The 72,089-nt window shown below is 45.2% G+C and overlaps 2 protein-coding genes across 2 annotated transcripts; one reads left to right on the top strand and one right to left on the bottom strand.

The window, feature by feature from the left end:
• Nucleotides 1-27,736: 27,736 nt before the first annotated feature.
• LOC145361914 (uncharacterized) lies at nucleotides 27,737-39,313 on the bottom strand. Its single transcript, XM_080217899.1, has 5 exons — nucleotides 39,272-39,313; nucleotides 35,554-35,618; nucleotides 33,537-34,742; nucleotides 32,134-32,182; nucleotides 27,737-28,743 (listed from the first exon to the last, which is right to left on the bottom strand). Exons 3-5 carry the CDS (start codon nucleotides 34,652-34,654, stop codon nucleotides 27,859-27,861), a joined length of 2,052 nt encoding a protein of 683 aa, XP_080074025.1. The 5' UTR covers nucleotides 34,655-34,742; nucleotides 35,554-35,618; nucleotides 39,272-39,313; the 3' UTR covers nucleotides 27,737-27,858.
• A 6,902-nt stretch (nucleotides 39,314-46,215) lies between these two features.
• LOC145361912 (uncharacterized) lies at nucleotides 46,216-67,957 on the top strand. The gene is made up of 2 exons (XM_080217898.1): nucleotides 46,216-46,872; nucleotides 63,182-67,957. The coding sequence occupies exons 1-2, from the start codon at nucleotides 46,314-46,316 to the stop codon at nucleotides 63,961-63,963; spliced, it is 1,341 nt and encodes a 446-aa protein (XP_080074024.1). The 5' UTR covers nucleotides 46,216-46,313; the 3' UTR covers nucleotides 63,964-67,957.
• Nucleotides 67,958-72,089: the final 4,132 nt, after the last annotated feature.

Below are 72,089 nucleotides of genomic sequence, written 5' to 3'. Positions count from 1 at the left end.
AATTTATACATATTAAGATATTCCTCATTAATCATTTGGAATTACATTTGACAGGAGACATTAACAAAAGCAGTAATCGCTTATCAGAAATAGACACAAAAGCAGCATACCTTTATAATAGCAGGGAAACCGTTTGATCTCTGTGCTTTGACATTAAAACTGCTGTTTCAAAGCTAGACCTTGGACATTCCAAATCTACCCCATCACAAGTGGTCAAGGCTAGAGTGAACCTGCGTTGTGTTGGGGCCTGCTGAAAGCTGAAGACTGATGCTCCAAATGGGAGCTGTCTCTCAATTTTTCAAACCAGTGAAATTGGCCACAAGTTGTGGTGTTTTTTGTTGCGCATGGATTTCCACCGCTAATTTGAATTAATGAACAAAGTTTTGACCAAAGCCACCCAACACAAGATTTGTTATTAACATTTCAAATCTCCCAACTTTTAAGTCACCATTACCAATTAAAACCATCTAATTCTCACATGTGAATTTGAGTCTGAATTGAAATTCTCACATGTTCAGCAAAATATCTTGGAATCATGCTGCTGGCCCATAACCATGGTACAAAGTTGTTACTGGAAATCTCATGCTCCATGTGTTGATGTTTTGTCTCTTTTACTCCACAGGTGTGTCGGTCCACCTTGTTGTCTAACGAGGGGCATGCACACGGTGGGTCGTGCGTGGGCTGCTCTTGGATGTTTCGAGAGTGGCCTCGTACTTCACGTCATTAGTGTACGCTTAAAACTGGACCAGCAGATGGGCACCACGACAGCTCAGTGACTATCACTGCTTGCTGTGCAGATACATGGATTTGGGCCGGTGTCTGTGGGAGTTTGAACTCAACAACAGAATTTGAACATTCTTATTTATTTCCTCGAGCCCATCCCGGCTGGTTACAAACCAACCACAATATTGATTGATTGATATCATCCAATCAAAATGATAATGAGACATCATGTGCCTGTGTGATCAGCTCGAGGAGAACTCTGGACCATCTCTTGATGTTTCCCAGACACATGACAGCAAATGCCATTGGGTCTTCACTCTGACTCTCTACTCTCAGTTTATTTGCTGATCAGTCAGTTACACAGAGCAGCTGCCTGGGTGCTGATGGGATAGGACTTGCTCAGAAAGTTTCATGAACCCTGGCTGACGGACTAATCAGTCACAGGAATGTGGTCCAAATAGTCAAGTCTCCTAACGCCTCACATTCAATCTGCAGCACTTTAATTATAATATATCTAGGGAAATATATTTGCATTGTTTTCAAAAACTGCAGTGACAGATCAAGGAAACGGTGTGATAGGGCTCAGGGTCACTTTTAAATGTGCCATAAATCACTCACTGAGAAGGGACATCAGGTGATCAGGTGCATTGAGGACAGATAAGTTCATGATGCAGATCAAACCAGTCGATCCGAGTGAAGAACATGTATGGTTTGGAGCAAGCCTCCATCCAATACTGTCTTTTTAGCCCTTTTCACGGTAACTCTTGGACAATGCTCCTTCTGGGAATGTCTCCGTTTGCAGGAGGAGGACTTCACCCTCAGAGTTATTTTCATATCATTATTATTTACTTTTTATTGCACTATGGGGACCAAACACGGAATATGACCATAGAAATGGCAGATATGGATTTATTGGGTTCACACGTGCTCTTGTTTGGAGATTTCAATAAAATATTTGGTCTCAGCAAGGAAATCTTTGTTGAAGAGTTGTTGAAATTAGTTTCATTTCAAAGCCCAAACAACTTTATTCTTTACTAAAATTTAGCATCATTTTTCATTTGTGTTTTAACTGTAAGGAGAGTCATAGAGTCATAGAGGTCCATATAGCACAGTCAAAGGCCTTTCGGCCCATCAAGTCTGCACCAGTCAAATACAAACCACTCAACTATTTTAATCTCACTTTCCAGGAATTGGTCCATAGCCTTGGATGCCTTGGCATCACAAGTACCGATCTAAATGCTTTGTAAATGTGAAAGGAGTCCCTGCCACCAGCACACATTAATGCAGGAAATCCCAGATTCTCATCATCCTCTGATTGAATAAAACTTTCTTCAACAACCCTCTCAACCTCCTGCTCCTTACATTGCATCTATGCCATCTGGTCATAACTGTAGTGTCAATCCCCAACCCTGGACAGATACAAGGATGGTGCTGAACAAGGTCATTGCCTCAGGGATCAGATTTACTCTTCGATTGCATCAATTATCCCAATTTTCCAAGGCAGAATTAGACATCAGAATGCACAGACTTCCAAACCAGGAGCAGGAAAACTTTACTTAATTTATCTGATTGTAATTTGAAACCCGCACTCCTGGTGATCTTTATTCAAACATAATGCTGGTGATTAGAATTCATTAAATGTATTTACCGCATGATTCTTCATGAATCAGTAAATATTATGTCAGCCACGTGTCTGTATTGGATGTTTTCAGTTATTGTTATTCCAGAATGCCATCTGGATATGTGGAACAATTCAGCTATTGCAAAAGCAAATTGGGTCTAACTTTATCACACAATCAGACTTGAATGTTCATCTGCTTCAGGTCTCAGTGATATTGTCGGTATGTTTCCTGATGCATAAGCATTGCATGGACATCACTTGAGGTTAGAAAGTAGCATTAGATTTTGCAGGCAAATCAGTCCATGCAAGCCGCTGCCATTGTTATCAAAATTGCAGTCTCCAATGATGTGTCGTTTGCAATAATTAGAGAAATCATTTTTTAAATCTTTGTAAAACATATATTTGTGAGTTGGAAATTCAAACATGTAGCTCCATGCAGTCTTTTGTGATGAAGTTCTTCCAACAAATCACAGGACTCTCTGCTACAGGTTACAATAGTTTATGGTTAATTCAAGCAGAGATGGAACGGCCCCAGAGCAGTTGAGGAGGGCCCCCCTCTGACACAACCCAGGTCTCACTGATTGGTTCATACTGATGTCGCTCTGAGAAGTAAATGTTCCTATACAAAGGGCAGGCTTTGATCAAATGATGGAGTCTTCCCATTGGATGGCAGTCTCAAATTGAAGCCCCTTTTGGTTACACATCTAGGGGTGTGGGAGCTGGAGGGGGTGGGGATGGTGTGGGGGAAGGTAATGTCTGAATTCTGATTGGCTGTGTCCAATGACAGCAAGTGTGATACGATCCCTTATTGGCTGATGTGTCTATCTGAATTCTGATTGGCAGGCTCATTTCGTTTACAAAATTGCCAGGAGTCTCCTCATGTGTGGAGTTATCACTGGATCACTCTCCTTGGATGCCTTCCCTTTAGATCAAAGAATGGAATCATCTGATTAGTTGGGGAAATATCAATCCATCTGAGAGCTTCCTGATTGGGCCGGGTGCTGTTTGTATCATCAGATAAAGTTTGGAGATTGGCTCATCCTGTTGTCAGGGCAGAGTCCAGGATAGACAAATGCTTCATTCTGCCAGCGGGACGGTCCAGTTGATTAGTGAAGACTGCACTGAAGCAAAGCTTGATTGTTAATGATTGGCTGAGGTGGCAGCTTTTCATGAGTTTGGATTACTTGCATTCCTGCTTGTTTAGAATGATAACAAGCAGATACATCCTGGTTGGCTACAGAATCTGTCAGCTAGTCTGTGTTTGGCCGACATGGATGTCAGGCTGAGAGCAATCTGATTACCTGTGGCGACATTGAGTCACTGGGCAGGCCTTCCTGAAAGCCTGAAGTGGTTGAGAATCAGCAGAAAAATCATTACAATTGGTGGAGGTGGATCACCAATAATCAGATGTGTCTCCTTTGTTGGCTCTGAAGGGAAGTGTGTTGCCATCAGTTGATTTGTTTCTTTACTAATTCAATAATTGATGTGATTGGATATTTCACTGTGATCCTGATCTGATCTCTAAACTTGGGCTGAGTCAACAGGTAAATCAATGTGTTTGTGCAGCAATTAAAGTTCGGCAACATAACTGCAACCTGTCTAAATATATATTCAGAATGTGTGAAATTATTTGGACCCGTTCCTGCAATTTGAGAATATAAAAAATACATTACATCCCCCGACCATAGGATAATAAAACAGCCGGATATGCTGAAGAGTAGTATTATAGACTTCTTCCTGCTCTCCAGCTCTGGGTCACGGCAGCTTTCCCCCTGAGGCTGACCCCTCAGTCCCTTCCGGACCCGACTGGTCACTAAAATGTGTCTCACTGTCAGAGCATTGATGAATGGAATTCAAACAAATGGCAGCAATGGATTTAAAACTTTATCAAACCAAGCAAAAGCCAACCACCTGTGCTCTGTATAATAACTCATTTTCACAACACAGAACCATGGCACATTTTCGATGATCTGTCCAGGTTCCACGAGAAAGTATGAGGGTATGGTTTTCAAACAGAATAAGATGCTAGTTGTTGCTAGAACCACAGTCGCAGTTTTCCCAGTGCAATATTTTGCTTTCATCTTCTGGCAACAAATGGCCACAAATCGATCAAATGAGAAAGCGGTGGTGAATCAGACAGAACAATCAATGGCTGTAAAAATTATTGCATTCAGAACGGTGCACACAGGGGTGATGTCCAGGAAAGTCGTTCCAAAATAATAATAAACCATCCTCCAAAGTACGACATTAGAGATTAGGAGCAACAGGTCCGCCATCGCCATAGCCGTCAGGTAGCGAGTGGTGCAGGTGGAGAGGCCACACTTTCCCTGGATTAAGATCACAATCGCCAGCAAATTAACTGCAATAGAGAGATAGCAATGTAAACTGGGCATTGACTGCTCACTCATTCTACTTATGGAGAGGAAGGGCAGGATTCTGTCAGGGAAGTAACTCAGTGAGGACTGTTTCCAAATTAGAAACAGTGGGGTGGGTGTGTGGAGGTTGAGGGCTTGGGGGATCAGGCTGGGATGAGGTACAGTCAGCATTGCAGTGTCCCAAGTTAGTAGGTGTCCTTGGCCTCGTGATTTCAGAGTTGCTGCGAGTATAAGAATCGGGGTGGAGAATTCCATTTTTTTTAAATGGAAAATGCCAGTTAATAATGGGAGTAGGGCATTTTGGTATTTTTGTTGTTTAGGTGGATTGTGGGTGCTCTGCACTCGGGATATTGGTCGGGACTGAGGTTGGGAGGGCGGGGGGTTGCCCCTCACTAACTGCTCAACACCATCGAGGACATAACATCCTGTTTTATTGGCTTCCACGCAACAATAACACATTCACAACATTCACCACCAATGGACATGAGCACCTGTGCGTTTCAACTAAAAGACGCACAGAAATATCTCACAAAACTTCTTCGGACAGAACCTTTCATTCCACAAGCTCTATCATCCTGGAGAACAAGGACAAGGAATACAAGGGAACCCAAGCAGAGAGAAGTTCCCCTCAAAAGAACACAGCATCCTGACTTGGGGTTATATCAACGTTCCTTCAGTGTCACTGCGTCAAAATCATGGAACTCCATCTGTCATAGCGCTGTGGGTGTAACTGCACACTCGGGACTGCACCAGTTCCAGAAAGCAGGCCTTCATCACCATCTCAGGGTGAATTGCAGCTGGGCAATAAATTCTGGTCTCGTCAACGATGGACACATCTCAAGATTATATAAAACAATATGGCAATCATGGTCGTATTTGTACACATTTCTGGTTTTTTTTCATGAGTAAATCTCTGAATTTGAAAATTAGAGTAAATTGATAGGTGCAAAACGCTTTAATTTTCCAAGGTCCTGCTGGCAAGTTAGAAAACCCAGAGTCATGAAGAATCTCAGAACAAGTGGAGTTTGGGGACAAGCAGCAGAATGGTCAGCAAGCTGGCAACAATATCACTAAACAGGGAAATGTATTTGCAAGTAGTTGTTCCGATTGGTGGTGGGTAGGAAGTGGTAATTCAGGGGGTCAGCACTGGGATCACGGTCCTTCACACTTCAAAAAATGCTGTGGTCTTGGGAAACTGATATGTGTTTTCAACTATTACAGCCAAATCCAAATTGAGAGCAGAGAAAGCAGAGGAACAATGGAAACGAATTCCATTAACATATCATTAGTAGTAACTGATGACTTGCACATTAAACATTTCAGTAAGAGTTTAATTACAAGCCTTCGGTGTGACAATGGCTGCTGTCTGATAGGAAAATCAAGATTCTCAATATGCTGCTAGGAAATTAAGGGTTTGAATGGCGTAAAGGGTTTTTGTGGTTGAGGGTAATCGATTTACCAATCAATTAAAATAGCAGCACAGGTTCACAAAAATATCTTATTTTAAAACCTGCAGTCGAGTTCATTCCTCAAAGTGTGGAATTGGGAATCAAAAACACAACCATGTGTTTCATTCTGCCACAGTACTCTCAGAGTTTAAATCCCGGTTAGTCTCTGGCATTTTGTTTACCCTGGAGCCGTTCATTTGTAAATTGAGTCATCGAGACAATTCACTTTACACTCACCAACAAACATATTCAGTCCACAGTGAATCATTTCCCCTTGCAAAATCTATCAGATTGTGGGAGCACAGGGACAGCTCCATTGATTGTAGATCTCACTGAGCAGGAAACAATAATTTCCTTATAGAATAGTCCATTCCAGTTAGTGTCTCACGCTCAGGACATTTCTACATTGGCACATATTCCTGGTATACATGTTCACTGGAGTCAGTATTTCCTTTCTGGTGAGTGACCCAGACTCAGTGCATTTCGACACTGACAGAATCCGGTATACATGTTCGCTGGAGTCAGAATTTCCTTTCGAGTGAGCGACCAACACTCAATACTATTCTACACTGACAGATAATCCCAATTTCGGTGATTACAGGAATCAGCATTTCCGCTCATGTTCGTGATCCACACTCAGTACAACTGTATACTGACAGACGCTCTTGTTATCTTTGTTCACTGGAGATATTTTTCCAGTTGGGTTAGTTATTCACACTGTACAAATCCACAATGACAGATATTCGGGTATATTTGTTCACTGGAGTCAGCTTTCCCATTCTGGTTGGTGAGTCAGTGTAAAATCACTCTGTATAATTTTACTCTAACAAAGAACAAAGAACAACACAGCACGGGAAACAGGCCCTTCGGCCCAACGAGCCCGCGCCGCCGTCCCATTGTCTCAGTGACCTATTCATGATTTTAGTCTACGCCTAATGTGCGAGGATCAGGGAGGTCCAATATAGGGACAATTTGTTACCCAATCAATCAGCCTAAAAGCGCATCTTTGGGATGTGGGAGGAAACCGGAGCACCCGGAGGAAACCCACGCAACCACGGGGAGAACGTGCAAACTCCCCGTGCAGAGGAGATTTACCAGGATGCTGCCTGGTATGGAAGGGCTGTCTTACGAGGAAAGATTGAACGAACTTGGGCTGTTTTCCCTTGAGAGACGTCGGCTGAGGGGGGATCTAATAGAGGTTTATAAGATTATGAAGGGGATAGATAGAGTAAATGGTGGTAAGCTTTTTCCGCTATTAGAAATGGATAGAACGAGGGGTCACGGGCTTAGGGTGAGGGGGGCTAGGTATAAGACAAATATTAGAGGGCAGTTTTTCACGCAAAGGGTAGTGGGGGTGTGGAATGCGCTGCCGAGTAAGGTGGTGGAAGCAGGCACGCTAGGGTTGTTTAAGAGTCACTTAGACGGCCACATGAGCGGTCTACATATAGGGGGATATAGCAGGCCTTACTAAACATTGTAGGCTTGGGATTCCGTTTTTGCCTCAGGGATGTTACAGTCTTTGCCTGTTTAATAATGAATTTTTTTTCTCCACAGGCATTTAAGTCCACCTTGTTGACCAGCAAGGGGCACGCATGCGGCAGGTTGTAGTGGGCTGCTCTTGCATGTTGCTTCGGGAGTTGCCTATTGCTTCATGTCGTTAGTGTGCTTAAACTGGACCATCTCAAGGGCAACATGACAGCTCAGAGACTATCTCTGTTGCTGTGCGGACACATGGATTTGGGCCTGTGTCTGTGGGAGTTTACTCTAACTCCCACAAACAACGCCTTTAAATGAGCTTGCTGCAACTCAGGGCTGGTTCAACATTACAGAATAATCCAGTAAATGTACAATCTGATACAATGCAATCTATTTCCTCATCATGATCGGAAGCAACACAAAATGTTTCCACATCTCTATCTAAGACAGCACAATAGGACGAGACAGAAAAATGGTTCGGCACAGCCAAGAAGGATCAAAAGGTCTGTTTCTGTGCTGTAATGTTCTATGATTCTATGGTTCTATCTCATCATAATACAACACAATAAGATTCCACATCTAAATCTCACTCATCAAAATAATATGATTCTACATCTCAATCTATTGCAACAACATAATGTGAATCCACATCATAAGCTAATACATCACATCACGTTTCTACATCTTAATCTGATACAACATCACAATATGATTCCACATCTAATCCTAACGCAACACAATAAGACTTCACATCTCAACTGAATGCATCAATATCATATGATGCCACATCTCAATCTAATGCATCAACACACCATGATTCCACATCTCAATCTCATACAGTTTTTGCTTTTCAAGCATAGAATAGTAGGGGAATAGTGAAAAGCCACAGCGGTAATTCAATTCACCCGATGGCTGGAATGATATGGTTGACCAGATGTTTGTATATCGGTGACAATCAGTTCACTCACAGAGTGAAATATTTGTTCAGTTCACACACTGTATCAGACAGCTACCATGGATATAATCACTTACCAGGAACTCCAAAAACACCCAGGAATGAATAGAATATTTTCTTCGCCATTTCAAATAGAAGTCCCATTTTCTGCGTGGTGTCTTTTTGAACTGGAAGCAATCTCAATATTAACTCTGAAGTAATGCAATCTCCTTAATATATACCCTGGGTATCTTCTGGGATCCAGGCATTACACAATCACTCAACTTATTTTGCTTTCTTTCATGACCAACACATGATAACATTGGATTAGATTGGGGAATATACATGTTTCTGAACTCGAGTTGCCGTCTTTCAAAGACCGGGCAGTATTGATGATATGAAGTCACTAATAAAGTTAAAGAGTGCATTTTGCCATCAATGGCGCTATCATCTCAAACATCAAATCTCTAACTGTCAAGTTGCTCCAATATTATCCTTCACCTGGCTGTGATCAATCAATAATTCAACTTCCAAGAGAGAGTTTATTTCTCAGGGCTGTTCTGCACTATCCTGGGATATGTTTACTCTGTTTAACTGTAACATCAAGTTGAAAAATACAGCTTTCTCTCTGTGATCCGTCATTGCAGGAATTGAATAATAAAGTATCTGTGTTTCAACAGTACAATATGATGTGATTTCTCATGCCAGTCTAATACAGTGCAATACAGAATTCCACATCACCATCTGATAAAGCATATTTTCCCACATTGTAATTTAATTCAACAACACAATCTTTTGCACATCTCAATATAATGCGTCAGAATATAATTTCAAATCTCAATTTAATGTTACACACAGTAAGATTCCAGATCTAATACAACACAATATGTGACCATGTCTCAACTTAATCCAACACTATGTGCTGCAACATCGAAATCTAATTCAACAACACAATATGTTTCCACAAGTCAATCTGATACATCATAATATTATTCCACACCTCAATGTGATAAAACCTCAGAATCCGATTCCAGGTCTCAATCCAATACAACAACACCTTACAATTCCACATCTCAATATAATGCAGCAACACAGTCTGATTCCACGTTTCAATCAAATACAACACAAAACGGTTCCATGTCTCAATCTAATAGAACAACACAATATGACTCCACAACTCAATCTGGTAGAACAGCACAATATGATACTGCATCTCAATGTAATACAAAACACATCATGACTGCATTTCAATCTAATACAACGCAAAATGGTTATGTACCTCAATCTAATAAAACACAAAATGATTCCACATCTTAGTCTAACACAATGGCACAATATGGTTGCACATCTCAATCTAATACAATACAAAATGTTTGTGCACCTCAATATAATTCAACACAGTTCTGTTTCTTAATCTAACACAAAACAACATGTTTTCCACATCTCAATCTTCTTTAACAACACAATATCATGCCACATCTCAATCTAATGCAACATGGCAATATGATTCCACATCTCAACCCAAAAGACCAACTCAATATGATTCCAGATCTCAGATTAATACAACACAATTTGTTCCAATATTTTAATTTATTTTTCAAACACAACATAATTCCACATCACAGTCTGATACAACGCAATATATTTCCTCATCATGATCTAATACAGCAAAATATGATTCCACAACTCAACCTAATATAACACCATATGATTCCATATCCCAATCTAATACAACACAATATGATTCTACATCTCAATCTAAAACAACACAATAGGAGCAGGAGTAGGCCACCTAGCCCTTCGAGCCTGCCCCACCATTCAATAAGGTCATGGCTGATCTGAAGTGGATCAGTTCCACTTTCCCGCTTTCTCCCCATAACCCTTAATTCCCTTGTCTATCAGAAACCTATCTACCTGTGACTTAAATATATTCAGCGAGGTATCCTCCACCACTTCAACGGGCAGAGAATTCCAGAGATTCACCACCTTTTGAGTGAAGAAGTTCCTCCTCAACTGTGATCTAAACTGCCCCCCTCCTTATCTTGAGGCTGTGCCCTCGAGTCCTGTTATCCTTTCTAAGCGGGAAGAATCTCTCTACCTCTACCCTATCCATCCCTTTCATTATCTTATACATCTCTATAAGATACCCCTTAGCCGTCTAAACTCCTACGAGTACAGCCCAGTCTATTTAGTCCCTCTTCATAGTCCAGCCCCCTCATCTCCGGTATCAGCCTAGTGAACCTCCTCTGCACTCCCTCCAAGGCCAATATATCCTTCCGTAAGTGAGGCGACCAAAACTGCACACAGTACTCCAGCTGTTGACCAGAATTTTGTCTGAATTCTCTTTACTGGGGCACAATGCTTTTGAAATCATAGTGAATTTAGACATGGATATCAAAAATATTCGTGAACAGAATTTTGATAATGCCATGAATATGGCGACAAAAATAGACAGTCAAGCATTTCTGAACCATAAAAAGCCCCTGTGCATTACTCGTTCCATGTTCCAATCAGCATTTCATCTGCAATGCTGCTGTTACAATCCTGTGAAGAATCTATGCGTTTTGTTTTGACTTTGTTGAAAATGTTTTCTTTCAATCAGTCATTGAGTCTCACTCAGTCTCTCAGTCGGTCTCACTCAGGCTGTCAGTCAGCCTCACTCTGTCTGTCAGTCGGCCTCACTCAGTCTGCCAGTCAGCCTCACTCAGTCTGTCAGTTAGCCTCACTCAGTCTGTCAGTCAGCCTCACTCAGTCTGTCAGTCAGCCTCACTCAGTCTGTCAGTTAGCCTCACTCTTTCTGTCAGTCAGCCTCACTCTGTCAGTCGGCCTTACTCAGTCTGTCAGTCAGTCTCACTCTGTCAGTCAGTCGGCCTCACTCCCTCAGTCAGTCGGCCTCACTCCCTCAGTCAGTCGGCCTCACTCAGTCAGTCAGATAGTCACACTCAGTCTGTCAGTCAGCCTCACTCTGTCAGTCAGTCAGCCTCACTCAGTCTGTCAGTCGGCCTCAGTCGGACAATGAGTGGGCATTGTTCGTTCTTCAGTTGTTCTCACTTGGTCTGTCAGTCAGACGTCACTTGGTCCATCAGTCTGCCTCGCTCAGACACTCAGCATCTCTGGATGAGTCATGATTAGTAAGGGACACGGTTAGTAAGTGTGCAGATGACACTATGATTGGTGACATAAAAGACAGTCAAGGAAGTTCTCCCCAGTTGCAAAGGATCTTGACCAATTGGGCTGACGAATGGCAGATGGAGTTTAATTAAAATAAATGTGAGGTGATGCATTTTGGTAGATTGAACCAGGGCAGGACTTACTCAGTTAATGGTAGGGCAGTGGGGAGAGTTACAGGACAAAGAGACCTGGGTGTTCATTTTCATAGCTCCTTGAAAGTGGAGTCACACGTGGACAGAGTGGCGAAGAAGGCATTCAGCATGCTTGGTTTCACCGGTCAGAACTTTGAAGACAGGAGTTGCGATGTCTTGTTGAAGTTGTACATGACCACACTTGGAATACTGTGTGCAATTTTGGTCACCCTATTATCGAAAGGATATGATTAAACTAGAAAGAGTACAGAAAAGATTTACTGGGATGCTACCGGGACTTGATGGATTGAGTTATAAGGAGAGGCTGGATAGACTGGGACATTTTTTTCTCTGGAGCGTAGGAGGCTGAGGGGTGATTTTATAGAGATCTATAAAATAATGAAAGGCACAGATCAGCTAGATAGTCAATATCTTTCCCCCAAAGGTAGGGGAGTCTAAAACTAGAGGGTATAGGTTTAAGGTGAGAGGGGAGAGATACAAAGGTGTCCACAGGGGCATTTTTTATTCACACAGAGAGTGGTGAGTGTCTGGAACAAGCTGCCAGAGGGAATAGTGGAGACGGGTACAATTTTGCCTTTTAAAAAGCATTTAGTTAATTCCATGGGTAGGATGGGTATCGAGGGATATGGGCCAAATGTGGGGAGTTGGGACCAGCTTAGAGATTTAAAAAAAAGGGGCAGCATGGACAAGTTGGGCCAAAGGGCATGTTTCCATGCTGTAAACCTCTTTGACTCTATGACTCGATGTGTCAGTTGGCATCACTGGGTCAGTCAGCTGACCTCACAGCGTCAGTGAGTCGGCCTCGCTGTCAGTCGGTCAGCCTTAGTCGGGCAGTCAACCCACCTGACCAGGTCAGTCTGGCTGGGTCAGTCAGTCGGCATCGCTTGGCCAATATGTTGGCCTGTTTGGTTCAGTCAGTTGGCTGACCTTGTCCGTCTGGTCAGCTTTGCTTGTTCAGACATTGGCCCTCGATCACTCGGTCAGTTTCCCATCACTGGGTCACTCCCTTGGTCTCGCTCAGTCAGTCAGTCACCTCACTCAGCCGGCCCCACTCTGTCGGTGAGTCAGCCTCACTCGGTCACTCAGTTGGTTTCACTCATTCCTTCAGTTGGCCTCAATTGGCCAGCCAGTCACTCTGGCTCGCTCAGTCAGTTAGTAGGGCCTCGCCCTGTCAGACTCTCAACCTTGGCCAGTCACTCACCCAACCTCACTGGGTCAATCAGTTGGCCTCGCTCGTTCAGACCCTCGGCCCAGCTCGCTCACTCATTTGGCCTCATTTGGACAGTCGGTTGTCCTCGCCCGGCCCTTCCTTCACTCAGTCAGCCTCATTCGGTCACTCAATCAGCTGCACTCAGTCAGTTGGCCACACTCAGTGCTTCCCTCAGCCTCCCTTGTCCATCCAGATTGTCTCACTCAGTCACTCATGTCGTCTATATGGATTTTAGTAAGGCGTTTGACAAAGTCCGTCATGGTAGGTTGGTACAGAAGATTAAAGCTCATGGGATATGTGGCCAGGTATCTAGATGGGTAGAGAACTGGCTTGCAAAGAGGAGTCAGAGAGTAGTAGTGGAGGGGTCTTTTTCTAGCTGGAGGTCTGTCACTAGTGGTGTGCCGCAGGACTCAGTACTGGGCCCTCTTCTCTTTGTAGTGTATATAAATGATTTGGAAGAGGGAGTAGGTGGCATGATCAGAAAATTTGATGATGACACTGAGATGGCTGGATTGGCGGGCAGTAAGGAGCAGTGTCTGGCAATACAACGGGATATTGATAGGCTGGTTGAATGGGCAGATATATGGCAAATGGAGTTTAATCCGGATAAATGTGAGGTGATGCATTTTGGCTGGAATAATGTAGGGGGAAGTGATATGTTAAAGGGTAAGCCCGTAAGGAGTATAGAATCGCAGCGAGTCCTGGGGGTGCAAGTGCACAAGTCTTTGAAGGTGGCAGTGCAAGTGGAGAGTGTGGTGAAGAAAGCCTATGGTATGTTAGCCTTCATAGGAAAGGGTATAGAATATAAGAGCTGGAGTCTAATGTTGCAGTTGTAGAGAACGTTGCTTAGGCCACATTTGGAGTACTGCGTCCAGTTCTGGTCGCCTTACTACCGGAAGGACATGGAGACTCCGGAGAGAGTGCAGAGGAGGTTTACCAGGATGTTGTCTGGTATGGAAGGACTGGGGTATGAGGAAAGATTGAAGAAATTGGGGCTCTTTTCCCTTGAAAGACGGTGACTGAGGGGAGATCTAATAGAGGTATATAAGGTTATGAAGGGTATAGGTAGAGTAAACAGAGGTAAGCTATTTCCAATGATAGAGACACATAGGACAAGGGGCCATGGACTTAAGGTGAGGGGGGAATGGTACAACACAGATATTAGAGGGAGGTTTTTCACACAGAGGGTAGTGGGGTTATGGAATGCTCTGCCAAGTAAGGTGGTGGAGGCAAACATGCTAGAGTCATTTAAGAGTAACTTAGACAGGCACATGACTGAGTTGGAGATGGGTTGATATCAGAGAACCTTTTAAATAAGGGTCATTAGCATTGGGGCGTCCCTGGGAATGTAAATGGGTATAGTATGATAATAATGTTTTTTCTCTTCATTCACAGGTTTTAAGTTGGTCCACCTTGTGTCCAACGAGGGGCATACACATGATGGGTCGTACTGGGGCTGCTCTTGGATGTTCGAGATTGGCCTAGTGCTTCATGTCGTTAGTGTGTGCTTAAACTGGACCAGATACTGGGCAAGACCACAGCTCAGTGGCTATCACTGTTTGCTGTGCAGATACATGGATTTGGGCCGGTGTCTGTGGGAGTTTGCGCATTCTCCCCGTGCTTGCGTGGGTTTTCTCCGAGTGCTCCAGTTTCCTCCCACACCCCAAAGATGTGCTATTAGGCTGATTGGTGTAACAAATTGTCCCTAAATTAGTCTTCCCTCAATGTGGATGGCCATACAACATTAGACAAGGGTCATGGGTGGAGAGGGGGGACTGGGAATATTACAATGGCGGCGCGGGCTCGTTGGGCCACAGGGCCAGTTTGCCGGGCTGTTCCTGTTCTTTGTTCTTATTTCCGTTTCCTGCAAAGGTAATCTCCTGAACGTAGCGAGCGAATGCAGTGAGTCGGCAAATGCATTGAAAATATAATTTGAACATAGAATGCTACAGCGCAGAGAGAGGCCAGTTGGCCCATTGAGTCTGCACCAACCACAATCCCACCCAGGCCCTACCCCCTACATATTATACCCACTAATCCCTCTAACCTACGCATCTCGGGACACTAAGGGTCAATTTCTTAGCACGGCCAATCAACCTAACCTGCACATCTTTGGACTGTGGGAGGAAACCGGAGCACCCGGAGGAAACCCACGCAGACACGAGGAGAATGTGCAAACTCCACACAGACAGTGACCCGAGCCAGGAATCGAACCCAGGACCCTCGAGCTATGAAGTAGCAGTGCTAACCCACTGTGCTACTGTGCCGCCTCATTTGGGTGACTGAGGTTATCCATCTTGGTGGCAAACAAGAAGGAAAGCAGATTATTCTCTGAATCGCAATAAAATGAGAGACAGAGATTGCAATGAGGCTCTATTGTCCCAGAATATCAGCCGTAGAAAGTGAGCATGCAGATGCAACAGATGGTGAGGAAGACAAATGAAATACTGGCCTTCATAGCAAGAGGATTCAAACACAGGAGCTGTTCCTCCTTCAGTTATCCCGGTCCTTGGTGTGGCCACGCCTGAAATATAGTGTGTAGTTGTTGCCTCCTCGTCTGAGGAGCGAGATTCTTGCTTTCATTCTTGCGTGCAGAGAAGGTTCACCACCCCAGGGTGATTCCTGGTGGGGTGAGATTGGTGCATTAGGAGACACCATATCAGTTTGTATCGTCCCTTTTATGTCAACCTGGTTGACAAGATTACCAACAATTCTAAAATATTCTGTCTCTAAATTAAGGGGACAGAGTTAACTAGGGGAATAATAGGGAATAATAATAGAATAATAGTGACCAAGGTGACAATATGTGGGAATTCACAGGAAATCAGCCTTCATTTGGGAAAAGGAGAACGCATGCACAGAATTCAGGAGAGGGGACTGTGAATACCGTGGACAGTTTGACATAGAAAACGCAGAGCTACTGACGAGACACTGCGCTTAGTATTTTCCAGCTTGTCCTCCAAAAGGGCTCTGATTATTCATCTACACCCAATGTTTTTGCTGTTTCCTTTATGGAAATATGGGGGACAAATATACAATTAATGGGCTGGAAACACAGGGCCCTGTCTCCAAATTACTTTCAATTATTCTGATTATTATGTAGTTGAGTAATCAACACAATTGGATATTTAAACAAGTTCTTGGCCTGCTCTCTGAACTTGGACTGAGTTGCAACATAAATAAAAGTGTTTGTGCAGCAACTTAAATTGCGAAGCATAAATCCAACTTGCTCAAATACATATTCAGAATCATTGTAATCTCTGGGATCTATTCCTGTTATGTTATAATATAAGAACTCTGCAACATGCACCAGCCACAGGAGAATGAAACTTCCAGATATAGTGAATAGTAACATCACAGACTTCCTTCTGCTCTCCATCTCTGGGTCACTGCGATTGTCTCCTTTGTGCTGACCCTTCAGACTCTTGCGGATACGACTGGACACCAAAATGTGTCTGACTGTTAGTGCATTTAGCAATAGGACTAAAACAAATGGGAACAATGGGATTAATACTGTATCAAGCCAATTATAGCCCAGCCATCCAGGATCCGTGTAATAGTCTGCCTTTGTCTTGCAGAACCAAGTTACATTGTTAATTATTTTACCTGGTTCATATATAAAGAATACAGGCAGATTCCTTACACAGATCAGGAAACAAGTCGTTACTAGAACAACAGTTGCAGTTTTCGCCGTGCAATATCTTGTTTTAAGCTTCTGATAACCAATGGCTACAAATCGATCAAAGGTGAAAGTGACAGTGAACCAGACAGAACAATCTGTAGCCGCACGCATCAGGACAAGGATAACAGTGCACACAGGGGTGACGTCCAGGAAACAAACTGGGAAGTAATAACGATTGATCCGATACAGTACGATTTCCGTAACAACGACCAGGAGGTCCGCCGATGCCATGGTCAGCAGGTAGCAAGTGGTACAAGTGGAAATGCCACATTTTCCTCGAGACAGAATCACAATCGCCAGAACATTAACTGTGTATGAAAGAGAAAACAGGGCTGAAAACATCAGCAAGATTCAATTCTACATTTAGAAACTGCTCGAAAATCCAACAAAATAGTTTTTTTTTCTGCTTATCACGTGAACTCCATTTTCACCCCGTGCCCCCCTCTACACCTAATGTCACTTTAATATTTATAATTAGACCCAATGATTTTAATTGTATATAATATCCCAAACGCGTCATAGCAGGAATGATGTAACATTCTCCTTCTGCAACTCCAACCATAAGCAGAGGGTTTGATGAACAAAACCTGTTGAATTAGTGCTGGAAACAAACTAAGGTGAAACACAGGCTCAAACTCTCGCCTTTTCACCTGCTCTCAGTGTAGGGAGCTGGGCAGGGAAGATACTGTTCCAAAGAGATGGGTTAGAACAGCAATCAAATAAATTAAACTTGAAAGTTTCTTATTGAATCAGTTTTGTGGGTCTAAACTGCTTGCCCAACCCATCCCACGCTGCTCAGAGAAATATTTGGGTTTGTTAATTATCCCTTTCTGTGCAAATGTTAATTCTTTCCTGTAACAGACCTCAAATAGGATTGGGCTCATATCTCCCATTTCTAAACTCCATCTGGATCAATTCTTTAATACTCGGGTCAGCCCCGCTCCTCGGATAGGCCTGTCCATATTTACAACATTGTTTTTAAATCCTCCTGTTCAGACTCATCATCAGCGATTGGTTAGATCAAGATTCAGACACTCCCAGATCTCAGAATCTCCGAAAAGTGGATGCTTATCCAGATATTACTGTGTCCCCTCACTCTATCCCCTCTGCCACCACTGACCCGCACTGACACTGGATCAGAGAGCCAATGGGTTCGGTAAAAACACAGACTGTTGTTCCCTTTTGACTTTCATAGAACCCTACAGTGCAGAAAGAGGCCCTTCAGCCCATCGAGTCTGCACTGAACACAATCCCACCCAGGCCCTATTGTACCCACGAATCTCCACTACCCTGGACACGAAGGGGCAATTTCTTAGCACGGACAATCAACCTAACCCGCACATCTTTGGACTGTTGGAGGAAACCAGAGTACCCAGAGGAAACCCACGCAGACACAAGGAGAATGTGCAAACTCCACACAGCCAATGACCCGAGAATCGAACCCAGGTCCCTGGAGCTGTGTAGCAGCAGTGCTAACCACTGTGATACCGTGTCACCCTGAAGCCAGCTAATCCGAAACCAATAGCATGGTAGCCCTACCCCCATATCACTGTGCTACCGTACCACTCTCTTTCAGTGGAAGTCTGTCCAACGTGGCAGTTTGAATGGTTTGAGTGGAAGTGAGATTTAGAATTGAGATTTCTAGCTGAAGGTAACAGTCGCTGATGTAAATCCGAAGTCCAGAAAATGATCGCTCTATCACTTAGTGATCTTCTTGCAATATACATAGAACATGGGGCATTACAGCACAGTACAGGCCCTTCGGCCCTCAATGTTGTGCCGAGCTATGTCCAAACCCAAGATCAAGCTATCCCACTCTCTAGATACAGGCTACAACATGATGATGAACTATCACTCTCAGCTCGGAGGGACATATGAACTGGAAGTAGGCACTTCAAGCAGGGCCAAGTCGAGAGCTCAGCTGGCCTTCCCTGTCCTGCGGATAGGCATGGTTCTTTAGGATCCCTGATGCAACCTTCCTGACTGGGCAAGTTATAAAAACACAGCCTCCCTTTCCAGTATATTTTTGAGAAGTAATCATTGTGCAAAATAAATTTTCTCCAGTTAATGGCTGCCTTTCTCAAAACAACTCCTTTCTCCACATAGAAATCCAACAGTACAGAAAGAGGCCATTCGGCCCATCGAGTCTGCATCGACCACAATCCCACCCAGGCCCAACCCCATACCTTGACATGTTTGCCCTCTAATCCATGCATCTCAGGACACTAAGGGTTAATTTAGCATGGCCAAACAACCAAACCCGCACATCTTTGGACTGTGGGAGGAAACCAGAGCATCCGGAGGAAACCCACGCAGACACGGGGAGAATGTGCAAACTCCACACAGACGGTGACCTGACCTGGGAATCGATCCCAGGTTCTGGGAGCTGTGAAGCAGCAGTGCTAACCACTTTGCGACCCTGCTATTGGTTTTAGATTAGCTGGCTTCAGTGTGGTGCGGTAGCACAGTCGTTAGCACTGCTGCTTCACAGCTCCAGGGTCCTGGGTTCGATTCCCAGGTCAGGTCACTGTCTGTGTGGAGATTGCACATTCTCCTCGTGTCTGCGTGGGTTTCCTCCGGGTGCTCCCGTTTCCTCCCACAGTCCAAAGATGTGCAGGTTAGGTTGATTGGCCGTGCTAAGAAATTGCCCCTTAGTGTCCAGGGATGTGTAGGTTAGAGGGATTAGTGGGTATAATATGTAGGGATATGGGGGTAGGGCCTGGGTGGGATTGTGTTCGGTGCAGACTCGATGGGCTGAAGGGCCTCTTTCTGCACTGTAGGTTTCTATGAATTTCAAAGAATGAAGGTGGGAAAAGAAATGCATCGTATTGTTCCACAATGCTGTGTCTTTGGGTGAACATCGAGCCCCATTGGTTGACAATGACTAAAGCATCAGAAACACATTGCGGGGACAATGGAAATAGTGACACCGGTCACACGATGGAAACTAGTTCCTGGAGCAAGAGATTTAAAAATAATGTTCTCTTATTTGTTAAGTGAAAGAGAGAGACACTTGGAGTGGCCATTGAAGAGCTTTGATCCTGAGAGGCATCAGTAGTCAGCTACATTGGGTCAGCTCCAATATGCATGGGGGAATAGAAACAGGGTTTTATTGTAACAGATAATGTGAAAAATAAACTGCCAAAAGTGTTCCCTTCTTCAGGAGCATCAGGGCATTCTTTTTCCATGATGCTTTATGATAGGAGGGAAAATACCAAAACCAATCACTCTCAAAGTTAGATAAGTTAGCTGCAAACTTTTAGGGTAACCTTTCGCTGGAAGTGTACTGAGGACAAACATTTCAGCGCAGTACAGGCCCTTTGGCCCTCGATGTTGCGCCAACCAGTGGAACCAATCTAATGACCCTCTAACCTAAACTATTCCAATGTTATCCATCTGCCTATCCACTGACCATTCAAACGCCCTTAAAGTTGGTGAGTCCACAACTGCTGCAGGCAGGGCATTCCACGCCCTTACTACCCTCTGAGTAAAGAACCTACCTCTGACATCCGTCCTATAATTACCACCCCTTAATTTAAAGCTATGTCCCCTCGTGTTAGCCATCACCATCTGAAGAAAAAGGCCCTCACTATCCACCCTATCTAATCCTCTTGTATGCCTCAATCAGGTCACCGCTCAACCTTCTTCTTTCTAACGAAAACAACCTCAAGTCCCTCAGCCTTTCCTCATAAGACCTTCCCACCATATCAGGCAACATCCTGGTAAACGTCCTCTGCACCCTTTCCAATGCCTCCACATCTTTCCTATAATACGGCGACCAGAACTGTACGCAATACTCCAAGTGCGGCCGCACCAGAGTTTGTACAGTTGTAACATGACCTCACGGCTCCGAAATTCAATCCCTCTACCAATAAAAGCTCACACACTGTACGCCTTCTTCACAACCTTATCAACCTGGGTGCCAGGTTCGTCTGTTGAACAATAAGCACATAGCATTCTCCTAAAGCTTGTGAGCAATTTTGCCATTTGCTGTTCCTTGCGTGTACAATACACATTTTGTCAAAAGAAAATACTGCCTTTGGTCCATCGACAGGTTAAAAATGGAGCAACCATACATATTCGACCATCCATAAAACTGTAATAATATTGACTAAATTCTATGAATTTCAAGGAGGCTGATCGTTATATTGGTATCATACGCTTCATAAGAACATAAGTACATAAGAACATAAGAAATAGGAGCAGGAGTAGGCCATCTAGCCCCTCAAGCCTGCCCCGCCATTCAATAAGATCATGGCTGATCTGTCGTGGCTCAGTTCCACATTCCCGCCCTCTCCCCATAACCCTTAATCCCCTCGCTTATCAAAAACCCATCAACCCACGTCTTAAATATATTTAGCGAGGCAGCCTCCACCACTTCAACGGGCAGAGAATTCCAGAGATTCACCACCCTTTGAGTGAAGAATTTCCTCCTCAACTCCGTTCTAAACCACCCCCCCCCCTTTATCTTGAGGCTGTGCCCCCTAGTCCTACTGTCCTTTCTGAGCGGGAAGAGTCTCTCCACCTCTATCCTATCCATCCCATTCATCATCTTATACATCTCAATGAGATCTCCCCTCATTCTTCTAAACTCTAACGAGTCCAAGCCTAGTTTATTCAGCCTCTCCTCATAGCTCAACCCCCTCAACTCCGGAATCAGCCTAGTAAACCTCCTCTGCACTCCCTCCAAGGCCATAGATGCTGGCAGTAATGAATGGAATGGAACAAGTTTCACCTCCCATGTAACCACAAAGCTGGGCCAATGTTGACTAGGTTTGGGAAGGGATGCCGAGGTGGGAAACGGTGGAAATATTTTGTGGCCAGTGACTGTATCTGGATGTCACATGAGTCCTGGAGGATGATATATTGAATGTCGAGGCTGGTGGGTTGGAAGTTAAGGTGCTGCTCGTATGTTTGGACATAACTGATCCTTTTCAGGATGTGCTCTGGAAGGAAGAATACTCAATGGAAATGCGGCACTAGTGGGTGACCTCAGTCATTATTCCTGGATTGCATCTTCCCTCAAATGGATAAATAGAAGAATTTTCACTGAATTATCATGGATTGACATGCAAACAGAAAACGCGATGGACAGTACATGCAAAGTCAAAGAAGTTTCCCAATTTAAGGCAAATTAAAGAGATAGTACAATTGAAAATTGAGGAAGAAGAGGCCGAGTATTTGGCTCGTCTTGCCCTGTCCAAACCGAATTACAAGATGCACATGAGATAACCGAACAGAGATACTTCTTCTGCTTATTAATCATTATTTGGTCGGACAGCAACACCAGAGGTCAACAGACAACCATGTTACACACGTTTTTTAAAAAAAACACAGAAATGAGAATTAGTCCAAGGAACAAGAGATTAACGTCATCAGTAGACAGAAAGATAGCGGAATCCTGATTCAAAAGTATTACAAAAAATACCCACTTCCAAAAAGCTCAGATAATTAAAGAAAGTCAGCACATATTCCAAAAGAAGGTTTATAATTGAACAAAAAGATCAGTAACGTTTGAATAATGGAAGGAACAATAAATAAGATGAACACACTGAAACACACAATGGTTTCCTAAGATGCTGTGATAAGGAGCCACTGAATGGACATTGAATTAAACTAAGAGCAAGCGTTGATAGATAACGATCATCACGCTGACTACTGGAGCAAGCAAGTAGAGGAGTAGCGAATAAACATGAAGGGGATTTACTCAGAGTAACAGAAGGTGGATAATGATGATTTAAAACAGTCAGTACTGGGATCAATGTCATTCAGCATGTGCTTACACGGTTAGGCCTCAGGTAGAAGAATACAAATATAAAATCAAATCACATTCCGATCCAAACTAAACGGCCAGTTCAAGAAGAGATCAAATAGAATCTGATACCTGCGTATATTACCAAAAAACATTGATTTCGTCGATTGTGAATTCAAAAGCAAACCACACACAATCCAAACAAGTATGAGGCGCTGGTTTAACACTGGATGATTGGACTGCCCAATTATGCTCTTTTTCCTTTAATATTTCACTGAATGGGCAAGGGGTTGACCTACTTAGGATATCTACAGACAACCATTTCAAGTAACAAGGCAACATGAACAGCGGAATAAAAAATACAGGAATGTATGTCGTTCTGAAGAGTAATGGAATTAGGAACGCAAAAAGTTGAGTGTGAACAAGCGAGAACACCTTGTCATATCAAATTTTCCAACTGCCACAATTCCAATCTCAATACTGCAGACATAGAATAGAAACACTGGGGAAGTTATAGTAAGTCTAACCCTACTGATAATGAATGCAATGGGAAGAGTTAATTTATTTCACTAATATCATTCTATACTTTTTTTCTCACCTCTGTATTATAAAAGCTCGATTTGTATGTTCATCAGTTTATAGGTGTATTTTCTCTCGGGAAATATCTTCCGTAAGGTGCATGTGACATTTGTAAATAATCATAAATAGTATCAGTCAAAAAGTGATCCATTATCACTTATTCAGTTACAGAAAGGGATTATAATAACCAAAGCCCAATACTGATCTGTGTAGCAAAGATGATTCAATGCAATACACATGACAAATGGATTCAACAACACTCTTGGAAGAACAAATCTAAAATTAAAATTGTATTCCGGTAGTTGAACTGAGAGTAGGTTCAGTATCATCGTACAGGATTTAAATGCTGCAATAGTGTCAAAATATAGTTGATAAGTCACCCTGCTGGAACGTTTAATAAGATACAATACATTTATCTTAAGTCACCTCACAGTGAATATCGTCAATCAACAGGAATTAACAGCACATTTATCACACAGTAACGCCCATTAAACACGAAAGCATCTCCACACAATGCATCCAAAATAGGATGGATCAGCTTGTTTTAAAAAAAAAGTGTTATGAACCCACACTCAATATATGCGACTCCCAAAATATGCTCCTTCCAATAAAGGACATTGGCGTGGAGTGTTTCATTTCAAAGTCCCGACCCATACTCAGACCTACGACCCAAGTGACTCATACATTTTGTGTACAATGTTCGATCAATGGCAGGAATGTATTCTTTAGGATGCTGTGAGCTAAAAACACAGTCAAACTATCGGATAACAATATGGATTAAAACGGCAGCGACTACTGAAGATATAGAACCATAGAACTTTACAGCATAAAAACAGGCCTTTTGGCCCTTCTTGTCTGTGCCAAACCATTTTTCTGCCTCGTCCCACTGACCTGTACCTGGACCATATCCCTGCACACCCCTCTCACCCATGTACCTGCCAAGTTTTCCTTAAAATATTAAAAGTGACCCTACATTTACCACTTCATCTGGCAGCTCATTCCACACTCCCACCACCTTCTGTGTGAAGAAGCCCCCCCCTAATATTCCCTTTAAACTTTCCCCCCTTCACCCTTAACCCATGTACTCGAGTTGTTTTCTCCTCTAGCCTCAGTGGAAAAAAAGCCTGCTTGCATTCAGTCTATCTATACCCATCAAAATCTTATACACCTCTATCAGACTGGGCAGCACGGTGGCACGGTGGGTTAGCACTGCTGTTTCACAGCTCCAGGGTCCTGGGTTCGATTCCCGGCTCAGGTCACTGTCTGTGTGGAGTTTGCACATTCTCCTTGTGTCTGTGTGGGTTTCCCCCGGGTGCTCCGGTTTCCCCCCACAGTCCAAAGATGTGCAGGTTAGGTTGATTGGCCATGCTAAGAAATTGCTCCTTAGTGTCCAGAGATGCGTAGGTTAGAGGGGATTAGTGGGAATACTATGGCTGGGTAGGACCTGGGTGGGATTGTGCTCGGAGCAGACTCGATGGGCTGAAGGACCTCTTTCTGCACTGTAAGGTTTCTATGATCTATGATCAGATCTCCCCTTGTTCTTCTACACTCCAGGGAATAAAGTCCTAACCTATTCAACCTTTCTCTGTAACTCAGTTTCTCAAGTCCTGGCAACATCCTTGTAAACCTTCTCTGCCCTCTTTCAACCTTATTAATATCCTTCCTGTAACTAGGTGACCATGTGAGCTAAAAGTTGATAACACTGATCCATTTGTCTGTATCATTGTAAAGACTAGATTTGCATTGAAAGAGATCAAAGAGAAAATCAGAGACCAGCTCACACATATCTTCAATGGTTACGTCGCTTACCACAGACACCAACGACGGCAAGGATTGTGTAGAATATTTTCCTTACAGCGAGCAATAGTTCGATCATTTTCTGTGCAAAGTGCTCTGCTCCCGTTGTGATGTAGGTATCTCCCAGTGCTTGGATTTGTTCCAAGAACCCGTTATTTATACCTTCTGGGATCAGGAGTGCGAAACTAAGGTTTGCAACATCAGCCAATCTTCTTCTGGTGGACAGATAGATTACGACAGTGAATTAATTCCCTGTTGCCTTAGGAAGTGTTATTCTCCGAGGCTCCGTTTTGTAACTTAGTTCAAAATGATTGAATAACAAGGATTGGAAACTGAATTCCGTCAACATGTCCAATGAAACATCACACCCATCCCCTGATCTCATTCTGGTTCACTCATATCCTCCTATGGAACGTAACCAACTGTTAAAGGAACTTCCAATGTGAGAGCCCTTCTCTCAGGGCAGTTGCACAGTATAATAAGAAGTGGCTGCCCTCCCAAACTGTGGCTACTAAACTAATTAGTTCAAGTCTGTTCTCGCCTATTAATTGTAAAATCGGAAGGTTGCTCAAAGAAGTTCAAAATCATAATTAGATATACTGGGGGATTGTTACTGTCCCGCACGCCACGTGAATCGGAGCGGCCGCGGCAGAGGCGGGTGGAGTGACAAACATAGAACATAGAACATAGAACACTACAGCACAAACAGGCCCTTCGGCCCACAAGTTGCGCCGATCACATCAACACCTACCAACCTACAGACCTATCTATAACCCCCAATCCCATAAAACCCCATATACTCATCCAGGAGTCTTTTAAAAGACCCCAGCGAGTTCGCCTCCACCACCACTGACGGCAGCCGATTCCATTCACTCACCACCCTCTGAGTGAAAAACTTACCCCTGACATCACTTCTGAACCTCCCTCCCCGCACCTTCAATCTGTGTCCTCTCGTAGCGACCATTTCAACCCGGGGAAATAGCCTCTGAGAGTCCACCCTATCTATTCCTCTCAACATTTTGTAAACTTCTATCAGGTCGCCTCTCAACCTTCGTCTCTCCAGGGAAAAGAGTCCCAGCTCCCTCAACCTAACTTCATGCAAAGGTCTGTTGACGTTGGGTGAGAATGTTCGGTTGTTGGGGGAATGCAGCTGGAAAATCCCTCCCAATATCCCTCTCTAATATAATTAATAAAATGAATAAATCTCTTTAATCCACCATACATGGCTTATCATTCAACTCAACAGCGCAATATTGCATTCCCTAAAAATTGAACCTCTATCTGATACAGCCCGCTCCCTCCACAACTGATACATGTACTCTCAAGACGACAGAATAGAGACCCTACAAATGATACAAACGTTCCTGCTGATACAAATGGTCCAAGCACAATGAACAGCACCAAATGGGCACCCAACAGCTAGAGGCCCGAGAGTAAATAGAGACACTCGAATAAGAAACATCCTCCCACCGATACAAACCCTCCAACAAAAACAGGACCTCTTACCAGTACAGATGTTCGAATTCATAGCCGTTCCGAAGTGGTGGAAATCCGAAAAAAAATGTTATTTTCCAACTGGCCATCAAACTACAGCTGATGCATTCTCACTGAATGAATAGACAAGTTGCCAGGAATTAATGATGTCTCCAGTGATCTTGAAATTAATCTGTACTCTTTCACTAATAGACCTGGTCAAACCTGCCTCATTGTATCATGTGCGGAGTTCAACTTGGGCAGATTTCCTCCTGAAGATTTGTCCTCCCTTTCCTGCATGCTGGAGGAAGCTTTGCCCTGTATCTCAACACGGGTTGTGTCTACCTTCCAACTGGAGAGTGGGGACAATGTAGGGGGGACATAACTTTGTGCTTAACCCGTGTTCTGCTAAGCCAAGCGTGTTGTATGGAGACAGTGTAGAGGCCTCTGACTGGTCAATGTTCCAAGGGGTCTTGCTGATTTCCTGCAGTTTATTTTGTAAATGGTACAACTGCTGTCACAGTGCATTAGTGCTAATTACTGTGTTAGAATTTGCAGTTGGACTTGGTAATGAGGGAATGGGATTTGTAGTGGAGACTGAGGATAGTGACTATTGTCTTCTCAGTTTTAAATTGGAGGAAACTGTTGCTAATCCAGTATCGGATGTGGGAGGAGCAGTTTGATAATTTAATAACAATGAAGGAATAGAGAAGGATGGGGGTGAGGCAGAGCTGGGTGCTGTCAGTGTATGTGTGAAAACTAACACGATGATTTTGGCTGCTGTCAACTAGTGGCAGTACGTAAATGAGAAATTGAAAGGGCCAAGGATAGATCCTGGAGGAAAATAAGTGCAAGTACTGAAGAGGAAAGTGACGTTGGAGATGGGGTGCTCATTTGAAAAGATGGTGGGGTTAAGAATGAGTTTTAGGATGGGTGATGACACTGGATTTTAAGAGGAGAGAGAGTGTCAGAAGAGCAAAACGATGTGAACAATTTAAGCAAAGGAGGCAAATTAGATCTCAGTTTAGTGAGAATAGAATCATAGGAGCAGAAGCTGGGTCTCATAGGCAAGATGAGCACTAACAGGACATCAGGGGAGATTGGAGAAAAATGTGGGTTCAGGACTCAAGGGGTAACATTAGAGACAGTTTTACCCAGTGGGCTAGTGGAAGTAAAAGAAGCAGCAGAGACAGCTGATGGGATTGTCTCAATCTTACTGACAAATAAGCTCCAGGAGCTCCTCCTACTTGTTGATGGAGAGAGGGAGAACCATTCAAAAAGAGCTAACTTGGGTGAGAGATAATAAAAAGATTGAACAGACTGTATTTTACATAATGCTGATTTATTTGACTTATTCCAGAATGTTAGCACCTGTAACTGAACTGGAGTTTATCATCAACAGAAACAGACCTCAATGAACGTGGTTCAGTCCTGTGTGACTGGCAGAAAAATCCAAACACTATAGTTATTTGTGAATTCGCTGGTGTTTCAGCAGGTTGTACGAGGTAATGAATCCCTTTCCACACTCACAGCAGGTGAAAGGCCTCTCCCCGGTGTGAAATCGCTGGTGTCTTAGCAGAGTGGATGAATGAGCAAAGCCTTTCCCACACATGGAGCAGGTGAATGGCCTGACCCCAGTGTGTATACGCTGGTGTGCCACCAGGACAGATGTGGTAGAAAATCCCTTCCCACACTCGGAGCAGGTGAATGGCCTCTCTCCAGTGTGACTGCGCTGATGAACAGTGAGGCTATGTGATGTCTTAAAACCAGCCCCGCAGTGAGAGCAACTGAATGGTCTCTCATCAGAGTGAACACGTTGATGGCGTGTTAGTTCCCCAGATCTTTTAAAACACTTCCCACAGTCTGGACAGTTGAAAGGTTTCTCATCAGTGTGAACTCGCTGGTGCTGCAGCAGTCGGGATGACTGCGTGAACCCCTTCCCACACTCAGAGCAGATAAACGGACTCTCCCCAGCATGAATTCTCTGGTGTTCCAGCAGGTGGGATGAAGTAATGAATCCTTTCCCACACACAGAGCAGGTGAATGGTTTCTCCCCAGTGTGAGTATGCTGATGATTTACCAGCCTGAACTTTTCATAGAACCCTTTCCCACAGTCCTCACATTTCCACAGTTTCTCCCCGGTGTGTCTGCGCCTGTGTTTCGACAGGCCAGACAATCGGCTGAATCCTTGTCCACACACAGAACACGTGTATGGTTTCGCCCTACTGTGAACGGTGCTTTTTCCTTCCATGTTCAAAATCCAGGTGACGCTAAATTGGGCAACTCTGTCAGATCCTGATGTGATGTTTGGTTTCAGTTTCCTGACTGCAAATCCTCCTGTTTTAACACCCTGTGCAATTTATTTAGAACAAAAATAAAGGGAGTGAGAGCACCACAAAAATAGAAAGGCATGTTGTGAAATTGAGAAGAATGAAACTGGTAATCTGTGACACCAACAGAAACACTATCACCTCCAAGTTCCCCTCCAAATCACACACTGTCCTGACATCCATGACCGGACGAACAAACATTTCTTCCATTTAAATATTGAGAAGACTGAAGCCATTGTCTTCAGTCCACACTACAGTCTCCTTGGACACTGACTCCCTCCCTCTCCCTGACAACTCCGAGGCTAAACCAGACTGCTCACAACCGTGGCGAAAATATTAAACCCAAGATGAGCTTCCAACCATATCTCCACATCATTACCAAGATTGCCTATTTCCACCTCAGTAACATCGCCCAGCTCCACCCAAGTCTCAGTTCAATTCTGCTGAAATTTTCATCCATTCCTTTGTTACCTCTAGACTTAACTATCCTAACGCCCTCCTGGCCAGCCTCCCACATTCAACCTCCCTGTAACCTTGAGGTCATCCAAAACTCTGTCGCCCCCATGCTTGCTTGATCCAAGCCTTGTTCACCCATCAGCCCTGAGCTCACTGACCTACAAAAGCTCCAGGCTAAGAAACAATTAAATGTTCAAAGTCTCATCCTTCTTTCCAAACTTCTGAATTTCCCAAATTTTAATTGTTCCACCTTTGCTGGCCATACCTTCAGGTGCTAAAACTTTTAGAATGTCCTCCCTTAGACAAGGTAGCAAAGAAAAGCTGTTCCCATTAGAAGATTAATAAAAAATTAAGACACAGATTTAAAATTTTGGGTAATCCAAGCAAGGATATGAAGAGGAAATTTTACAGAGTGAAAATGACCTAGAACTTTCACTCAAAAGACCGATAATATTCAGGTGCTGATGAACTGAGTGACTCTGTCAGGTTTTGATCCGATGTCTGAGTGTCATAGAATCCGTACAGTGTAGAAGGAGGCCATTCGGCCCATCAAGTCTGCACTGACCACGATCCCACCAACGACCTTTTCCCACAACCCCACATATTTACCCTGCTAATCCCCTGACACTCAGGTCAATTTATCGTGGCCAATCAACCTAACTTGCACATCCTTGGACTGTGGGAGGAAACTGGGGCACCTGGAGGAAACCCACGCAGGCACAGGGAGAATGCGCAAACTTGACACAGACAGTGACCTCAGGCCGGAATTGAACCCAGGTCCCTGGTGCTGTGAGGCAGCAGTGCTAACCCACTGTGCCACTTCTTGTTTATGTTCTAATACTCTGCAAGAGAAGTAACACGGAATTCACTGTCAGCCCACAATAGAAATTGGGAAGACATAAGAACATAAGAACATAAGAAATAGGAGCAGGAGTAGGCCATCCAGCCCTTCGAGCCTGCCCCGCCATTCAATAAGATCATGGCTGATCTGTTGTGGCTCAGTTCCACTTTCCGGCCCTCTCCCCATAACCCTTAATCCCCTCGCTTATCAAGAACCCATCAACCCGCTTCTTAAAAATATTTAGCGAGGCAGCCTCCACCACTTCAACGGGCAGAGAATTCCAGAGATTCACCACCCTTTGAGTGAAGAAGTTCCTCCTCAACTCCGTTCTAAACCGCCTCCCCTTTATCTTGAGGCTGTGCCCCCTAGTCCTACTGTCTTTTTTGAGCGGGAAGAGTCTCTCCACCTCTATCCTATCCATCCCATTCATCATCTTATACGTCTCAATGAGATCTCCCCTCATTCTTCTAAACTCTAACGAGTACAAGCCTAGTTTATTCAGCCTCTCCTCATAGCTCAACCCCCTCAACTCCGGTATCAGCCTAGTAAACCTCCTCTGCACTCCCTCCAGGGCCAAAATATCCTTGCGCAGGTGCGGCGCCCAAAACTGCACACAGTACTCCAGCTGCGGCCTCACCAATGCCCTATACAGCTGCAGCAAGACCTCCCTACTTTTATATTCAATCCCCCTCGCTATGAAGGCCAGCATCCCATTCGCCTTCCTGACCACCTGCTGCACCTGCAGGCTGGGTTTTTGCGACTCATGCACAAGGACCCAAGACACAAACATGTCTGTTGCTTTGAGTTTTGTGTGTAAATGTTCCCCTTCTAATCCCCTGTGAAAGGAGTTTCTAAAACCCATCAAGGAGAGGCGAGAAATTCGCAACATTGTCTTCTCCTGCTGCCTGGAGCAGGATGACTACGCATGCGCCCTGCTGCCCATTTCCCCTAGAAAGATGGCTGCCGGTAACTCGGGCCTGAAGCCGCCGCCCCGCAGCTGCTCACGCGGCCCGTTTGACGCGAATGCAGGGCCGATCGGTGCTTGTGACTGTTTCTAGCCCTCTATTGGCTATTTATGAAGCCTGTCCGCCCGCTCCGTTGCCTCCGTTACCGTCGTTAATGCGCAGTTTCTGTCCAGCGTCGGAGCCGAAGTACACATCAACCACTATCCGGTGTGCTCCAACGGTGCATCGTATCCGGCAGTGCGCATGCGCCATTGTTGACGCCCTACTGCGCCTGCGTAAGTCTCAACGGAGTGACCTTTTTGCTTGGTAAGAGCCCTAATGTTAACAGTGAAAACATCTTCAATAATCAATTAAGATGTATGATCCTATTATAATCGGAGCCATAGGACCAATGCATAAAATCCCTCCACTGTAGTTATGTCTTCGATATAATTAGCAGCTGAATAAACGACCAAGATTAGACAAAGGCAAAATACTGCAGATGCTGGCATCTGAAACAAGAACATAAAATCTCAGATCTCACTTCATCTCTGGAGAGAGAATAGACCCAACGTTTTGGGGCCATCCAGCGTTTTCTGTTTTTGTACCCCCAGTGAGATGTGAATTTACTGCAATCGCAGCAATAAGAGTAAACAACCGATTCCCAAAATCTAAACCGTGTCTTGCCATTGGGAATGTGCTGAATGTGAATCAAATCCTTTGAACCTTTTAAACATTGTGTTCTAGCACATGGGAAATGGAGGAAGTGGCTTTGCACATGTGTAGTATCTGAATTGTCTTTCTCCAGTGTGATTCTCCTGCTGTGTCAGTGATTTGGATAACCCAGCTAATCCTTTTGCACTTTCAGCAGTGAAGTATGTTTTCAGTATGGGATTTTCTTCTGGATTTCCAGCTCAGACAGGAATATCAGACCCTCCTTGTAATCAGTTCCACATTCCCAACTCTCTCCAGGTAAATAAAACCCAAATACTCTTCATGCTATTTATGTAAAATTAAGAAATAAATGCTGAAAATGTTTGGCAAATTTTACAGTGTCCATGGGTGAAAAACGATGTTTACATTTCGTATCATAGATGCTTATCAGAGTTTTTAGCCCTCCATTGGGGGGGTTCATGAAGCTTCTCCACCCACTCCTTAGCCTCTGTTACCTTCCCGTTTCTCTCCAACGTCAAAACCAAGATAACCGTCATGTGGTATCTGGAGTGTGCACACCGTGCATGCTCCATTGATAACCCACTCCTGCACGTATGCGAGTCTTTCCTGCAGCTTCTCTTTCTCTCAGATTCTGGGGAAGCACATTCCATCCGACATTAATATACATGATCCTATTATAATCCGAGCTGTAGGGCCAACTTACAAATATGCCAAATGAATTGATACAGAAAGGAAGACATGTAGGAACTCCACCTGTCCTGGCTGCAATTAATGATAAACCTTCTTGTGGTACTCCTGTTGAACAGCATTAACTTATCACAGCTCTGCTTTCATCACACGGGAAGCCAATGTGAAATTGTAAATAATTACAAAACGTAGCGATGTGCACAAAGACTGGAAAGAGAGTGTGCTTGTTGATAACAGAACATTTTGTCCGAGAAACATGTTTGTTGTGTAAGGGACAGCAAGGAATTGATATGGTTCAGGTCAGACTATCGTCCGGTGGCTCTGACATCCATTCTTATGAAGTGCTTTGGAAGGTTAGTCATGGCACAATTCAGTTCCAGCCTCCTGGACTACCTGGATTTACTACAGTTTGCCTACCGCCGCAATAGGTCCACAGCAGACGCCATTTCCATGGCCCTGCACTCAACCCTGGAACACCTAGATAACAAGGACACCTGTCAGCCTTCAACACCATTATTCCACAAAACTCATCTCCAAACTCTGTGGCCTGGGCCTTGGCACCTCCCTGTGCGACTGGATCCTGAACTTCCTAACACACAGACCACAATCAGTAAGGATAGGCAACAACACCTCCTCTACGATCATCCTCAACATCTTTCATCGCCTCCCTTACAGTACAAATATCTCCCACTTTCTATGCCTTTTAGATTTGACAAGGGTCATCTGGACTTAAAACTTCAGCTTTCTTCTCTCCTACAGATACTGCCAGACCTGCTGAGATTTTCCAGCATTTCCTCTTCTCTTTCAGATTCCAGTATCCGTAGTATTTTGCTTTTACATTAAAGAAAGATAGGCTATCAGGGTTCAAACAAGGCAAAACTTTACAGACAGCTTGTCCTGGTGAACTCATGCAAGAAAATGAAGCAGCAGAGACTGCTGATGGGATTGTCTAGATCTTAGTGACAAAGAAGGTCCATGACTCTTGTTATGGAGGAGCCAGGGGAGAGGGAGAAACCTTGAAAAGGAACTGACTTGTGTTGGAGATATTAAAAAGACGTGACACACTGCTTAACAAATAAATTATTTATTTGACTTTTATTCAGAAAGTTAGCACCTAAGTTGGAGTTCATTAGTATCAGCAGAAATAAATCCCAATGAACATGATTCAATCCTGCATGTGATTAACAGCACGGTCCTTCACTATAGTTACTTGTGAATTCGCTGGTGTCTCAGCAGATGTGATGACTGAGTAAACCCCTTTCCACACACAGAGCAGGTGAATGGTCTCTCCCCAGTGTGAACTCGCTGGTGAACAGTGAGTTGAGATAGTTGTCTAAACCTAGTCTCACAGTGAGAGCATTTGAATGGTCTCTGATCAGTGTGAACACGTTGATGGGATGTTAGTTCCTGGGAAGTATTATAACACTTCACACAGTCTCGACATTTAAAGGGCCTCTCGTCAGTGTGAACTTGCTGGTGTCTCAGCAGGTCGGTTGACAGAGTGAATCCTTTTCCACACTCAGAGCAGGTGAACGGTCTCTCTCCAGCATGAACTCGCTGGTGTGTCCGCAGGGCGGATGACTGAGTGAATCCCTTCCCACACTCAGAGCAGGTGAATGGTTTCTCCCCAGTGTGAGTGCGCTGGTGCTTAGTGAGGTCAGATGATCGCCTGAAGCCAGTCCCACAGTCAGAGCATCTGAATGGCTTCTCATCAGTGTGAACCCGTTGATGCTGCATCAGCGCCACAGAACTTTTAAAGCACTTCCCACAGTCTGGGCATTTATAAGGTCTCTCATCAGTGTGAACTTGCTGATGTGTCTGCAGGTTGGTTGAATTATTGAATTGCATTCCGCACTTGGAGCAGGTGAATGGCTTCTCCCCGGTGTGAACTCGCTGGTGTTTCTGCAGGGTAGACAACTGGCTGAATCCCTTCCCACACTCAAAGCAGCAGAACGGTCTCTCCTTAGTGTGAATTCGCTGGTGGACAATGAGATTAGATGACGTCTTGAACCCAGTTCCACACTCTGGGCAGCTGAACAGCTTCTCATCAGTGTGAACACGTTTATGGATCAGCAGTTCCCTGGGAGTTTTAAAGCACTTCCCGCAATCTGGACATTTGAAAGGTCTCTCGTCAGTGTGAACGCGCTGGTGTGCCAGCAGGTAGGCTGTCCGAATGAATCCCTTCCCACATTCAGAGCAGGTGAACCGCCTCTCCGCAGTGTGACTGCTACGATGAATTTCCACCTCAGATGGACAACTGAATCCCTTTCCAGAATCCCCACATTTCCACGATTCATTCGCAGTGTGAACAGTGCCGTTTCCTTCCATATTCAAAGGTCCTGAAAAATCCAAAGACTCTCACAGATCCTGAAATCCTGTTTGGTTTCCTGACTGAAAATCCTCTCCTCCTAACATCCTGTGAAATTGATTTAAAACAGAAGAAAGGGAGTGAGAGAGGACCCACAAAAACACAGACAGATTGTGAAACCGAGCTAGATGAATCTGGTAATTTGTGGGACCGGCACGAGGAAAAAGTGACCATAAAAGCTGCTGGATTGTTGTAAAATCCCAACTGGATCACTAATGTCCTTCAGGGAAGGGAACCCGAAATGTGATCTGGGACTGTGAACAAATTTAGCCCACAAAGGAGGAGAGGGCGAGAGAGAAATAAAGAGAGAGAGAGATAGAGGCTGGGGAAGTAGAGTGAAGGGGAGAGATATATATATTACACACCCCAACCAGCATTATGACAGAATCTTGGAAGATCTCGAAAGACCACAATAGTCATAGGTGTATCTGAACACCCTTGTCCCCAAATTCCCCTCCAGGTCATACACCAATATAGTTCCAAGTCAAATGCTGTGTGACTTGGAGTGAACCTGTAGCTGGTAGTTTTCCTCTACATTTGTTGCCCTTGACCTTTTTGGTAGTAGAGGTCATGGCTTTGGAATGTGTTGCTGCAGGACATTCTGTAGATGGCACACATAGCTACCTCTGTGGGCAGAGAAACTGGGGTTGATCTCCTTGAAGCAAAGGAAATTGAAAGGAGATTTGATAGAGGTGCACATGTTTATGATACAGTTTTTTCCTTGTGCATTTTACTTGAATCTATCATAATAGCAAAAGGATTACCAAACACAGATTTAATACTTGGTATAAGAGATACAGGGAGATGCAAGGAAGAAATTTTACACAGAGCATGTAATAACATGAAGCTCAATACTTACACTCAGAGGCTGATGATATTCAAGTCCTGACAAATCGAGTGACTTCATCCGACTTTGATGTGATGCTTGGGGAAATAAATAGTGATATCTTGAGAAGTGTACATATAACAGAGGAGGTGGTGCTGGAAGTCTTATAGCGTATCAAGGTAGTTAAATCCCCAGGACCTGATGAAGTGTATCCCAGGATGTTGTAGGAGGCTACGGAGGACATTGCAGGTCACCTAGCAGAGATTTGAAACAGTGACAGCCACGGGTGAGATGCCTGAAGATTGGAGGGTAGCAAATGTTGTGTCTTTGTTTAAAAAGGGCTGCAGGGAAAAGCCTGGGAACTACAGGCCACTGAGCTCACATCTGTGATGGGTAAGTTGTTGGAAGGTATTTTGAGAGACAGGATCTACAGGTATTTAGAGACACAAGGACTGATTACAGTCAGCATGGCTTTGAGTGTGGAAAATCATATCTCACAAATTTGATTGAGTTTTTCGGTCGATGAGGGCAGTGCAGTTGATGTTGTCTACATGGATTTTAGCGAGGCCTTTGACAAGGTACCACATGGTAGAATGTTGCACAAGATGAAATCTCTCAGGATCCAGGGTGAGGTAGCCAATTGGATACAAAATTGGCTGGATGACAGAAGACAGAGTGGTTGTTTTTCAAACTGGAGCCTGTGACCAGTGGTGTGCCTCAGGGATCAGTGCTGGATCCACTGTTATTTGTCACTTATAAGAACATAAGAACATAAGAAATAGGAGCAGGAGTAGGCCATCCAGCCCTTCGAGCCTGCCCCGCCATTCAATAAGATCATGGCTGATCTGTCGCTGCTCAGTTCCACTTTCCCGCCCTCTCCCCATAACCCTTAATCCCCTCGCTTATCAAAAACCCATCAACCCGCGTCTTAAAAATATTTAGCGAGGCAGCCTCCACCACTTCAAAGGGCAGAGAATTCCAGAGATTCACCACCCTTTGAGTGAAGAAGTTCCTCCTCAACTCCGTTCTAAACCGCCCCCCTTTTATCTTGAGGCTGTGCCCCCTAGTCCTATTGTCTTTTTTGAGCGGGAAGAGTCTTTCCACCTCTACCCTATCCATCCCATTCATCATTTTATACGTCTCAATGAGATCTCCTCTCATTCTTCTAAACTCTAACGAGTACAAGCCCAGTTTATTCAGCCTCTCCTCATAGCTCAACCCCCTCAACTCCGGTATCAGCCTAGTAAACCTCCTCTGCACTCCCTCCAAGGCCAAAATATCTTTGCGCAGGTGCGGCGCCCAAAAATGCACACAGTACTCCAGCTGCGGCCTCACCAATGCCCTATACAGCTGCAGCAAGACCTCCCTACTTTTATATTCAATCCCCTTCGCTATGAAGGCCAGCATCCCATTCGCCTTCCTGACCACCTGCTGCACCTGCAAGCTGGGTTTTTGCGACTCATGCACAAGGACCCCGAGGTCCCTCTGCACCGTCGCCTTATATTAATGATTTGAATGAGAATTTAGGAGGCATGGTTTGTAAGTTTGCAAGATTGGTGGCATAGTGGACAGTGATGAAGGTTATTGAGGATTGCAGTGGGATCATGAATGGCAGATGGAGTTTAATTTAGACAAATGCGAGGTAATGCATTTTGGTAGATCGAACCGGGCAGGACTTACTCAGTTAATAATAGAGCGTGAGGGAGTGTATTAGAATAAAGAGATGTGGGGGTACAGGTTCATAGCTCCTTGAAAGTGGAGTCACAGGTGCACAGGGTAGTGAAGAAGGCATTCAACATGCTTGATTTCATTGGTCAGAACATTGAATACAGGAGTTGGACATCTTGTTGAAGTTGGACAAGACATTGGTAAGGCCACACTGGAATACTCTGTACAGTTCTGGTCATCCTATTACAGAAAGGATTAAACTAGAAAGAGTGCAGAAAAAATTTCCTCAGATGCTACTGGGACTTGATGGTTTGAGTTATAAGGAGAGGCTGGATAGACTGGGACTTTTTTCTCTGGAGCGTAGAGGGGTGATCTTATAGAGGTCTACAAAATAATGAGGGGCATAGATCAGCTAGATAGTCAATATCTTTTCCTAAAGGTAGGGGAGTCTAAAACCGTGCCACCAGATAAGAGTCATGGAGTCTCACAGAAAGTGGCCCTTCATCCCATTGTGTCTTCATTTGGTCATCAAGCACCTATCTAACCTGTAGGGTGAAACTTTCCTACAGCAGCTGGTTAACAATCTGTTTAGTGTGAGGTTACCTCTACATTTTTTTTAGCTCAGACGCAGATCTCAAACTCTGCTGCTAATGGTTTCCAAATTCTGAGCGCTTTACTGCAGAGCATCCCAGTGCTTCCCTCAGGAAATGTACCCCTCCACCCTCCTCCCCCACCCCTTCTTTCCCACCCTTCTCCTTCTTCCCACAATCCTCCCGTCCCAACACTATTCTCTCCTTTTTACCCATCTCACCCCCCCCATTCTTATTCCTCACTCCCCACTCCTATCCTCCCCTCTCCCAGACTCCCCCATCCCCTTCCATAATTCCCCCCATCCCCTTCCATAATTTCCCCCCCCATCCCCTTCCATAATTTCCCCCCCATCCCCTTCCATAATTTCCCCCCCCATCCCCTTCCATAATTCCACCCCCCAGACCCATACCTCTCCGCACCCACTCACCCCAGACCCCATCTCTCTCCACACCCCTCTCTGCTCCCCACCCCCCCTCACCCTTGCCTCCCCACCCCCCCTCACCCTTGCCTCCCCACCCCCCCTCACCCTTGCCTCCCCACCCCCCCTCACCCTTGCCTCCCCACCCCCCCTCACCACCCTCGCCTCCCCACCCACCTCACCACCCTCAAGATACAAACTATACTAATCCCATTTACCTGCATTGGGCCTATGCCGACTTATACCTCAGCAATTCAAGTGCTTGTCCAGGTGCTTAACTGTTGTGAGAGTGCCTGCCTTCACCACCCACTCAGGAAGTGCATTCCATATTTCCATAACCCCCGGGTGATATTCCCTCAGGCACAGTAGCACAATGGTTAGCACTGCTGCCTCACAGTCCAAAGGACTGAGGATCGATTCCCGGCTTGGGTCACTATCTGGGTGGAGTTTGCGCATTCTTGCCGTGTCTGCGTGGGTTTCCTCCCACAGTCTGAAAGACGTGCTGGTTAGGTGCATTGACCCAAACAGGCGCAAGTGGGTTGCGACTAGGGGATTTTCATAATAACTTAATTGCAGTGTTAATGTAAGCCTTACTTGCAACTAATAAATAAGAAAGCTTCATCTTGATCTACCGTGGGGAAAATATTCTTACGATCTACCCTATCTATTTTGTCCACCTCTATCAGATACACCCCCTCAGCCTCCTCTCCTCCATGGGAAACAAAGCCAGACTGTCCCGTTGTTCCCAACATTGAAGAACATTGCCCCAACAGGGGGACTGGGCATGCGCTGTCCTCACCTTGCCCCCAACAAAAATGGGGACTAGGCATGCGCTGTCCTTATAATGCCCCTCAGAAACATGGCAACGGCCCAGGCGTACACCCGCACGTTGCCGACTGGAAACATGGCGGCTGTGAAGTCTGATCGGAAACGGGGAAAGAAACTCGGCTTTGCTAGGTGCAAGCGGGGAATTCTTTCATTGTGCGCTTGCGGTTTACACAACATGTTTATAAAGCATCTGCCCCCACCCATCGGATCCATCGTTCCCTCCAAGCCACCATTTCACCCACTTACCGATTAGAAATCAGATCACTTTCTTCCCATCGCCATTACTCATACAGCGCATGCTCCACTCCCAGCCCCGCCCCTCATTCATTTTAATTCGTCGGAGGACCAGCCGCTCCCGCTCGGTCCTCCAGCCCCGCCCCCTCTTTCTATTGGTCCAGAGTTGCTGTCTATCAGCCGGACATTGTGACGGTTTCAGATGGTGGGCGGGGCCACAGCCTCAGGCTGAGTTGCTGATTATTGGCAGTATTTTGTGTTTGGGAATTAGAGCTAGAGATGGATGGTCAGTTCCCCTGGGGCTGGGGGATTCACACTCATTTCCCCAGGACACTCATTATCACCGCAACTTTACAGGAGAAAGTCCCCACTTCAATCCCTCCTGCAAACTTTGTTTAAAATTGTTACTGAGAAGAAATTAACAGTGAGCTTATTTTCATGTTGAACAGGGGGACAGTCATTATCACATTCTTTAAAAGCTGCCTCTTCATCTTTGAATAGGAACAGTTAGTCAGAGAAAACTGATCCACTGTGACCCAAAAATAAGATACTGCAGATGCTGAAAATCCCACCTCAAAACACAAAATTTTGGAAAAACCCAGCAGGTCAAATAGCTTCTATGAAGGGGGAAACTGAGTGAATGTTTCAGGTTGCTAACAATATATCCCCATAATATTGAACAGCTCTATGAAATCTAAGTTTAACCGTCTTTGCTCTAAAGATAACAATTCTAGACTCTATAATCTCTCCACAGAATTGAATTACCTCATCCCTGGACATGATGCGAGGCAGAGGATTGACCGATTGTGGAAAAATGGCAGGTGGGGAAAATGAAGACTAGTGGCGTGCTGCAGGGATCAGTGCTGGGGCCTCAACTGTTTACCGTACACCTAGATGATCAGGAGGAGGGGGCTGTGTGTAGGGTAACAAAGTTTGTTGATGACACAAAGATGAGTGGAAAAGCGAATTGCGTGGAGGACACGGAAAGTCTGCACAGAGATTTGGATAGGCTGAGTGAGTGGGCGAGGACCTGGCAGATGGAGTATAACGTTAGCAAATGTGAGGTTATCCACTTTGGTAGAAATAATACTAGGAGGGATTATTATTTAAAGGATGAAAAGTTGCAGCATGCTACAGTGCAGAGGGACCTGGGGGTCCTTGTGCATGAATCACAAAAACCCAGTCTGCAGGTGCAGCAGGTGATCAAGAAGGCGAATGGAATGTTGGCCTTTATAGAGAGGGGGATAGAATATAAAAGCAGGGAGGTCTTGCTGCAACTGTACAGGGCACTGGTGAGGCCGCAGCTGGAGTACTGTGTGCAGTTTTGGTCACCGCATTTGCGAAAGGATATATTGGCCTTGGAGGGAGTACAGAGAAGGAGATGAGGGGGTTAGCCTATGAAGAGAGATTGAATAGACTGGGTCTGTACTCGTTAGAGTTTAGAAGGCTGAGGGGGGATCTTACAGAGACTTACAAGATAATGAAGGTGCTAGATGGGGTAGAGGTAGAGAGATTCTTTCTGCTTAGAAAGGATAGCAGAACTAGAGGGCACAGCCTCAAAATAAGTGTGGGGGGGGCAGTTTAGATCAGAGTTGAGGAGGAACTTCTTCACTCAAAGGGTGGTGAATCTCTGGAATTCTCTGCCCATTGAAGTGGTGGAGGCTACCTCGCTGAATATATTAAGTCACGGGTAGATAGGTTTCTGATAGACAGGGGAATTAAGGGTTATGGGGAGAAAGTGGGAAAGTGGAACTGATCCACTTCAGATCAGCCGTGATCTTGTTGAATGGCGGGGCAGGCTGGATGACCTATTCCTGCTCCTATTTCTTATGTTCTCATGTTCTTATGTTCTTAACGCCGGCATCTCCACATCTTGCGCTTAACTAACCAGCGGGGGCAGCATGGTGGTTAGCACTGCTGCCTCATAGTGTTCAATTTGGACCTTGGGTCACTGTGTTTGTGTGGAGTTTGCACATTATCCTTGTGTCTGCATGGATTTTCAGCCAGTGCTCCAGTTTCCTCCCACAGTACAAAGATGTGCAAGTTAGGTTAGCAACGCTAAATTGCCCCATGGTGTCAAGGGGGGATTGGCAGGGTAAACAGGGATTGGGCCTGGGAGGGATTGTTGTCAGCGCAGTCTTGATGGGCCAATGGGCCACCTTCTGCACTGCAAGATTCTATGATTAACTCTTAATGTTCACTTAGTACATTAGTTGTTCAACCTTTCCATAGGGGTGGGTAAGATGTACCTGGAAAGACAGAGGAAGAGAGCCTGCAGAACTGACTCCAGAGTCATCACCTGCAGGCGAATAGAGAGGGATAGGGAGACGTAGGGAAAGAACTGTGTCAAAGGAGCTTAATTCTGCAGTGCTGAGTCAGTCTTGGGATAGAGAGAAGAAATGGAGCTGACAGGGGCACAGAGTTTGAGAATCATAATAAATCACTGTATTCTGCAAACTCTGTATCAGAACCTCGAGGACTGGTGTTTGCAGAATGGGGACCCTTTTCCTGGATGGGTTGCAGAACACCAGCGATGCCATCCTGGCTGGAGAACAGAGTGGGGCCTGAGGTTACCAGTGACAAGGGGAAAAATGATTAACTCATTGATTTCATTCTTATGCTGCGCAACAGAGCAAGAGAACTGACTCCACCTAGAGTGGAGAAAGTGAGCAGTCAGAGAGGGGGAGAGCAGTCATGCTAGATGGTTCAATGGGTTTGGAATTCAGCACAGTTTTGGGTGAACAAGAAAGAAGCTCCAGCTCTTCCAGCCCTTCCGGCTGATTGACGGCAGCTCTGGACCAATAGGAAGTGAGGGGCGGGGCTAGATGGCGGAGCGGCTGGTCCTCCAACCAATCGGAGTGAGTGAGGGGGCGGGGCTGGGAGTGGAGCATGCGCAGTGTGAGCAATGGCGATGCCATTGTTTGAAGTGGGTGTTCGGTGAGTGTATATAAAGGCGAAACGGAGGGAGAGGTAGATCCAGTGTGTGGGCAAAATGGCTGCGTAAATATGTTGTGTAAGCCGAAAGAGAAATTCCCGGTTCCTATTTGTAGCGGAGCAGAACCGCAGTTTGTTCCCAGTTACAGACCTGAGTTCACCGCCTCCATATTTCCAGCAGACAATGCGGTGCAGGGCAGCCATCTTTGTGAGGGGCAATATGCAGCAGGGCGCCTGCGCAGTCTCCATAATAAGAACATAAGAAATAGGAGCAGGAGTAGGCCATCTAGCCCTTCGAGCCTGCCCCGCCATTCAATAAGATCATGGCTGATCTGTCGTGGCTCAGTTCCACTTTCCCACTTTCTCCCCATAACCCTTAATTCCCCTCGCTTATCAAAAACCCATCAACCCGGGTCTTAAAAATATTTAGCGAGGCAGCCTCCACCACTTCAACGGGCAGAGAATTCCAGAGATTCACCACCCTTTGAGTGAACAAGTTCCTCCTCAACTCCGTTCTAAACTGCCCCCCCTTTATCTTGAGGCTGTGCCCCCTAGTCCTACTGTCCTTTCTGAGTGGGAAGAATCTCTCCACCTCTATCCTATCCATCCCATTCATCATCTTATACATCTCAATGAGATCTCCCCTCATTCTTCTAAACTCTAACGAGTACAAGCCTAGTTTATTCAGCCTCTCCTCATAGCTCAACCCCCTCAACTCCGGTATCAGCCTAGTAAACCTCCTCTGCACTCCCTCCAAGGCCAAAATATCCTTGCGTAAGTACGGTGACCAAAATTGCACACAGTACTCCAGCTGCGGCCTCACCAATGCCCTATACAGCTGCAGCAAGACCTCCCTACTTTTATATTCAATCCCCTTCGCTATGAAGGCCAGCATCCCATTCGCCTTCCTGACCACCTGCTGCACCTGCAGGCTGGGTTTTTGCGACTCATGCACAAGGACCCCGAGGTCCCTCTGCACCGTCGCCTGCTGCAGTTTTTCACCCTGTAAGTAATAGTTGGGGTATAGTTAAGTAATCATTGTTGGGGGCAATGTGCAGCAGGGCGCCTGCACGGTCTCCATCATTGTTGGGGACAATGTGCAGTAGGGCGCCTGCATGGTCTCCATCATCGTTGGGGGCAATGTGCAGCAGGGTGCCTTCACGGTCTCCATCATTGTTGGGGGCAATGTGTAGCAGGGCGCCTGCACGGTCTCCATCATTGTTGGGGGCAATGTGTAGCAGGGTGCCTGCACGGTCTCCATCATTGTTGGGGGCAGTGTGCAGCAGGGCGCCTGCACGGTCTCCATCATTGTTGGGGGCAATGTGTAGCAGGGTGCCTGCACGGTCTCCATCATTGTTGGGGGCAATGTTCTTCCATCTCCTCGGGAATGTGCCATTTTTCAGAAGTCTGTGGTGTAAGTGGTCTGGCATGAAAATTAAAGTAAGAAAAGGATCGTGGACAAAGCAACTTGTAAAACGCGCTGTAGTCTACTGCTCTGGTGCTTAGAGTTTGACACTTTCATTGCTGCTTTGATTGCAGGTCAGGAAATGAAGATTTATTGCTCTGCTCCAAGACAAGTGTCAGTTATTTCCCAGGAGAACACACAAATCTCAGTCTCGCCTTGTGTCTCGTCCTTGCTGAAGTGATCACCCTGAGCAAATTCAGCAGGAAGTTTTCTTGTCCTTTCTGGCAAGAGATTTGGGAACCAGACGAGTTTAAAGACAGTTGAAATGGCACCGGCCCTTAACTGCAGCTCAGTGTGTTTCTGACTGCAGATAACTTTTGATCGTTGCACAGTTCAGGATCATCTGTTCAGGGTGGCACGGTAGCACAGTGGGTTAGCACTACTGCTTCACAGCCTCAGGGACCTGGGTTCGCTTCCCGGCTTGGGTCACTGTCTGTATGGAGTTTGCACATTCTCCCTGTGTCTGCGTGGGTTTCCTCCGGGTGCTCCGGTTTCCTCCTGCAGTTCTAAAGATGTGCGGGATAGGTTGATAGGCCGTGCTAAAATTGCCCCTTAGTGTCCAGTGATGCATAGGTTAGTGGGTAAATATGTAGGTATATAGGTTAGGGTCTGGGTGGGATTGTGGTTGGTGCAGACTCGATGGGCCAAATGGCCTCTTTCTGCACTGTAGCGTTTCTATTCTATGATCGTAGAACCTCCAAAGTGGAGGAGGAGGCTATTCAACCAGTCGAGTCTGCACGGACGCTCTGAAAGAGGTTCTAACTGAGAAGGCCTTTCGCCCTATAACTGTACACATTTACATGGCTAATCTCCCCAACCTACACATCTATGGACACTAAGGGGCAATTTATCATGGAATCTCGACAGTACAGAATGAGGCCATTCAGCTCATCAAATCTCAGCCGACCACAATCCCACCCAGGCCCCATTCCTGTAACCTCTCACATTCACCCTGCTAACTCCCCTGGCACTAGGATCAATTTAGCATGGCCAATCTGCCTAACCTACACACCTTGGACTGTGGGAGGAAACCCATGCAGACACAGGAAGAATGTATAAACTCCACACAGTTAGTTGCCCAAGACCAGAATCAAACCTGGGTTCCTGGCGCTGTGAGGCAGCAGTGCTAACCACTGGGAAGGGGAATTACAACAACTTGTCCATCAAACTGCTTCACAGTTACAGTGTTTTATTGATGAGGCATAACAATGCTGTGTGTTAAAGCCAGTGATAATTTCATTTTATTTTGTACCTTTAACGTCATAAATCTTTCCAAGTCACTTCACTGAAATGTGAGAAAGTAACATTTAACACTGAACCACGTAGGGAGATATTAGGGCACGTAACCAAATGCTTGGTCAAAGAGGAAGGTTTTACAATGAATCTTAAAGGAGGAAAGTGCAGTGCAGAGGGTTAGAGAGGAAATTCCAGAGCTTGTGGTCCAAGAAAATGAAACGAAAGTCACCACTAATGGATTGATAAAAATCAGGAATATTTAATAGCTTGGAATTTAACGAGTGTAGAGATAATGGAGGGGGTGTGGCTGGAGGAGATTACAGAGATAGGGATGGTCACAACCAGGGAGGAAATCACGGATTGAGAATTTTTAAATGTTAAAGCTTCCTATCCCAGGATCTTTGTCGGTCAGTGAGCGCAGTGGTGATGGGTGAAAAAGTATTGGTATGAGTAAACAGATGAGATTTAGAAGATCTCAAGATTACAGCGAGGTTGAATGTTGGGGGGGGGCAACTGGGAAGTTGTTTGGGTAGTTAATACTGATACTCTAATGCTGATACTCTCATCCATTTCTTTGTTACCTCTAGAATTAAAAACAAATTTTTTTTGTTCTTAGTTCTAGAGGTAACGAAGGAATGGATGAGAGTATCATCAGCAAATGAGTGGGGACTGGAGCGGAGTCGGGCGAAGTTACTGAGGTGGAAATAGGCGGTCTTGGTGTGGGTATGGGTCGGAAACTCACCTCGGAATGAAGTATTTCACCGTGTTTGTAAACAAGGCTGGTTCAGCCTCAAGACAGTTGCCAGGGAGAAAGATGCAGTCAGTGGCGAGGGAGTTTAATCTGGGACGGAAGGCAATGGCTTCAGTCTTCCCAATATTTAAATGGAGGATAGTCTCTTTATCCCAGTACTAGATATCTAACAAGTCAGGGTGGCGTGTGACTTGCTGATGAACTTGTCGGTGTCACATACAAAGGCCAGGGTTTGCAGGTGTGGATGTTGAGGATTTGGGAGAAGCTGTCCGGTTCAGTTCCGGTCAGTCTGATGGTTTGTACATCGCTCTCCTTCTCCCTCTACTTCTTCAGTTCTCTTTCTCCCTCTGTCTCTATCCCTTGTTCAAAAGGGTTCCCTTCCCTGAAGGACATTAGTGAACCAGTCGGATATTTACAACAATCTGTCGTTTGCATGGTCACTTTTTCCTCGTGTTGGTCCCACAAATTATTATTTTGATTCAGCTTAATTTCACAACCTGCATTTTTGAATTTGTGGGTTCTCTCTCATTCCTTTTGTTCTTGTTTTAAATCAAGTTCAGAGTATTAGAAGAGGAGGATTTGCAGTCTGGAGACTGAAACCAAACATTACATCAGGATCTCACAGAGTTGCCAATTACTCGTAACCGGAATACCATTGGATTTTGAACATGGAAGGAAAAAGCACCATTCACAGTGGGCAGAAATCGTACACATGTTCTGTGTGTGGACGAGGATTCAGCCAAGCATCTGGCCTGTCCAGACACAAGCGCACTCACGGTGGGGAGATACCGTGGAAATGTGGGGACTGCGGGAAGGGATTCAGATACCCGTCTGAGCTGAAATCACATCAGCGCAGTCACACTGGGGAGACACCGTTCATCTGCTCCGAATGTGGGAAAGGATTCATTGACTCATCCAAGCTCCTGAGACACCAGCGAGTTCACACGGGGGAGAGATCTTTTAAATGCCCGGTCTGTGGGCAGTGCTACAAAAGCACCTGGGATCTGACGTCTCATCAACGTGTTCACACAGATGAGAAACCGTACAGGTGCTCTGACTGTGGGACTGGGTTCAGGTGGTCATCTCAACTCACTGCACACCAGCAAGTTCACACTGGGGAGAGGCTGTTCACCTGCTCCGAGTGTGCGGTGAGTTTCAGTGATTCATCCTCCCTGCTGACACACCAGAAAGTTCACGAGGTGTTCGCTGTTAATCACATCCAGGACTGAACCTTGTTCAGTGGGATCTGATACTGCTGATCTGGACTGGTTGTATGCTTTAATATTCTGCCTCAAAATCGAACAAATCAACTTCATATTGATCAGACACGGTTGAGACTTTTTTGTCTTTTTAATATCACTCACCCTTTTGATGGACTCTCTCTCTCCCTCTTCCTAACTCCACCATCCTCACTTCCAACAACAAGTGTGAGGAGCTCAAAGAGCTTCTTTGTTATTAAGATTGAGACAATCCCGTTAGTTGTCTCTGCTGGTTCCCTCCCTTCCACTAGCTGAGCGGGACAAGCTGTTTCTAAAATCCACTTGTCTCAATACTGAATCCACATCTTTGTCCAGCTTCTCTCCTCTCCTCCTCTCTCAGTTCACATTGTCCATGATACACACCACCTGCTCTGCTGACTCTTATTTTTCTGTTTCCATTAAATTGCTGATAACTCAACCTCCCCATGTTCGCTGATATTGTTAACCATTCTCTCTCCTGAATTACTGTCTGTCTCACACTCAAATCTGCATTTGTCATCCCATCCTCAAAAACAAAAGGTTCCCCCTCATCCTTGCAAACTACTGCCTATCTCCACCTTCAGTCTCATGTCCACACGCTTCAAGGTGCTGTCCCCTCCCAAATACTGACATTCTCAGTGTGGTAAGAAGTCTCACAACACCAGGTTAAAGTCCAACAGGTTTATTTGGTAGCACAAGCTTTCGGAGAATAAAACTGTGCTTACTCCAGTCCAACACCGGCATCTCCACATCATTCTCAATGTGAACAGGGTGGGATGTGTTTGGAGACAGGGTGTCCCAGTTCCCCACCTTTAAAGGGAGAGGATCATTTGGGCTGAATCTCACTGCTTTCTGACAACCCTGCAGTGCTGAGTAACCATCCACCTTGCTCAGTTTATATTTCTTAATAAAGTTTTAAAGTTGCTGAGACTGGAGTCTTGAACCTTCTAATAAATAAGGCAAGATGTTAACTAGAATTTTCCAATATTGTTCCTCTTCTGATGCAATTTATAAATTTAAAGTTTTTATGTGTCCAGATCACCAGCAATCTGTCCTGGTCCCTCCATACAGATGCTGAAGTTAAGAAAGCCCACCAACGCCTCTACCTTCTCAGGAGACTAAGGACATTTGGCATGTCTGCTACAACCCTAACCAAATTCTACAGATGCACCAGAGAAAACATTCTTTCTGGTTGTATCACAGCTTGGTATAGCTCTGGCCAATACTGCAAGAAACTACAAAAGGTCATGAATGAAGTGCAGTCCATCACTCAAACCAGTCTCCCATCCATTAACACTGTCTACACTTCCCGCTGGCACAGAAAAGCAGCCGGCATAATCAAGGACACCTTGCATCCCAGACATATTCTCTTCCACCTTCTTCCATCCTGAAAACAATACAAAAGTCTGTGATCACGTACCAACAGACACAAAAACAGTTTCTTCCCTGCTGCCATCAGACTTTTGAATGGACCTACCTCACGTTAAGGTGATTTTTCTCTACACCCTAGCTATGACTGCAACACTACATTCTGCACTCTCCTTTCATTCTTTGTGTATGGTATGTTTTTTTCTGTATGTGCACAAGAAACAATAATTTTCACTGTATACTAATACATCTGACAATAATAAATGAAGAAACCCTTAACCATTTAGTCTATATTTCACTTTTTTTAACTGATGAAATGTATCACCTAATTTTTTTTGTGTTAAATTGTATATGTTGCCTCCCCAATAAATCTCTAAATTCTTCCAGTTGCATAAATGTGAAACACAAGATTTGCAGTGTGGATTTTTTGTGGGGACTTTCTCCTGTAAAGTTGTGGTGATAATGAGTGTCCTGGGGAAATGAGTGTGAATCCCCCAGCCCCAGGGGAACTGACCATCCATCTCTAGCTCTAATTCCCAAACACAAAATGCTGCCAATAATCAGCAACTCAGCCTGAGGCTGTGGTCCCGCCCACCATTTGAAACCGTCACAATGCCCATTTGATTGACAGCACCTCCTGACCAATAGGAAGAGAAGGGGCGGGGCTGGAGGAGCGAGCGGGAGCGGCTGGTCCTCCAAGCAATCGGAGTGAATGAGGGGCGGGGCTGGAAGTGGAGCATGCGTGGTGTGGGTAACGGCGAAAGGGGGACTGATGGATGGCCAATCGATAGGTGGGTGGAATGGCGGCCGGGATGAAGCGATGAATCTGGCGGGTGGGAGGAGAGGCTGCGTCAGTATGTTGTGTTAATTAAAAGCCGAAGGGCAACTACCCAGACCGGTGATTGCACCGAGTGGGGCATCAATATATTCCCAGTTCGTACCGCTATGTTTGCCGTGAGCAAGACGTAGCATCGCGCATGCGGGATTGCCATCTTTGTGAGGGGCAACGTTTAGTACAGTGCATGAGTGGCCGCCATATTTATTGGGGTAATGTTTTTCAATCTTATGGAATCTCTCCAGTGTCGAAGGAGTTCGTTCGGCTCATCGAGTCTGCACCAACAACAATCCCATCCTAGCTAGTCCCCTGATACCAGGGTCAATTTAGCATAGCCAATCCATCTAAAACTCTTCTTTGGAGTGTGGGAAGAAACCAGAGCACCTGGAGGAAACCCAAGCAGAATGTGCAAATGCCACACAATGACCCAAGCCACGAATCGAACCCACGTCTCTGTTACTCTGAGGCAGCAGTGCCAACAACTATCCACCATGCTGCCCCAGAAATGTTGGCAGCGATGGGACTTGAACCCATGTAGACTGACATAAATCCAGTGCTTTAGGCCACTCGGCCCCACTACCAAATTCCAATCCCAGTGGGAACAAGTTGCCAGACGTCATGGGGTGGGAGAGGTTGGGGTCAAAGAAACTGAAGGCACGGCCAGTCCTGGTGGAGGTATTATAGCATGGAAAATATGAGTGGCCAGAATTAGATTGCCACAGGAGTCATAGAATCCATACAGTGCAGAAGGAGGCCATTCGGTGCATCAACAATCCCACCCAGGCCTTTTCTCTGTAACCCCACATAGTTACCCTGCTAGTTCCCCTGACACAGGGACAATTTGAAATGACCAATCCACCTATCCTGCACATCTTTGGACCGTGTGAGGAAACTGGTGCACCTGGAGGAAACCCACGCAGACGATATGCAAACTCCACACAGATAGTCACTGAAGTCTGGAATTGAACTTGGGTCCCTGGCGCCATGAAGTCTCAGTGCTAACCCAGAAGGAATATTGCATGTAATTTGTCACCTCCACACAGAATATTTATTATTAGATTTGCTACTATCAGTTAGGTATTGGCCCCAGACTCCAGTGAGAATTGAGCTCACAACCACTTGTTTGCAAGACAAGTGTACTAACCATTGAACTATGAAGCCAACTGCTTCAGTGTGACATATCCCAGAGTGTTGTGTGGTTGGAGGAGGTTACAGAGGTGAAGAGGGATGAAGATTTAAAACAAAAGTCAGAAATTTAAAACCAAGTTGCTCCTTGACTGGGAGTCAAAACAGATCAGGAAGTGGAGGAGAGATAGGGGAACAGGTCTTGTTGTGAGTGAAGATGCAAACAGCAGAATTTAGGATGGTGTCAGGTTTACAGAGGGTACAGTGCTGGAGCCCAGCAAGGAATGTATTGGAGTAGTTGAGTCCAGACGTAACAACGTCAGGAATGAGGGTTTCAGCAGCAGGTGCAGCAAGACAGGGATGAGGTCCGGTGATGTTACAGAGTGGAAACGAGGAATCTTAGTGATGGCACATCAAAATTTCATGACACGAACTGTGAGCAGACTGTCTTCATGTCAGACTGTTCCCAGGGAGAGGGATGGAGCTAGTATCTAGTGAATGGAGATTGGAGCAGGGAGTGCAAACTGTATCTGTGCTCACTGTTTAATTTGTGGATAATGCAAAAATAGGTGGGAAAGCAGGCAGTGAAATGGAGATAAAGATTTTACAGATGGATATTGATAGGCTAGGAAAATGCCCAAAATTTGGCAGAGTTCAATGTGAATAAGCACAACATTGTCTGTTTTGGATGTAAAATAGAAAGGCAGAGGGTGTTTTTGTTCATGAATCAAAGGAAATCGGTGTGCAAGTAAAACGCATAATAAAAAAGGCAAATGAGATCAAAGAGAGTGGAGTATTAAAGTAGAGAAGTGTTTTTGCAATTGTCTGTGACTAGTGGTGTGCCGCAGGGCTCGGTACTGGGATCTCTTCTATTTGTAATATACATAAATGACTTGGAAGAGGGAGTAAGTGGTGTGATCAGCAAGTTTGCAGATGACACAAAGATGGCTGGACTTGCTGATAGTGAGGAGCAGTGTCAGGCAATACAGCGGGATATAGATAGGCTGGTATATTGGGCAGAGAAATGGCATCTGGATTTTAATCCAGATAAATGCGAGGTGATGCATTTTGGAAGAAATAATGTAGGGGGGAGTTGCACGATAAATGGTAGGCCTATTAAGAGTATAAAAACGCAGAGGGACTTAGGGGTGCAAGTCCTTGAAGGTGGCAGTACAGGTGGAGAAGGTGACGAAGAAGGCCTATGGTATGCTTGCCTTTATAGGGAGGGGTATAGAGTATAAAAGCTGGCGTCTAATGTTGCAGTTGTTTAGAACGTTGGTTAGACCGCATTTGGAGTACTGCGTCCAGTTCTGGTCGTCTTACAACCAGAAGGACGTGGAGACCCTGGAGAGAGTGCAGAGGAGGTTTACCAGGATGTTGCCTGGTATGGAAGGACTGAGCTATGAGGAAAGATTGGGCAAACTGGGGCTGTTCTCCTTAGAAAGACGGAGAATGAGGCGAGATCTAATAGAGGTGTATAAGATTATGAAGGGTATAGATAAAGTGAACAGTGGGAAGCTTTTTCCCAGGTTGGATATGAAAATTACGAGGGGCCACGGGCTTAGGGTGAGAGGGGCAAGGTAAAATTCAGATGTTAGAGGGAGATTTTTCACACAGAGGGTTGTGGGGGTATGGAATGCACTGCCAAGTAGGGTGGTGGAGGCAGGCACGCTAGGGTTGTTTAAGGCTTACCTAGATAGGCACATGAGCAGACTAGAGATGGAGGAATATAAAAGATTGTTCTAAATAAGGATCAAGGGCCTCAGGACGTTCCTGGAAATCAATAGATTCCTATGGACTGTCCAACATATTTTATGGGTCACCTATCTTACGTTTGACCTTCTGGGGATTCTGTGAATGTGTCTGTATAAGTTGTGTATGTTTCTTGATGTCTTTTTTTTACATTCCACAGGTGATTCGGTCCGCCTTGTTGTCTGACAAGGGGCATATACGCGGTGGGTCGTGCGAGGGCTGCTCTTGGATGTTGCTTCAAGAGTTGCCTAGTGCTTCACGTCGTTAGTGTACGCTTAAACTGGACCATCTGATGGGCAACACGACAGCTCAGTGACTATCACTGTTTGCTGTGCAGATACATGGATTTGGGCCAGTGTCTGTGGGAGTTTGCACATTCTCCCCGTGCTTGCGTGGGTTTTCTCCGGGTGCTCCGGTTTCCTCCCACATCCCAAAAACGTGCTCTTAGGCTGATTGGTGTTAACAAATTGCCCCTAAATTAGGCGTCTCTCAATCTGGTTATAATTCCTTTATTGTGGAGTCCAATAGGCGTAGACAAGGTCATAGGTAGAGGAGGGCACTCACAATGTTAAAATGGGCGGCGTGGGCTTGCAGGGCTGAAGGGCCTGTTTCCCATGCTGTGTTGTTCTTTGTTCTTTTGGGTTCCTCTCGTTAGATCCATCACTCATTAAAGTGGTTTTTGCTGTATAATTATCAGGGAACTTTGATAATCTGCTGTAAACCTGAATCGATTGTGGAGACCTGCAAGGTGTTGGCATTGCAATGCAAAGGAGATCTAGAATTCGGCGGCTTAAACAGAAGTTGTACTCGTTCACATCTAGGGCTGTTGCAAGCTGATGCTCAGGAGCACATTCCCCTTTAGAATGGCACTGAGAGATCGAAGTTGAGGAATATATTGTGCGCGTCGGAAGTTACATGAGTTCACTTATGTACTTTAATTCTATCTTCCCGAATTAAAATCTTTTTTTTCAGTCTCTTGCAAAAAGCAGGTACAACAAAGAAACAATTGCATGTTATCAAATAACATGTGAGTGCACACGTGCACATATACACACAGACACGCACAACACACACACATGCAAACACACGCACACACATACAAACACGCACACATATTCAGACTGTGTATTTCACGCTAAATTGCTTGATATCCGCCAAGCACATTGACTATGAACGTCACATGACAACCCATCATTCTCCATCAAAAATCATTTTGAATACATTTTATTTATAGAATTAAAATCATTGCTGCATCATAGCTAGTCAGCTTAACGTTGTTGTCAGGTATGTAGGGTTCCAACGGGATCTTGATCAATTGGGTCAGTGGGCTGATGGATGGCAGATGGAGTTTAATTTAGATAAATGCGAGGTGATGTATTTTGGTCGATCAAACCAGAGCAGGACTTACCGCATTGTAAGAAAGATGTGGAGGCGTTGGAAAGGGTGCAGAGGAGGTTTACCAGGATGTTGCCTGGTATGGTGGGAAGGTCTTATGAGGAAAGGCTGAGGGACTTGAGGTTATTTTCGTTAGAGAGAAGAAGGTTAAGAGGTGACCTAATTGAGGCATACAAGATGATCAGAGGGTTAGATAGGGTGGACAGTGAGAGCCTTTTTCCTCGGATGGTGATGGCTAACACGAGGGGACATAGCTTTAAATTAAGGGGTGGTAGTTATAGGACGGATGTCAGAGGTAGGTTCTTTACTCGGAGGGTAGTAAGGGCGTGGAATGCCCTGCCTGCAGCAGTTGTGGACTCGCCAACTTTAAGGGCGTTCAAATGGTCATTGGTTAGGCATATGGATAACATTGGAATAGTTTAGGTTAGAGGGTCATTAGACCGGTTCCACTGGTCGGCGCAACATCGAGGGCCAAAGGGCCTGTACTGCGCTGTAATGTTCTATGTTCTAAAGTAAAGAGATCGAGGGGTACAGGTTCATAGCTCCTTGAAAGTGGAGTCACGGGTGGACTGAGTGGTGAACAATGCATTCGGCAAGCTTGTTTTCATTGGTCAGAACATTGAATACAGGAGTTGGGACGTCTTGTTGAAGTTGTACAAGACATTGGCAAGGCCACACTTGGAATACTGTGTACAGTTCTGGTCACCCTATTATACAAATGATATTGTTAAACTAGAAAGAGTGCAGAAAGGTTTTAAGAGGAAAGAAATACAAAAGGGTCTAGAGGGCCATTTTTTTTTACAGAGAGGGTGATGAGTGTTTGGAACGAGCTGCCAGACGTAGTGGTACAATTTTGGCTTTGAAAAGCATTTAGACAGTTACATGCGTGAGATGGAAGTGGAGGGATATGGGCCAAATGCGGGCAACTGGGACTAGCTTAATAGTAAAAATTGGTGGTATGGACAGGTTGATCCGAAGAGCCTGTTTCCATGCTAGAAACCTCACTGACACTACAACTAAGAATGTAGGATAAGGGGCATGCCATTCAGCTCTGTGAGGCTGTTCACCATTCAGTGAGACCGGGTCTCTCTTTCTTGTGGTCTCAGCTCCACTTTGCCTCTCTTCTCAATGAAGGGATGAATGACCCATCCTCCACTCTTTTCAATGAAGAGAATTCTGGCATCCTGTGAGAGTAATAAGGACTATCCACATTTTAGCCTAAATAATATATCTCTTAATATTAAACTGTATTCCCTTGTATGATTTTTCGACGTTGTTCATCCATTCTAGAAATTGTAGCTATTTACCAATGATTTAAGCTATGCTGAGGTGGGCCTCTCTCAGTTTGAGTGTGAGACTTTGGAACAATGCTGCCTGTAGTGGTCACACTGATTGTTTAAATTGATTTAAACATAAGAACATAAGAAATAGGAGCAGGAGTAGGCCATCCAGCCCTTTGAGCCTGCCCCGCCATTCAATAAGATCATGGCTGATCTGTCGCTGCTCAGTTCCACTTTCCCGCCCTCTCACCATAACCCTTAATCCCCTCTCCTATCAAAAACCCATCAACCCGCGTCTTAAAAATATTTAGCGAGGCAGCCTCCACCACTTCAACGGGCAGAGAATTCCAGAGATTCACCACCCTTTGAGTGAAGAAGTTCATAAACATATTTATTGTTTATTGTTTATGTTTCAAATTGTTTATTGATTGACAATCAATAGACAAATTGATTGTCTATTTTGGCTCTGTGTCAAAAGTTTATCTGTATGTGTTCCACCTTAGACCAAGTAATTTATCTTGAGTATTGCTGAGATAACATGCTGCTGAAGCTTGTCATTCTGCAATTCACTGGACAGTTCACATGAATATCAAATCATGAAGGGGCAACAATCTTGACTAAATGAGTGTTTATTGTTGCACAAGTAAACTCTGATGAGCAGAGGCATTTGGATAAACAGTGAGCCAACAAACTGACACCTATTTCATTCTCCGTGAGATTGGCTTCTCCAAACATTATTGACTTCGAAACCAATACGAAAGTTCTGTTCATTTCCATCCTCATTGTATATTATTTTCATTTCTTCCATTGTTTCATTTTTTTAAAATCTCACTTTCCACCTTTCTTTCTTTATAACTGTCTTCCTCCCCCACACAGCCATCTCTTACATGTTTCAAGTTGTCCTATGACAGTGTGTTTGTCCACACTGCTTACTTTTTGGTCTACCATTTACACATTCTGATCTCCTAATGGGCCGTCATCAGCACCTTTCTTAACTATGGTTACCATCACTTATATTCGCTTTGTCTTTTTGTCTATGACACTTTTGTCAATCTCGCCAGTCTCCACCAAGCACTGACTCTCTTACAGCCCTTACAGATTTCCTCCTCCCCTTCCTCACCACACAATATCTTATCCTATTCTCAACTGTCTGCGCAAGAGTCACTCAGACTCGAAATGTTACCTGTATTCTCTCTCCATGGATGCTGTCAGATCTGTCATGATTTTCCAGCATTTTCTGTTTTTGGTGCTAAAGTTCTGTTCGTCCACTGATTAAATCATTTTGAAGTTTCAACTTCCACCTTAAATGTGTCTATCTCCTTTTATCGACATGAGGTTATTCCTTTGCAGACAGAAGTTTCCTCGTTGATGTTTGATTTTCTGACTTTCATTCCCTTTTCCCAACTATCGTTCCATTACATTACTGTCAGAACCATGGGAAAACTTCATCTAATGTCCGACACGCTGTGGCGATGGTCCAGGGCAAGATAGCGTGTCTGTAGTTATTTTCACATAAACACTTCCCTGGGGAGTTCAAAGTGGAATTCCCTAATGAATCTTTGAGCTACGCCTTTGATCTTTCACTGAGGAGCAAGGAAGTTGCAGGGCAATGTGATTATTTAATATATTGATTGCGGTAGATAGATAAGGTCCACAATTCGACGCAGTATATCTAGAAAACCAAAGGAATCATGTAACATTCCAGACAAAAGCTTAATACAGTAGATTAGGATTCTTGGAAGTGGTTGAACTATACGTGCATGCATAAAGGTTTCGATAATGCTTTGGAGAAAGATAAGGGATCAATGCGAAACTCTCATGTTGCTAGGCCGTAAATAGGGAGTGGAAGCAACTGATAGTTTGATGGCCACATCTATTCAAATCCTGCATGAATAAGGAACAGGAATATATCTTTGTAATATTGCAGAATTATCAAACATTTGCCAATCAGAAAGAGCTCATTGGGCGCATCATGTTTGTTGTTTCCTCTCCAAATGAGCGTCATGACTTAGTGCCTCAACCCGGGCCGTTTTTTCCACACTCCTGCGTAATATTTTCATTCAAGAAATCATCTAATGCCCTCTTAATAGTATGGATTGAATATCTCACCATCACAATACAAGCCAAAGTACTCTGGATCCGAATCGCTCTTTATTCAGACATAGACGTTCTTTCTCACAGTACATTTGTTTCTTTTCTCAAATCACATTGTAACTGTATCTTCTCTTTTTTGATCTTTGTCATGAGCACGAGCCGTCACTCCCGATATATCCTTTTCAGTTCCCTCGTGATTTTGAACATTATTTCAACTTTCCCATCATCGGTCTTCTCTCCAAGTAGAACAGTCCCAACTTCTGGAATCTGTCCATATGACTGAACTTTCTCATCCCTGGAAACATTCTTGTAAACCAATTCTTCGCTCTTTCCAGTGCATTCATACCCTTCCTGTAGTGTTGTGCCAAACTCTAGACAATATTCCCATTGAGGTCTAATTAGTGCCTTGTATGACTTTAGCATCTCCTTTTTGATATTGGTTTCTCCTTTTCCACAATAGTTCTTTCAGATGGTTGATGATGGCTGCTGTTGAGCCTGGATGGTTCTGCTGTCCCAAGTACCCGGGGACATTTTCTGAGCAAGTGCGTAGCGGGGGCATCATTGTCAGCCTTTAGTGATGGTTCAAGTTAACTCCCAATCACCCATGTGCATTTCAGCAGAAGAGGTTAGAGGTATCAAGTTGTCCCTAAATTAGGCGTCCCTCAATCTGGGTATAATTCCTTTATTGTGGAGTCGAAAGGTCATAGGCGACGCGGGCTTGTTGGGCCAAAGGGCCTGTTTCCTGTGCTGTGTTGTTCTTTGTACCACTGAGCCGCAGCTCACCTCCCTCCCAAAAAAAAACAGAAAACAACATTTAGCCTTTCAAGTTCCTCATTCTAATCAACTTTTCGAGCACAAATTTCCAACAGCGAATCATTTTGCAGCGATCAATCAGGTACGAGATTTGTAGGCGCCCAGCAAGTTTTCATGTGCCTTGTATATTATTTTTAGCTTGCACATTTGTGTCAGTCATTGTGCTAACTGCCATGATCGTTGTAATTTATAACATAATATCTCTCTTCATAATTTGATGCATTTTCATTAAATTTTGGATGCCATGCACCTCTTCAATATGTTTGAGATATTTATTGGTCTAAGCTTTGGATGTCTTTATGCTTATTTCAAAACAAGAACCATCTTCATGCTACAAGAGTTAGTTTAAATTTCAGCATCTTCTGTAAAATATGTCAGGCTATAAACTAGAAGACCCTGAACAAAGATGATTTTCCTGTTTCAGTCTCTCACAAACATATGCACTATATGTGTCACTCTATCCCTTCCTATGTTGCAGCTAACTTAGCAGTGATCATGATCCTGGACCTGTTCTTGTGCTGTAATTGTCTTTGTTCATTTACCCAAGCTAATCCCCCTGACACTAAGGGGCAATTTAGCAAGACCAATCCACCTAACCGGCACATCTTTGGAGTGTGGGAGGAAACCCACGCACACACGGGGAGAACGCGTGAGAGTGATCCAGTTGTGATAAGAGCTACCAGTGATGGAGGCTCAGCTAGTTCATTCATAGAATACGAGAGCCATTATCTCAGGTTTGTGGATTTGAGTTGCACATTGTGTACCATTGTTTTTTAAACTGTGCTGCTTTCCTGGGTGAACTCCAGCTCTCCATTCTTCTGGCAGTGTCACTGCTCAAACTGAGCCCATCTCACTTTGTTACTATCACGGTTGCTGGTTTATGCTTGAAAGTGACCTGGGTGAATGGAGAAGCCTGTTATTCCCAAAGCGGAGAGAGCTGATTGATACAGAATGGTTCACCCACATTCCGTTTGTATTCTTGTTCAGTTAACATCTCGTTCTGCCTTTCTTCATTTGTTATTTAATCCCTCCTGATTTCTACCCTGCCACACAACTTCCCTTTTGATCTTACCCGCTGAGAATTTCCAATGTTATTTGTTTGTAAGTTGAAGAGTCACTCGGTAAAAAATCTGAATATATGTGAATAAATTTTGACACCAATCCACAGTTAGAGCAAACAGAGATAAAGCGTTAGAAATCAGAAAATGCCTTAAATGTTTCACACATCTGGCAACATCTGTGGATTGAAAAACAGAATAAGATTGCAGGTCTGAGCACTGATGCAATGCAGTTTTGATGAAGTATCACGTAGAAGTGTCTATCTCCACAAACAATGCCAGATGTGCTGCCCATTTGTAATACTTTTTCTTGCGGTTTAAGATGTCAAGTACCTGCAATATTTTGCTTTCACTTTTCTGGAGAATATTATGAACGTGGAACCCATCACGGGAGGACTTGATATCCACTTCTGATTTAGAAACCCAGATGTAAAATCCGAGTGTGAAAGTGGAAAGGGATTCATTGCATTTACTGACACTGCAGCACAGTCACAGCTTTTGGAGAGGCCATTCAGATACTTCACGTGTGCAAATGGTTTTATTCATAGAATCAAAGAATCCCCGCAGTGTGGAAGGAGGCCATTCACCGACCACAATACCACCCAGGCCCTATTTCCATAAACTTACATATTTACCATGCTAGTACCCCTGACACTAGGGACAATTTAGCATTGCCAATCAACCCAACCCGCACATCTCTGGAGAAAACCAGAGCACCTGGAAGAAACCCACACAGACACAGGGCGAATGTGCAAGATCCACACAGATAGTAACCCAAGGTCTGAATTGAACCTGGGTCCCTGATGCTAGTGAAGCAGCAGAGCTAACCGCTGTGTCACCGTGCCACCCAGATCTGCTTTTACCCCATTTCCCCCATTTATTCACAATTCAAAGGACTTGATCTAGAGCATTCTTTTTGTCCAGACACGTTAAAGTGTACTGTCTCAAGAACAAAAACTCACTTTTTCATCACACCAGCAAAGACTCCATTGAGTTCGTATTTAATTGTAAACTTTTATTCTGCTATTAATTGCACTCAGGGACAGAAATCCTGTTAACTGCTGTTTGAACTGGATTAATAATTTATATCTTGGTCATACCTCACAAGAGGTTATTGCAGAAGGTCAGGGGACATGGAGTTGGGGGTAGGGTGTTAGCGTGGACAGAGGATTGGTTGTCAAATCGGAGGCAGAGAGTGGGGGTCAATGGGTGCTATTCGGATTGGCGGGTGGTGACTAGTGGGGTGCCCCAGGGGTCGGTGCTGGGGCCTCAGCTATTTACCATTTATATAGATGATCTGGAGGAGGGAACCGAGTGCAGGGTGTCGAAATTTGCTGATGACACCAAGATTGGGGGAAAGGCAAATTGTGCGGAGGGTGTGGAGAGTCTGCAGAAGGATCTAGATAGGCTGGGCGAATGGGCCAGGAAATGGCAAATGGAATTTAATGTTGGCAAGTGTGAGGTGGTCCACTTTGGTAGGAATAATGGTAGGAAGGACTATTACTTACGTGGCGAAAAACTGCAGCAGGCGACGGTGCAGAGGGACCTCGGGGTCCTTGTGCATGAGTCGCAAAAACCCAGCTTGCAGGTGCAGCAGGTGGTCAGGAAGGCGAATGGGATGCTGGCCTTCATAGCGAGGGGGATTGAATATAAAAGTAGGGAGGTCTTGCTGCAGCTATATAGGGCATTGGTGAGGCCGCAGCTGGAGTACTGTGTGCAGTTTTGGGCGCCGCACCTGTGCAAGGATATTTTGGCCCTGGAGGGAGTGCAGAGGAGGTTTACTAGGCTGATACCGGAGTTGAGGGGGTTGAGCTATGAGGAGAGGCTGAATAAACTAGGCTTGTACTCGCTAGAGTTTAGAAGAATGAGGGGAGATCTCATTGAGACGTATAAGATGATGAATGGGATGGATAGGATAGAGGTGGAGAGACTCTTCCCGCTCAAAAAAGACAGTAGGACTAGGGGGCACAGCCTCAAGATAAAGGGGAGGCGGTTTAGAACGGAGTTGAGGAGGAACTTCTTCACTCAAAGGGTGGTGAATCTCTGGAATTCTCTGCCTGTTGAAGTGGTGGAGGCTGCCTCGCTAAATATTTTTAAGAAGCGGGTTGATGGGTTTTTGATAAGAGAGGGGATTAAGGGTTATGGGGAGAGGGCGGGAAAGTGGAACTGAGCCACAACAGATCAGCCATGATCTTATTGAATGGCGGGGCAGGCTCGAAGGGCTAGATGGCCTACTCCTGCTCCTATTTCTTATGTTCTTATATAGCTACGATAGTAATTGAGTCAAAAGACGTAATTTACGATTCAGTGTTATCATCTTTCAATGGTGGACACATTACCCAGCAATCAGACCGGGTCAGAATGTGCCCTATCCTCACACCAAGGAGCATTTGGCGCATGCGGAGGCGCTCGTTGTAAAATGGAGCATGCGCAGTTCGGGTCCGATCAGTGCATGCGTGGTGTGGGAGCTCCAACTGGCAGACGTGCAAAATGCCAGCTGTGTAACTGCGGAGGAACAGATGATTGCCGGAGGGTAATTGAGACGGTAAGGTGGATGGAGAGGCTTCATAAATACCCAGTGGAGGACACGAGACCCGAAAAAGAATCGCCCGGTACCGCGTTCGCACCCATTGGGGACGCGACGGCAACTACCTGAGTTGGAGGCCCAATGTTCCGGCCGCCATCTTTATAGGGGGGATGGACAGCAGGGCGCATGCGCGCGCATCCTGCATCAGGCAGCAGGAGGAGAGAATGTTGTGAATTTCCAGCCTGGACTCTGATGTCTTCTGGAAACTCCTACTGTCTGTGTGGAGTTTTCACTTTCTCCCCGTTTCTGCCTGGATTTCCTCTGGGTGCGCCGGTTTCCGCCCACATTCCAAAGATGTGCGGGCTGGGTTGATTGGCCGTGCTAAATTGCTCCTTAGTGTCAGGAGGATTTAGCAGGGTAAATATGTGGGGTTATGGGAATAGGGCCTGGGTGGAATTGTGGTCAGTGTAAACTCGATGGGCCGAATGGTCTCCTTATTTTGTAGGGATTAGAACATAAGAACATAAGAAATAGGAGCAGGAGTAGGCCATCTAGCCCTTCGAGCCTGCCCCGCCATTCAATAAGATCATGGCTGATCTGTCGTGGCTCAGTTCCACTTTCCCGCCCTCTCCCCATAACCCTCAATCCCTTCTCTTATCAAAAACCCATCAACCCGCTTCTTAAAAATATTTAGCGAGGCAGCCTCCACCACTTCAACGGGCAGAGAATTCCAGAGATTCACCACCCTTTGAGTGAAGAAGTTTCTCCTCAACTCCGTTCTAAACCGCCTCCCCTTTATCTTGAGGCTGTGCCCCCTAGTCCTACTGTCTTTTTTGAGTGGGAAGAGTCTCTCCACCTCTATCCTATCCATCCCATTCATCATCTTATACGTCTCAATGAGATCTCCCCTCATTCTTCTAAACTCTAACGAGTACAAGCCTAGTTTATTCAGCCTCTCCTCATAGCTCAATCCCCTCAACTCCGGTATCAGCCTAGTAAACCTCCTCTGCACTCCTATGATTCTATGATTTAATGACCATTTACACACACAACACTCAAACCAAGAGATATGAATGGTTCTTCTAGAATCATAGAAACCCTACAGTGTGAAAGAGGCCATTTGGCCCATCGAGTCTGCACCAACCACAATCCCACCCAGGCCCTACCCCCATATTTACACATTTACCCGCTAATCCCTCTAACCTATGCATCTCAGGACACAGAGGCAATTTTAGCATGGCCAATCAACCTAACCCGCACATCTTTGGACTATGAGAGGAAACCGGAGCACCCGGAGGAAACCCACGCAGACACGAGAATGTGCGAACTCCACGCAGACAGTGACCCAAGCCAGGAATCGAACCCAGGTCCCTGTGAGCTGTGAAGCAGCAGTGCTAACCACTGTGCTACCGTGCAGCCCTATATCTAAATATTTATCCGGAGCGATGGTGATGTATTTTAAATTCCTTTCATTGACATTTGGAGAACCAAACCCAGCCACAGAAGGCAGAGAGAGAAAACTGGTAGTGGAGCAAAGAAGTGGCAGAGATTGTGTGATGGGTTCCTATTTAACACAGGGGGAAGGGAGAGTATGTAGGGCAGGGGATTTATAGCCAGGGCAACAATAAATATATTTGTGTTATTAAATTTTTGTGCTGTACTGACAGTGATGACTTTTTTTAACTCCTTTTACAGGGGATTAACATGGATGGATTCAAAGATGTCAAACATTAAGAGTTGCTTGTGTCACTCATCAGGATTGTAATCTGGTTGACCTTTTGAGTGTGGAATGAGGAATGTTTGACTGTTTTGCGTAAGGGAGAAACATTCAAACATCAGTTTGAATGGAAAAGCACAGCGACATACACACACTCGAATGAGTGTGTTCCAGTGAACTGGCTGTGGAAAGAGCTTTAACCAGTTACACAGCCAAAAAAAATCACACCGTTCACATCCGAGAGGAACTGTACACACATTCTGCATGTGAACATGGAAATGTGAGGATAGTGGTCAACTAATCTGTGATCCATCTCAGGTGGAAATTCATTGATGTATTCACACTGGGGCCAGCACGATGGAGAAACCCTGGAAATGTGAGGATTGTGGTAAAAGATTCTATTATCCATCCCTACTGAGAAATCATCGACGTACTCACACCGGAGAGAAGCCGTTCACCTGCTCTGTGTGTGGGACAGGATTCTCTCAGTCATCCACTCTGCTGACGCACCAGCGAGGTCACACCGGGGAGAGGCCCTTCAGCTGCACTCACTGTCAAAAGGCATTCAAGTCTTCGTCACACCTCAGTGGACACCAGCGACTTCACACCGGGGAGAGGCCGTTCACCTGCTCTGTGTGTGGGAAGGGATTCACTGTGTCCTCCAACCTACTGAAACACCAGCAAATTCACACTGAGGAGAGGCCATTCAGCTGTAGCTCCTGTGAGAAGAGGTTCAGGCATTTCTCTGATCTCACTGCACACCAGCGAGTTCACACTGGAGAGAAACCCTTCACCTGCTCAGTGTGTAGGAAGGGATTCACTCAGACAGCCACCCTCCAGTCACACCGGCGGGTTCACACTGGGGAGAAACCCTTCAGCTGCTCAGTGTGTGGGAAAGGATTCACTCAGTCAGCCACCCTTCAGTCACACCAGCGGGTTCACACTGGGGAGAAACCATTCAGCTGCACTGACTGTGGAAAGCAGTTCAGGTCTGCATCTAATCTCAATGTGCACAGACGTGTTCACACTGGGGAAAGGCCATTCAACTGCACCATATGTGGAAAGGGATTCACTCAGGCAGCCAACTTGCTGTCACATCAGCACGTTCATAAGTGATAGTGGGGGCTAAATTCAGCTTTAATTGCTGCTGTTAATCACAGCTTGGACTGAACCATGTTTTTATTCTGATACTTGGGGTTTGTTCTTGGTGATGTTAATAATCCCTGTAACCAGGCTGGAGTTTCATATTCTGGATCAATCTCTGATTTTTCAGGGATGCAGTCTCCCTCATTAAAAGCAACATCTGTGACCTTTCCCCTCAATTCAATAACTCGCAACAGGAACTGGGTTGCAATGACATTGTCTTCAATCCAAAGATCATGTTGCAGCAAGGACATGATCATAGAACCCTACAGTGCAGAAAGAGACCCTTCAGCCCATCGAGTCTGCACCGGACACAATCCTACCCAGGCCCTACCCCCATATATTATACCCACTAATCCCTCTAACCTACACATCCCTGGACACTAAGGGGCAATTTCTTAGTAATCACCCTAACCCGCACATCTTTGGACTGTGGGAGAAAACCGGAGGAAACCCACGCAGGCACGAGGAGAATGTGCAAACTCCACACAGACAGTGACCCGAGCCGGGAATCAAACCCAGGACCCTGGGGCTGTGAAGCAGCAGTGCTAACCACTGTGCTACCGTGCCATACTGTACCATGTTGCAGCTTTATAGAACCTTACTTAGGCTGCACTTGGAACATAGTGTTCAGTTCTGGTCTCCACACTACCAGAAGGATGTGGAGGCTTTGAAGAGGGTACAGAAAAGATTTACCAGGATTTTGCCTGGTATGGAGGGCATTAACTGTGAGGAGAGATTGGAGAAACTTGGTTTGTTCTCACTGGAACGATGAAGGTTGAGGGGAGACCTGATAGAAGTCTACAAGATTGTGAGAGGCATGGACAGAGTGGATAGTCAGAAGCTTTTTCTCAGGGTGGAAGAGTCAATTACTAGGGGGCACAGGTTTAAAACAGATGTACGAGGCAAATTTTTTAGAGTAGTGGGTGTATGGAACTCATTGCTGGGGGAGGTAGTGGAAGCAGATACGGTAGTAACTTTTCAGGGGCATCTTGACAAGTACATGAATAGGATGGGAATAGAGGGAAATGGTCCCTGGAAGGGTAGGGGGTTTTAGTTCAGTCAGGCAGCATGGTCGGTGCAGGCTTGGAGGGCCGAAGGGCCTGTTCCTGTGTGGTAATTTTCTTTGTTCTTTGAAATTGAACTTCAGATTTTGCACACAGACCAATGTCTGAGAAGTTCCACTGATTAACATCGCCAGTTAGAAAGTGTGACAGTGAAACAGACATCTCCCAGTCTCTGACGTTCTTCTGCAGTTTCCTGCCTTGGTTAAGTTGGGTGAGGAAGCCTCATCACTTGAGCTGGAAAAGGCCATTGATCATTGAGTGAGCAGAAAGGCACCCGGCAAAGATGGAATTCCAACTGAACTGCTCCATCCCGGAAAGCCCCCATCTACTGCCACACCTTCATCACCTCCTGCTCCTTCTCTGCTGGAGGGTAGGATCCATTCCTCAGGAGATGTGTGACACAAAAATCATCACACTATAGAAAAAAAGAAAGGTAACAGAGGAGATCGCAACAACCACAGGAACATCTCACTCCTCAGCTGGGAAGTCCTTCGCTAGTAGAGGCAATATTCCATTTACTCACAGCCCGAGTGCATCCAGAAGCACAGCATGGTTTCTGTGCTGTGTGATCGACAGTGAACATGGTCTGCTCCATAAACCAGCTACAAGAGAAATCTACAATTGGGATTTAATCAAAAACGCTGCCAGCTTCCACGTTGAGAAAAGTGAAATGTTAGAGTGATTTGAGTGAATGTAAAGCTTTCCATATGAATTCCCCAACTGCAGGACGTGCTTTAAGCATTAGAGTGAACTGATGTCCCTTCAAAGTTTTCACACTGACCAGAGACTGTTCAGGTGCTCTCAGTGTGGGACTGGCTTTTCAGGCGATCAGTCCACCTCATCACGCACCAGCGATTTCATACTGGGACGGGGATGTTCACCTACTCCAAGTGTGGACAGGGATTCACCCGTTTATCTCACTTCACTTCACATCAACTTGTTCACACAAATAAGAGACCTTTACAATGTTCTGACAGTGGGAAGCACTTTAAAAGCACCATGTTCTGCTCAGACACTGGCAAGTCCCCTGCTCTGTGTGTGGGAAGAGATTCACTCAGTTATCCATTCTGTTGAGACACCAGGGAGAGACCATTTGCCTGCTCCATGTGTGGGAAGAAATTCACGCAGTCGTCCATTCTGCTGAGACACCAGTGGATTCACAGCGGGGAGAGGCCATTCACCTGCTCTGTGTATGGGAAGAAATCCACTCAGTCATCCAGCAGACTAACAGATTCTGCTGCTGTTGTTGCTGCTAATCACACCAAGGCCTGGACTGTGTTCATTCTGACAGTTAGATTTTATTTCTGATGTCGGAATCTAAACTGGCTTGAGCATGTTCCTCACCCAATCTTATAATCACGTGAGAACCAATCGTCTTGTCTACAGACCTCCATTTTAAATGTAAATGCTTCTAGAAACTGTACTGAGCTGAAGGTGAACACAGATCACAGTCCAGTGCTGCAGCATTATATTGACAAGAGGAAGTCTGCTCTCTTACTCAAGGATGAGGCTGTGTGAGCTCTGACTGTTTTAATCACAAAAAGCTATTCGAGAGACAGGCTGTGCAAAGCTGTTAACTTGTCAGATATTGAAGGAATTCCCCTGAAAGTGAAACTCACCAATTTCTAACCTCAGACTGGTTGGTGCTGTAATTAATACTGAGTACCCGTCAGTGCTGATTTACAGTGAATCACTGAATAATCTGTGGAATCTGTGTTCTTTGTTGAGTGAAATATCTCTCTCCATCAGTGCTGATCAGCTAGATAACTCTGATTACATTTAGAAATGTTAGGAAAGAATGGTGTTGTCCAGATTTAATGGTAAATTGTGATTTGTAACCCATGAACAGTGTTTATGACATGAATTGTAGCTGGTGTATTGGTGATTTGTGAACAAAGATTTAATACACTCACTCAACATAGAAAAATGGAAATATAGAAAATATGTTCTTGGAGTAGGCCATTCGCTCCTGCACACCATTCAACATGATCATAGCTGATCATGCACTTTCAGTATCCCTCTCCCGCTTTCTCTGCATACCCCTTGATCTCTTTCGTTTTTGGTGATCCAGAGTGAGGTTTGTTAACGAAAGGTTTGGATTTATATAGCACCTTTCACAACTTTAACACGCCCCAAAGTAGTTACAGACAATGAGCTTCTTTGGAAGTGTAGTCACTGTTGTAATGTTGGAAATAAGTAGCCAAATTGTACACAGCAAGACGAGTTAGGTGAATTGGCCATTCTAAATTGCCCCTTAGTATCAGGGGGATGAGGGCCTGGATGGCATTGTGGTTGGTGCAGACTTTATGGGCCAAATGGCCTCCTTCTGCACTGTAGGATTCAACAAAAGATCCCACAAATAGAGATGTAATTCTGAGCTGATAATCTGTTGAATGGTAAATATAAACCATAAAACCAGAGTGAACCTCACCCCACCCCACCAGCAAGCTGCTATGGAAGCTTTCTTCATTGGACGGAGAGTGAGATATTTCTGTAATTTATGAATTTCTGAAGATTTTATAAGGTTATTAGGCATTGATTTCTTACAGTCATTACTTAGATTAAACTTGTCTCCATCCCCGTGCCGAGTGGATTTCGGCCTGGTACAGAAATTTTGGGAGCTTACGATTTTCCACCAGTTTCCATTCCTCTTCGTTCTGCTGGAGAATGGAAGTGTCATATGCAAGTCAGTGAGAATTGTCAGCAAGGGTTAGTCAGCACTTTCTAAATGGAGATGTTAATCAGAGACTGAATTGTAGAGTTTGTAGCAAAAGACATTTAGGATTAAAATTCAGATTCTTATTGTCAATTAATTTCTCATGGAAGTGCCTGAATTCTCGAGAAAGATTACTGACAGAGATACTCCAGTGTGAACTTGCTGGTGCATCAGCAGATTGGATGACTGAAAGAATTGTTTGCCACACCCAGAGCAGGTGACCAATCTCTCCCCAGTAAAACCCACGAGTGCCTCAGCAGGTTGGATGACTGAATACTTCCCCACACTCTGGGCAAGTAAATGGTCTCCCACCCACCCTACCCCCCCCCCCAACCCACTCTCCCCACCTCTCAGTGTGAACTCGCTGGTGTTTCTGCAGGTTGGATGACTGTGTGAACCCCTTCCCATACACAGAATAGGCAAATAGCCTCTCCCCAGTCTGAACTCGCTGGCGTGACAGCAGATGGGATAACTGACTAAATCTGTTCCCGCACTAGGAGCAAGTGAACGCTCTCTCCCCAATGTGAACCTGCTGGTGTGTCTCCAGGTGGAATAGCAGACTGAACGCCTCGCCACACTCAGAGCAGCTAAACAGTGGCTCCTGAGAGTGAATGCACTGATAGTCTTCAGGCTTTGATGGACGTTTGAATCCTTTCCCACAGTTGTCACGTTTCAGTGGTTTCTCCATGGTGCCGGTGTCTTTGTGTCTCTCCAGGTTGTATGATCAGCTGATGCTGTTTTCAAATCCTCTCCCTCTAATCTCCTATAAACAGGGTTCACAAAGATGAGAACAGTCAGTGCAGGATAGAAAATCAGAACAGGCAATTCTAGTTTTATGGAGTAATCCCAGTCAACATGTGTGCGATAAGTGTCTGCAGCTTGAGGAGCTTTGGCTCAGAGTCATCGAGTGGAAGACTGACCTGCAGACACTGCAACACATCAGGGATGGGAGAAGCTACCGAGATGTTTTGTACCAGTAGGCAGTCACACTACTGAGGATAGAGTCTTCTAATGTGATCAATTGTCAGGGGCGAGAGGGTGTGACTGCGAGTCAGGCAGGTGAAGGGACACAAAGGAGTTTTGGAATCTGCATGGCTGTGATGTTTCCTCAGCTGGTTTCTATGTGACTGGAGCTGCAGGGGTTGCAGGTACAAAGAGGAATGTACTGGTAGTATGGACAGTATAGGGAAAGGGATTGACACTGTTCTCTGCAGCAAAGGAGTGTTGTCTCCCCAGTGCCAGGTTCCAGACATCAGTCCCAATGACGGAGGAAGAACTCGGAAAGATGCTTTGCACAGCGAATCTGATGCAGGAGTCACTAATTTTGGAAATAAGCATTGTAATTCGTTGGGTTACTAACTGGGTACAGGTAGAGCGCCTTATGTAGAGAGATTAATCCGTTGCTCAATTGTTCATGTGGGAGAGGTGGATTCCAGTTTGTGAGCGACTGGCACCAGTACAAAGAACAGCACAGGAAACAGGCCCTTCGGCCCCACAAGCCCGTGCCGCCCATTTTAACACTCAGCGAGTGCCATATTCAAGTCTTTCGTCGATCATCAACGTTTTTGTCTACCTCTAGTGAAACTGCACAATAAAGGGGGTGCAAATTTAGGGAATTACATGTGTGCCAGACTAAGGGAGATCCAATTCAGGTACAATTATCCCAATTCTCCAGTACTGGGGAAAGTGGGGCCTGTGCCATTGGGATGGTTTACACCTGAACCATTCTGTGACCAGTGCCCTTGTGAACTGCATAATGAGGGATTAATTGCAATACCAGTTGCAGCGCCGTTTGGTATTAGCTGGGGCATGAATTGGAAGTGAGGAAAAATGGTGGAAACTTCAATCTTCAAAACGCATCAACCTCATCACTGTAGCTCCTGTGAAAGTTACAAGTTAGCATACGGTAGCCATTCATCACTGACTGGAACTGACAAAATGTCAAGTTCTACTGTACGTTACATCTTTGAACTCCCTGCTCCCTGGAACGGCAAATTGTGCGGAGGGTGTGGAAAGTCTGTAGAAGGATCTAGATAGGCTGGGCGAATGGGCCAGGAACTGGCAAGTGGAATTTAATGTTAGCAAGTGTGAAGTTGTCCACTTTGGTAGGAATAATGGTAGGAAGGACTATTACTTACATGGTGAAAAACTGCAGCATGCGACGGTGCAGAGGGACCTCGGGGTCCTTGTGCGTGAGTCACAAAAACCCAGCCTGCAGGTGCAGCAGGTGGTCAGGAAGGCGAATGGGATGCTGGCCTTCATAGCGAGGGGGATTGAATATAAAAGTAGGGAGGTCTTGCTGCAACTGTACAGGGCACTGGTGAGGCCGCAGCTGGAGTACTGTATGCAGTTTTGGTTGCCACACGTACGCAAGGACATTTTGGCCTTGGAGGGAGTGCAGAGGAGGTTTACTAGGCTGATACCGGAGTTGAGGGGGTTGAGCTATGAGGAGAGGCTGAATAAACTAGGCTTGTACTCGTTAGAGTTTAGAAGAATGAGGGGAGATCTCATTGAGACATATAAGATGATGAATGGGATGGATAGGATAGAGGTGGAGAGGCTCTTCCCGCTCAGAAAGGACAGTAGGACTAGGGGGCACAGCCTCAAGATAAAGGGGGGGGGCTGTTTAGAACGGAGTTGAGGAGGAACTTCTTCACTCAAAGGGTGGTGAATCTCTGGAATTCTCTGCCCGTTGAAGTGGTGGAGGCTACCTCGCTAAATATATTTAAGACGCGGGTTGATGGGTTTTTGATAGGCAAGGGGATTAAGGGTTATGGGGAGAGGGCGGGAAGGTGGAACTGAGACACAACAGATCAGCCATGATCTTATTGAATGGCGGGGCAGGCTCGAGGGGCCAGATGGCCTACTCCTGCTCCTATTTCTTATGTTCTTATTATGGGAATCAAGCCCAGGTCCCTGGCGCTGTGAGGCAGCAGTGCTAACCACTGTGTCACCATACTACCCATAAGAATGTGGGACCAATTACCAGAAAAGGTTAAGATCTATGCCTGAGCTGAAAACATTTCTATAAACTTATATTGTCAATGAGTTGTTCACCAGCTGAAAATAGAAAGGGGTTCAGCCTATTGACCCATTAGCTGACACAGCAACATTGGTCTCACTGGTGTGAGATCCTTCAGATACTTCAAGTCTATGAAGTCTCGAAACTCTCCAAATTTAAAATGATTTTTTTCCACGCTGAGGGCAGTGCTGCTGGAAAGACAATGTTTAAATGTCACATCTGTAATGAAAAAAAATCACTCGGTCACCCCATCTGCTGAGATTCCACTGAGTTCAGATCTAACTGTGGGGCAAAAAGGGAAAATGCTGGAAAATCTCAGCGGGACTGACAGTATTGATGGAGAGGGATTAGAGCCAACCTCGAGTCTGGATGACCCTTCGTTAAAGCTATATTCTCTCTCCACATTTTCTTTCAGACCTGCTGAGATTTTCCAGCATTTTCGGTTTTTGTTTCAGGTTCCAACATCCGTATTTTGCTTTTTCTCAAAATGTGGGGGCTTGTTCGACGGTTCATTTTATCTAGCAGAGAATTACGGTGCAGGTTAGTTCAAATTGGTCTCGGTATCAATTGAATGACCAATTTGATACTTTGCTCCCATCATTTGCAGCACAGAGGGTGGGGTTATTGCTATCATTCTCAGAGCATTCACCGGGATGACAAGGAGACGGCCCTGAATATGCGCAGTACGGACTGGGATCACGGGGATGACAAGCAGACGGCCCTGAACATGCGCAGTACGGACCGGGATCACCGGGATGACAAGCAGATGGCCCTGAACACGCGCAGTACGGACCGGGATCACCGGGATGACAAGCAGACGGCCCTGAACATGCGCAGTATGGACCGGGATCACAGGGATGACAAGCAGACGGCCCTGAACGTGCGCAGTACGGACCGGGATGACAATCAGACGGCCCTGGACATGCGCAGTACGGACCGGAATCACCGGGATGATGCGCAGTACGGACTGAGTCTGGAGTGTGCGTACTGCGAGTTTCGCCATGAGCATGCGCGGTGCTGTCTTGTGATGAAGCTGTGCAGAGCGGGTGAGTGAATGTGGAGAAAACTAACAGAGTTACTGTCTGGGTGAGGGAGGATGGGGCCAGCAGAGAGAGGGTTCAGACCCACTCCCCAAAACCTCTAACAGAGTTACTGTCTGGGTGAGGGAGGATGGAGCCAGCAGAGAGAGGGTTCAGACCCACTCCCCAAAACCACTAACAGAGTTACTGTCTGGGTGAGGGAGGATGGGGCCAGCAGAGAGAGGGTTCAGACCCACTCCCCAAACCTCTAACAG

This window comes from Carcharhinus amblyrhynchos, chromosome X (assembly GCF_965287045.1).
Source record: "Carcharhinus amblyrhynchos chromosome X, sCarAmb.v2.hapA, whole genome shotgun sequence".
Classification (NCBI taxonomy): Eukaryota; Metazoa; Chordata; class Chondrichthyes; order Carcharhiniformes; family Carcharhinidae; genus Carcharhinus; species Carcharhinus amblyrhynchos.
The sequence above is the reverse complement of the archived record's forward strand: the minus strand, read 5'-3'. Positions and strand labels throughout refer to the sequence as shown.

Bases quoted from the DNA above. Each gene is read 5' to 3' on its own strand.
- LOC145361914 (XM_080217899.1), bottom strand. From the start codon at position 34,654: ATGGAAGGAAACGGCACTGTTCACACTGCGAATGAATCGTGGAAATGT. The intron at 32,183-33,536 runs GTAACTATAGTG...TGCACACTCCAG, and splicing joins AGACACCAGCGAATTCACAA to ATACCACATGACGGTTATCT. The intron at 28,744-32,133 runs GTAACAGAGGCT...TAAATTGCACAG, and splicing joins CGTTGGAGAGAAACGGGAAG to GGTGTTAAAACAGGAGGATT.
- LOC145361912 (XM_080217898.1), top strand. From the start codon at position 46,314: ATGGAAGGAAAAAGCACCATTCACAGTGGGCAGAAATCGTACACATGT. The intron at 46,873-63,181 runs GAACCTTGTTCA...AAATTCATTGAT, and splicing joins TGTTAATCACATCCAGGACT to GTATTCACACTGGGGCCAGC.